This window comes from Megalobrama amblycephala, linkage group LG17 (assembly GCF_018812025.1).
Source record: "Megalobrama amblycephala isolate DHTTF-2021 linkage group LG17, ASM1881202v1, whole genome shotgun sequence".
Classification (NCBI taxonomy): Eukaryota; Metazoa; Chordata; class Actinopteri; order Cypriniformes; family Xenocyprididae; genus Megalobrama; species Megalobrama amblycephala.
Window position 1 is genome coordinate 31,895,548 of NC_063060.1, and position 72,089 is coordinate 31,967,636.

A 72,089-nucleotide genomic window follows, 5' to 3' on the forward strand; every position below is an offset into this window, starting at 1 on the left:
CCCGAACTTTGTTAATAAAGCATCATCTCTAGAACTAACCTGATTCTGTAGCATGAGCAACAAGAAACAGAGAACTAAGGCTTACTTTCTTTGTGATTTAAACAGTGTTGTGAAGGGCCAAGCATTGAAGGTGCATGGGAACTGTTTGCATTAGTTTTTCTTCCTCTTCTCCTTTTTCTTCTTCTCCTTCTTCTTCTTCTTCCACTCTTGAGTCTATGCGAACCTCCAATTTTGGAGTCTCCAACTCATTCCCTCTAGCGCCTCCTACTGTCCAAAATTTCACTTACGTTCATGCTAATAACTTTTAAACTGTAAGGGCTAAAAACAAAATTCTTTTTTCCTCTAATTCCTTGCTTCAATATGTTTCAAATACCTATAACATCATTTTCCATCACAAAATTTTCATCACGAAATTATTTATTGTTGTCAATTTTGTGAATATGTATATGTGAATGTGTCTCCCTGATGCCCAACAGCCTGCTGGGAAGTGTAGTTTTTCCCTGTTTTCCTCTTTCTCCCTGTTCCTCTTGCAAGAGCCTAATTGATGCCACCTGTTCCTCGTTAGAGTGGTGGAGAGGAACTTGCATTTACACAGAGGGAACTGGCTGTTTTCATCAGAGAGAGCATGGCCTGTCTGCCTTCCCAGACCTTTTGTTGAATGTTGTGTTGTATGTGCAGTAGTGAAAGCTTCTTTAAGAAAGCCTGTTGTATGTGCTGTAGTGTAGTTAATTATAAACCTTAATTAAACAATTTAATAATCAATTTAGGAATTTATACCTCTATGATATTCCGCTGTACCCACATTGGACCAGTGATTTGGAAAATGGATGGATGGATGATGGGCATGACCCTCACAGTGCATTAAGGGTATTCTCTAGCCATTGAGTGTACATTGGTTGTACACCCATTATTGCAGTGGATTGTGGTATTGAATGAGTGCACTCGATAACGTCCACTATGGTTTCAGACCCCGCTACAAATGTCTATCCCCTCAAATAGTTCCCTATTATAGGAGGCGATTAGGGGTATGGGGGGCGATTTCAGACATTTCAGCGTTTCACCACAGCGCCACCTACTGGTCAAGAGATATGAAAAATGGCTATTTTTGCATATAACTTCTAAATGGTTTGGCAAAAAATCATAAAACTTTTGATTCAGTGCAGCATACTGAGTCGAATGATTATTTTTCCCATAGGCTATTCTGGGCGTCGGCTAATTTGAATTTTGTCACAAATTGCTGTATTTTATGAACACATTAGCATTATGAAATTTGGAATGCGTCATCAGGACCATGCCATGAACGTACTCAAAAAGTTTCAGAAGAGTGCCACCTTGTGGTCAGAATTTATAATTAAATTCCAAAAAATGTTAATAGCATTTGATTAATTTTGCCAATTTTAATGAAACTGGTCTTGATAGATTCATACTGAGAACAATAATACCAATTATGCCATATTCAGTCAAACTTGTCTGCCAATTTGAATTTCTTTGAAAACATACTTTTTCGAACTCCTCCTATACCGTTGGTCAGAATTTTACAAAAATGTCTCAGATCATCTTCAGACTATGCCAGCCGAAAGTTATTAAAAGTTTTTCGACTGACTAAACCATGGTACGAAGCTGATTGAGGCTGTAACACTACAACACATTGTCAGCTCACACTGACCACATCACAATCAAAAGTGATCAGCAATTAAATCGTATTACTGGTGATTGTAGCAACCATTTTTCAGTCATTTTGCATATAATAATCACAATTTGTTTTAATTACTTATTAATGCAGTTAGTCTGATGCTCCTAGCCATGGTTGTATGACTCATTTTTGTGCTTGGCCCCGATAATTGCTGCATGCAGCTATTTTTGATGTTGTTATTACTTTATGGTTTGGTGTGGTGTGATCAAAGTCTTCATTATAACTGTTTTCTTCCCCAATCAACAGCTGTGTCATTTGCAGTAATATTGCACCCTGTGATCTAGTGATGACATTCAACATACAATCTTTATAGCACATGAGAGCAACAAATTCACCTTCAGCTTGACAGGAAGTGTAGAGCTCAGACCATTACATACACAGATAGCAGGGCCAGTCGTAGCAGGTTTTGTTTTAACTATTGCTCTTTAGGAAGGTTTTGAGGAACACAAATGACTGAGAAGGGAAACATCCTTTTTTAACATCTATGTTTGCTTGTCTGTATGCACACACATAGAAGTGGTTAGCATTGAATGAAGTTTCAAAGGGACAGAAAAATGTTTTTTTTTTTTTTTTTTATACTGTCCACTAGAGGGCAAGAGCGCTGTATGTAACTGCTCTGAGGAATATCAAGTCATATATTACATTATCAAAACTATATTTTACAGTATAGTAAAATATAGTTTTGATAATGTAATATAATATAGTTTTGATGTTTTGACAGTATATATATTAAATATATATATTAAAATAAATAAATTTTAAAAATATCATAGTGGGCATTATATTGTCCATAATGATGTACTTGATTTACAGTATGATGGGCTTAAGTTTGTTCTCATTGTTTTGTCAAAGACGTTTAGAGTTTGCTCCTTGTGAGTAAGTGTTGTTAGTGGCAGATGGACTCATGTGGTAGTAATGAAACTAGCTGCCAAGCAAAGCCATTAAACTCTGTAACTTTACTTTTAATCCCTGTTTACTTTACATTGCACTGTCTCTCTTTATATTTCTTCTCCCTCTCTCTTGTGCACTTAAAGGTCTGTGGTTCAGCTGATATTGTTTTGTGGGTGTGAGAGAGATGTTTGCTTGCAGCTGTGATAAATGGCAATGCCTGCCATTTGAGCAAAGGTATGGCCGCTCTGGCACACCCTGCCGTGGTAATTATTACAGACTCCATAGACCAGAGGTCCTGCATCAGACAAGGCGGAAAATTGAAAATATAAATGATTTATGGTGCTCAGAAGTCTATCTTCTCCTCCGTCTTTGTTGTTGGCCACAGAGCGTCAGATACGCCGGGACGTCCTTTAGTGTGGTGTCTTGCTCTTGTTCTTCAGTGATTAATCCATTTAGACACAGCGGAGTGGAACTCTCCTCAGCATGGAAAATAGATGGATTGTTTGAGAGGAAGGGCTTCTGAAAAAGTCTTGCAGTTTTTTTTGAGGAGCAGAGCAAACTGCTCCGAGGGTAAACTATGGCCTTGACTGCTGAGCAGCCTGGAGATAAGTTGGTTTGACATTTCGACCTCCAAGTACCAGGGATGATGTTTATCATTTTAATATACTGTAGCTGCAGCGACATGCATGAGACCTCATAAACAGGACTTTACACAGCTGTTACTGTAAATTACAATTGCTGTAAATTAAGTCACAGTAAATTAAGAAATTAATACTTTTATTCAGCAAGGAGGCTTTAAATTGATCAAAAGTGACAGTAAAGGCCTATAATGTTACATTATTAATCATATCATATAATCAAAAAACATATATTTATATTCTCTGTCAACTAGATCAATAGCACTCCTGTTGTAGTCTTTGGAGCACACGGCAAATTTGTGACATATGACATCGATTTTCGCTTTGAGTGTAGATTCTAACGACATTAGCTGCGACATACATATAAACAAAAAGGGTAAAATGTGACACTAGACTACAATGTAATACAAAATCGATTTCATTCAGGAAGTTTTCCCCTCAGGACGTTTTCTCTCAGAACAGAATACAAAATGACCGTTTGTCAAATATCAGGAATGGCACAGACTACCCAACACTGTGTTACATTGACCCAGAGCTGAGTAGTTATGCGAGGGGGTTCGTCATTTTTATCGACTGTAAATGTGACCCAGCAACTGAGTTACAGAAAAAAATAAATAAAATAAAAAAATAACCCACTAACATGACCCAACAGGCTGAAAAAAATAAAATAAAATTTCCTGAACCATTACAAACATCTCTTCTTTCCCATGGTAAGGTTTCCCACAGCTGAGGAGGGGAGGAGCATATTGTGCCTTTCTTAACTTGATTGGCTGAGCGATTGTGACTGACACTTTAGAATCCCGGAAAGGCCCCGCCCCGTTCAAACACATTGGCCTATGACTGATCTCTCCACTCACTGCCCTCTTGTCTAGTCTAGAGTCACAGAAAAGGAGAGAGAATCTTTTAACGCTCTCTACGAAATTATGAGCAAGTCTTTCATTGTTGTAGGAGACAAACAGCACAGCTGATTTATCATGTGGGAATCACGTCTACCAGGGCAGGTCAGTGAAACTTTGTGCTGTTTGCTGTTGTTTCATGCTCTGCTTCAAACTTCTGTCTCAGCTTGCAGATTTCAAGGGAAATTTCTAGCAACTGTTATGAATGTGTGTGTGTTTAATTGTGACATGTGAAAGTCTTTCTGGTACGGATTTGCCTTGGCTCCTGTCTCACCCCAGTGTGAGAGGCTTTTGTATCCAATGTGGAATGTGTGACCAGTGCACAAGAGAGAGGAAAGTCAACTTGGCTTTGCTCAGGCTCCAAAATCCCTCTCTTGTTTTTTCAGCAGTGCTTAAGGGCAGGGATACAATACACAATTAAATATCCTAATTATATACTACCTCAATTTAATATAAATAATAATGCAGCACACCCTTTAATCTTGCACTTTGTCAGTTTGGCTAATTTTGTTGTCACTGGCTTGTTTTAAATGGCCCTTTTTGTTTTTTAGTTATCTTATACTTTAATCATGTTATTCATTAATCCGAATGCAAGAGACTTCTGACCCCGAGTTGTTTGGGAACTTCATGCTATCTCTAAAATGTGTAAAAAGAAGCATGACAGAACAACTGTACTGCTGGTTTGTTTGGTGAACACAAACCTGTCATAAATTGCCTTCAGGTACAAAGTGCATTTGCTCTGAAAACAGATCTTAATACAAATCAGGCTTTTTCAACAGGAGAAACAGTCCTGCTGAACTGCACATCAGGTTGGCAAGGACATTTTACATTTACATGGAGACTGTCATTCCATGACACAAAGCCCATCCTAATATGAAAGATGAATGGATGATTACTTTTGTTTATGGCTTCATGTCTTACAATGACAATGCAAAAAATTCCCACAGTTCTTTAGTCTCATGCATGTCCCAACACACACAAGTGACTGCAGTGTCTGTAGCACACTTGTAAAGCTCTAACCTATGTGGTTGCATAATATTTTTTTGTTCTCCTCCCAAATGTTCTGAGCGTTGTCTCCATGACGAATTACAATGGGCAGGAACTTGTTGGCAGGAAGCAACAGCTGATATCCCATCCACAGAATGTTCTCACAGACTTTTCATTATCTGTGTATTTCTGTAGTTTAGTATCCAAAATATACTATATATTTATAATATCTTGGTATAATATAATGATACAAATAATATTGCTTCAAGAACATATTCTTGTTTTAAGAAATTTTTAATATTTTTCTTGGCAGTGAAGACAAAATACTGAAAATGAGGAGTGCACGCATGTTGAAAGTGTTTATTGGTTTATATTGGCTTGGCTTGTCTAACAGGTAGAGCGCTCAAAGTTCTCACAGTACTGCAGTTATTTTCTACAGTTCACTGCACGGCTTATGTCCTGCTTTAGATAATTTACATCGAGATTTGTTTATTAGGAGGCGCAGAGAGCCAATGATCGTATTATGATTATATGTCTTTCTTTTTATCATATCTTTTGTTTTGTTCCCTCTTGAATTATAACACATCTCTCTGAGAGCTGCTGGACAAACATATTGCATACATGGTTCAACCTTAATGTTATGAAGCGATGAGAATACTTTTTGTGCGCAAAAAACAAACAAAAATAATGACTTTATTTAACAATTTCTTCTCTTCCATGTCAGTCTACTACACTGTTCATGTTGTAAACACAGTGCAGAGCTTCTGATTATTGGCCGGCTCCTGCGTCACAGCATCACACACATGCGTCGTGGTGCTCACATGAACAGCATCGGCCAATTACAAGCTGGCGTTCTGACACAGAACCCGGAAGGGCTGCACTGTGTTTACAAAATCAACAGCAGACTGACTAATAAGGGTGCGTTCACACTTGTCATGTTTGGTTCGATTAAAACGAACCCTGGTGCGCACCAAACAAGTGGACCGAAACCGCTGAAAAGATGGGTCTCGGTCCACTTCCAAACGAACTCTGGTGCGGTTCGAATGATATATGAACGCAACACGGACCAAAGACATGTAACCGAACCAAAAACAGGAAGACGAGACCCTAAAAAGGACAGAATCCTCACGCATGTCGGTTTTTCTCGTCATAGTCACGAGTTTGCCCATCACAGGCATCAGACGCACGTCTCCACGCAGCAGATTGTTTGTGTGTGTGACGGGTGGATTCCCGCCGCTGTTTTGACTCCTTTACACATTTTATAAGCTCCTCACGAGTTCCCAGCTGGCCAAAATACCATCACATGCAGGCTACGCACCACTACGCACACACAAGGAGTGCATTTACCTCAGCACACAGCATTGTTTTGGATGTTCGGTAAGTTCCGTCTCAAAATAGGCAATACGTCATAAAATCCGACCAATCACGATGTGAATGTATCCCTATGCCTTAAGGTTCTGTATCTTTTGGTTCGGTGATAAAATTGCCAATCTGAACGCTAATCGGACAAGGACTAAATGTTTTTTTTTCTTCTTTGGTCCGGACCAAATGAACCAAACGAACCGAACTACAAGTGTGAACGCACCCTAAAAGAGAAGAAATTGTTGAATAAATGTGTTATTTTTGTTTGTTTTTTTGCATACAAAAAGTATTCTCGTCGCTTCATAACATTAAGGTTGAACCACTGTAGTCACATGGACTATTTTAACAATGTCTTTACTATCTTTCTGGGTCTTGAAAGTGGTAATAACGTTGCAGTCTCTCAGAGGCCAGAGAGCTTACGGATTTCATCAAAAATGTGTTTATTTGTGTTCCGGAGATGAACAAACGTTTTAGTAATTAATGATAGAATTTTCATTTTTGGGTGAACTAACCCTTTAAAGGGTAGCTTAGCGTGTATGTTTGGCTGCTTTTAAATAGAGTATGTTTTGGGTTTAGTTTGCTTACTAAATAGGTTCACTTCAAATATACAAGGAATTAGCCTAGTCTTTCTCTCTGCTGTACAGATGGTACAGAGTTTTGTCTGCACAATCACACGTGTATTATATCTTGAAAATAACAAACAACCCCTTTACTCAGAAATGCTCCATTCTGAGATTGTAAGGGTTGGGCTGGATGATATCTAAAGAATCATAAAAATGCAACATTGCACCAACGGAGTGATAGCTGAAGCATCGGATTTACTGCCCCTTTCTGACCTGCACAACTCTTTAAAGCTGCCTCTAAAGGTCAGTGCACAGGTGGGAGACACGCATGAGATACCACAGTCATAAATGTTCACCTATACACAGAGAGATTGAATGAGTCCTTCCATTAGGAACTTCTCTACCAGTACACTATTGTTTAGACTACCCACTAGCTAGACCGTCCTGTATGTTTACAGTAAACTCGGCCATCAGAGTCAAAAAATTGAAGTCAATCTCTTTTACTGCTGTTATGTGTGGTATTTCTGTATGAAATGTAGGGATGTTATTGATGTTATTTGAAAACTGGAGTTCCATACCAGAATGGGGATGGAGTGAGATTAATAGGAGCATTCTAAAATAATGCGTACTGTATAACCCGAGGAGCCAAAATGAAGTCAGCTGAAAAAGAAAGTTATTATATTTAAATTTGATATTACAAAGACAAACCTTTTTTTCATTTGAAACCATTTGCAACGATCAATCATTCACAGGAAGAACAGGAACGTACACTGTGGAAGTAAATGGAATTCCAATTTCACGTTGACTGAAAGAAAGTTCAGATTGATATCTGAACAATGACATTGTAATGAAGGATTTTCAATATAAATATTGTGAGATGATATGAAACATGCCAGTGTTGTCTCTTTGTTTGTGAATGAATTTCAGGACTTTCTCTCTAGTGAGTAAGGATTGAAGGAAATGTAGTTTCTCTGAGTTAAGCAGAAGCTTCCAAAGGTAGCTGGACTGGAAAAGATGATGTCATATTGAGTTCAGATTATAGAGCCACACCTCACTGTTAGACTCTTCTTGCGTAAGATGGGAAGTTCAGACGTTTCAGCTTCTCTCTAGGACACATTATTTCTGTTTCACACATTTAAAATGGCCATTATGCGATCACTCTGAATAGACCAGATAGTATCTGCACTCTGCAGCCCACTGCAACCAACCAATGAGAGGAGAAAATGTTCCATTATGTTTAATAGTAGGTTTTGTGGGGTGGTTACAGAGAGAACATGCACTTGGCAGCAAAATTACTGCAGTCTAAAGGAAAGCAACTAAAGTCTTTGTGAGAGAAATCAAGAGAGCAGCCCTGTGTGTTTCCTCTTATTTTCTCTTATAATGATATATTTGTTTTAAGAACACAAATGTTGACTTTATGTTGTGTGAAAGGCTTGAAAATAGTGTTAGTGGTTACGTTTAGTTTAATTGAACTTTTCAATGTGAATTGTGTTGTCTTAGTAACAAGCGCTGACTTAGCTGCTCAGTTTCAGCATTTTTCTTTAATATTTTTGACTCATTCTTTTTCCTTTTGTGTTGCTCTATATTTTTTTCCGTCACATATGGAACTCTCTGTTTTAGACATAAAACCCACATCTGTGATTATCGAGCTATTGAAGCACTCCATTCTTGCCACACATCCATTATTAACACTGTTGGTGATGATTTTGCAATATTTTTAATGGCTTCAGTGGCTTATGATTACTCTGTTGTGGCATCATCTCACCTCACACTTTATGATTTACCTGTATTTTTATAGTTTCAGATGGGTCGCCAATCCTGTAGCCTTCAGAGATCTGAATTCATATTTAATCTCTCAATCGTGCCACCAACTGGCAAATTAATATTAAAGGAATATAAAAAGGCATTAGCAGTGAACAGCTTCTTGGATTTTGTATTTCCGACAGCAATTATCAGTGTGATTCCTGTATTGTTTTGGGGTTTAGGGAATTTTCTTGGTTTTGCTCCCAGAGCTATTGCAGAAAACAGGATGTGGCTTCCTTTTTAATAGCTGTTTTTCTGAGAGAATGACACTGATCTGATCTTGTGTGTATTATTAGATTAATATTCACTGAAGGGACTCTGTGCTCCACAGGAGAAGACTTTTGACCTCTGACCTTTGGCCTGATCGAAAGAGGAAATGTTTTAAATAGAAATGAGCAAACTAGAGGGTCAAGGTTTGGCTGGTTAGCATGGATCATTTATTTCCTGCTGTTAGATGCCAAGACACCATTTGCAAAATGCATAGCTGAATTTTCAGCATCATTACTCCAGTCTTTGGTGTCACATGATCCTTCAGAAATCATTCTAATATGCTGATTTGCTGCTCAAGAAACATTTCTTATTATTATCAGTGTTGAAATAATTGTACTGCTTAATTTTTTTGGAAACTGATACTTTTCCCCCCTTTTTTTTTTGATGAAATAGAAAGTTAAAAAACAGCACTTGTTTTAAATAGACAATTTTTAACAAAACAATGTTACTGTTACTTTTGATCACTTTATTGTGTCCATAAAGGTTTATAATATAATATAATATAATATAATATAATATTACAAAGGTTTTTAAGACTAAAGGAAATTTAATTACATTATGATGCTACACAAATCTAATTAGATTAGTGCTGGTTTTGCTTCAGGACCCAAAACTGAAATTGTACATCAAGTTGGTGACACAGCACAATACTGGAGTTGTTTATCATGCAAAATTAGATTTTATGCACTTGGCAGGCAATGATTCACTACAGAAAACAAATTATTGTTTGCACAAACCAACTTTATCCTCATTGCTAGTGAATCAGTATTTAATAGTCATGCTTCAAGAATGAGTGCATGTCACACAACCCATCTGTGTTGGAATCTACCTAATTTTACTAGCTTTTGCCAAGTCACAGATGAGTTTGGGCCAAAACTAGAGTTTGATTGGACGCACATACAGCTTTGACATTGACGGTAAAAGAAATTTAAAACATTTTCTCCTTCCTTTTTAGAAGATGCTAAACATGATTTGCAATCCTAATTATGCATAATTTGGTTAGTTTACTTATTATAATTTGGGTTATATTATTTTTTCTCCCTTCTACAGTAGTTGAGTACCATTTCTTTAGGGTATTAACTGGACGTGTGTGTGTGTTGTGTTTGTTCAAACAGGCAATGCTGGCCCGTCAGACTGGAGACTGCTAAATGTTTCATTGAGCCCATAAGAAGTAACTCAATCTGATAAAAGCAGACATGAGTGACACCGTGGAGAACCTGGACACCAGGGATCTGGGGTTCTCAGATGCTGAGGATGATCCTGAAGAGGTGGACTGCGAGTTCAACCCCTCAGGTAGGTGATTATTATTATTTCAGAGCCAAAAAATCCATTTGATGTATTACTATCAATTTTATAGGGGTAAATGGAGATAATACTGGAAGGTTTGTTGTCTGTTTGTCTGTCATTGGAAGTATAGTGTGTTATGCATGTATTTTGGATAATTGTATTTGATTGTTGATCCATTGAAGTAGGTTGTCACTTTTTCATTCCTGGTATGTGATGAAAAATCATTGATTGTAATGATTTTCTCATTAGCTGCTTTGTATTTTAAATCTGGGTGGGCTCGACTTCCTGTTTGAAAACGATGCCTGATAAAGGTCGCATGACCGAAACTTTGTAATAAATTAAGATTTGCAAGCTATATCAGTGTGCGGAATTCATCTATTTAGTTATCGAAATGACTAGATACAAGTGAAACTGGATAAACAGGATTTATTTTGACAATAATATTTCAGACAGGAAGTGGAAAAGGGTTACAGTTAGGTCTGTCTAATCAGGCATCTGAACTATGGAACATGTGTAAGAGGGAGTGATGTGAGGACAGCTGTGTAACATGACGCAACACGTCACAACAAGTATTCAGCACACACACACACTGGAGCTCACATTACCCACAGGCATGCCTCAGTCCGCACTGTCGTTTTCCTACAGGGGCTTCCTGTATCCCTTTCTCTGCCGTGTACAGGACAGTTGGCTTTAAAGAGACAGAAGCGCAGGTCTACCTGACCACTGCCCCCATCACTGCCAAGATCCTAGATGTGGAACGCTTCACCAGGGCCCCGGACCGCTTCAAAATCTCCAAACACAGAGGCGTGTCCAAGGTCTGTGGAGCACACACTAGTTAAAAGATTAAAAGATGTCACAGATCTCACATCACTGCTGTGTCTACAGGCAATGCCAGCTGTGTTTAAGATAGAGCTCAAACATGGAAATTTCACCTGGATAGTGAAAAGAAAAGAGAAGCACTTCATGGACCTTCATAAAGAGCTTCTGCGATACAAGACCCTCATGAGGATCCCACTGCCCACCCGAAGGTCAGACCCCTGCCCTACAGATAAACTCAATAATGATCTTTTACATCTGTTCTCGCCAAACTACTTTCTTCTACCTTAAAAAGCCTTTCCTGAAGGGATTTAGTTAATTTGGAACGACTCTTTGAGTAGCATTTTCTTCTCACTGTGCCTTTTAAGGTCTCAACAATGCGGTTTGAAATTCACTCCTGATCACTTGGTGTAAGCGGTAATGCGTCTCAGATGACCACTTGAGATTCAATGGCCCTAGACAGCTCTTAATACCAGGTCTAAAGGAAGCAGATTAGTGAATACGCTTCTCATTCTTATAGAAGCTATTATTCTCACTTCCTCTACACTCCTTTTTTCCTGTTTTCTATCAAATTTCTTTCCTTTTTTTGTTCTCCCCGTTCTCTTTAGTTTTTTGCTTTGCGCTATTTTCTCAGATTTCACTGCTACTCATTCTCATTATTCACTCTTTGCTATTGTTATTCCTCTTTATCTCTCAGATTATGATATCTCTGTCTTTTAGCCATACTGAGAGAAGGAAGAGCATAAAGAGGAGCGAGGTGAGGCAGATGCCGGCACTGCCTCGGGGAGGCAGAGATGAGTTGGCACGAGAGGAGCAAGTGTCTAGTCGGAGGGTGAGTCGCTCTTGATTACCAACCCTTGATCACATGACAGGAAATGATCACAGACAGTGTTGAGCATGACGTAATTTGGGTCATCACAAGGCGTTAGTCTGTGGTCAGGTCTCTCCCACACAACGTCATTGACATGATTTAGTGGTATCGGAGCATATATAACAATACTCTGTTTGTCATATCATATCATGTGAGTCACATGAGAATATTCTCATGACCTACTGGTGAAATTCTTAAGTGTCCAGCTGTCGAATAAAGCTTAATATTTCTGACTTATTCAATCGCCTGAAGTATATTTGCTGTTAATTTTCTTTGTAGATATTTAAGGAAATTCTTTAGATAAACTAATGAATAAATAAATATGCTATTCCTTTCAGCCAGTACATTAGGCTTACTAGTCAAACAGATTAAAAATTGTGACAGTTTATATATGCCTCAGAAGGTACTGTATTCTTAATATTTTATAACCACTTTCATTAATAACATTAAGAAACTTTATGTAATGCTTATATATTCTATATGCTAGGTAGGGCTGCACAGCGATTAATCGCGATTAATCGTTTGCAAAATAAAAGTCTGTGTTTACGTAATATATATATATATGTGTGTTCTGTGTATAATAATTATGTATATATAAATACATGCACAAATTTTAAAAATATATACATGTATAAATAAATATACATATTTTTATATATTTTAGATTACATATAAATATAAATATTTTATATATAAATATAATTTTTTTCTTAAATATATACATGTATGTGCATGTATTTATATATACATATTTAATATACACAGAACACACACGTATATAACACCATTTTTACTTTCTGAGATTTATTATTATCTATCATGGTACACAACTGGTGCCACAGAATCAAACTTTTAAAACCATTTTCTTTTTGCAGAAACAACTGGAAGACTACCTGAACAAGCTGCTGAGGATGGCAATGTATCGAAAATACTACGCCACCGTAAGCTCACACTTGATTATAGAGTTCAGGCCCTGATGGAGCTCATGTTGAGTTATCTTTAATGAAGCAGCAGCATGAGGATCGATATTACAGATGAAGACTGTGTGTCCTGAGCGTGTTAATGTGCAGCCTTTTCTCTCGGCTCAGTACAATTCCAATGGCTTTAATCAAGGACATCCGTAATTCTCTCTCTCTCTCTCTCTCTCTCTCTCTCTCTCTCAAATTCCATCCTTCGTTCCCTCTCTTCATTTTTAATACCCTCAGAGGGTCAATATAGCTGAGGATTTAGTGTAACTTCTTTTAATTGAAGCTGCGTCTCTGTCTCACTGGTTTTAAGCAGAATTGTTTTTCTTTTCCAGATGGAGTTTATTGATGTAAGCCAGTTGTCCTTCATTCAGGACTTGGGCCCTAAAGGCTTGTAAGGACACACTCATTTTGCTTTACTGTTTTATTATTGCCTCACACTGATCAGTTTTTTAATTTTAGGGTGAAATATATTGCATAGTAAATGAAACTTTATTTATTTAGGGTCTCTGAATTTATTTATTTATTTATTTTTTACATTGTGACAGTAGTTTCAATTGAAGGGATAGTTCACCCAAAAAATGAAAATTTGATGTTTATCTGCTTACCCCCAGGGCATCTAAGATGTAGGTGACTTTGTTTCTTCAGTAGAACACAAATGATGATTTTTAACTCCAACCGTTGCCGTCTATCAGTCTTATAATGCGAGTGAATGGGAACACAATTTATAAGAGTCAAAAAATATGCATAGACAAATCCAAATTAAACCCTGCATCTTGTGATCACACATTGATGTCCTAAGACACGAAACGATCGGTTTGTGCGAGAAACCGAACATTATTTATATCATTTTTTACCTCTAATACACCATTTTGTCCAACTGCGTTCAGCACTCGTTTAGTGAGGTCTGATTGCACTCTGACAATGGCAGTGATTTCTGGCACTCATTGAAGTATAAACGCGAGACATCACTGCCGTTGTCAGAGCGCGATCAGACCTCACTAAGCGAGTGCTGAACGCAGTTGGACATAGTGGTATATTAGAGGTAAAAAATGATATAAATAATGTTTGGTTTCTCGCACAAACCGATCGTTTCGTGTCTTAGGACATCACGAGCCGCAGGGTTTAATTTGGATTTGTCTATGCATATTTTTTGACTCTTATAAATTGTGTTACCATTCACTCGCATTATAAGACTGACAGACGGCAACGGTTGGAGTTAAAAATCATCATTTGTGTTCTACTGAATAAACAAAGTCACCTACATCTTGGATGCCCTGGGGGTAAGCAGATACTCATCAAATTTTCATTTTTGGGTGAACTATCCCTTTAAGCATGTTAATAACAAATTCTTTAATGTGCTACAAATTACCATGTGTCAGTATGTTTTTCTGGATGCTTGACAAATCACAAATGTTCCCATGATGCATAAATACCAAAAGTCATGAGAATTTGGGAGGGGACGTGCTTGTCATGAAAATGTCACAATGAAAAATTTTTTAATTTTTCACAACATATAATCTGTTATCTCCTTTATTATCTGAAATATGACTCAAGTTTTTAATGGATTTCATGATATTCACCCTTTGACTCACTTTCAGAGAAGGCATTGTTTTTAAAAGATCAGGAGGTCACCGTATCCCAGGCATGAACTGCTGTGGCCGCAATGAAGTCTGCTACCGCTGGTCCAAGAGGTAATTATTCATAAAACATGAAATCTTTTGCTGAATTCTTCAAGGAAACCACAAGAGCAGATGAAATGCATTCATGCAGTGAGGCTGTGCTCTTCACTTTGAGCTTTAACATTTGTGAGACACTCTTTAAAGCAGTGTTATCTGTGAAAATACACAATTCAGATAGAGCGGGCACCCGCTCACACACACACACCATACAGTCTCTTTGAGTCTAGCAAGCTGTTTATCTCTGCTCCACTGATACCGTGCTACTTTCGTTCTCTGATTAAACTGACACTGTATCACTGCCTTCCACTGCTCTTGGCATAATAATACTTTAGTGAAGCATACTTTAGGTTTGGTTTGACCTCATGGTTGTGATGGAGTCTAATGATGAAGTCTTTTGTGCTCTCTGTCTAGGTGGCTTGTTGTGAAGGACTCTTTTCTGCTGTACATGAAGCCAGACACTGGCGCCATTTCATTTGTCCTGCTGGTTGACAATGAATTCAGTATCAAAATAGACTCCAAATACACAGAGACCAAGCATGGAGTGAGCATTGAGAACCTGTCCAGGTGTGTTCACTTAATCTCAAATATAATGTCACTTATAAATGTCTCTCTCTCAGCTTGTAGACAATTTGTGTTTGTTTGTGTGTCTTATACAGGAAACTGGTGCTGAAATTTAATAGCTACAGACATGCACTGTGGTGGAGTCAGGCCATTGAAAGCTTTGTCCGGAAACATGGCAGGGCCTTTTTAAGGACTCACCGCTTTGGATCTTTTGCAAGGGAGGAGGAGAACATACCCTCTAAATGGTATATTTAATCTAAGAGTTTGCCCCAAAATAAACACACTGTTATCATTTACTCACCCTCATGTCATTTCAGACCTGACTTTCAGATCACAAGGTTTTTTCTTTTGTGTGTGTGTGTGTGTGTCTATGCAATGAAAGACAATGTGGTCCAATGTTGTTATACAGTCAAACAGCTTTTTAATGACATGAGGGTGAGTAAACAATGACAGAATTTTCATTTTTGAATGAACTTTCGATTTAAGATAAACCCCCCCCCCCCCCCAAAAAAAACAATGTCATGTTTAGCTTTCTTTTTGACCCTCTACTCTGTGATATCTGACAACTAAGAAAAATAAATTCAATTTTCCAGGTATGTGAATGGGAAAACCTACATGGAGGATGTTGCAAATGCACTGGAGGAGGCCAAAGAGGAAATCTTCATTACAGACTGGTGGTATGTACTCACTGTTTACCCTCCAGGAAGAAAACATGTTCAGGCAGACAGATAGTCTCGGCCCAACTCACACTATTGGTTGAGTCAATGTTGCTATCACAGCCTGGACAGATCGCTTCAACAAACAGAACAATGTTTTGATAACTCCACAGAGTCACAGTGTTTACACTTTTCCTGGAAATCAACCTATAAATTGTTTATATGTAGTTGTGTGTGCATATCAGCTATGATAGAAAACACATGACATGCATGTATTTGTTTAATGGGGCACCAGTGGCAGTCCATGTAGGTGAGACAAATCATGACCAGAGGGGGACATATGCTTAAATTGGGATAGTCTCTAGTGGTTCAGTTTAGAAAAGTGCCACAGTAAACTGTCAAACATTGACAAAAAGCAAAACTGGATTGATTTTGATCTTCCATGAATGAAAAATGTACTTTAATCTGATATGAAATGGTGTTTTGTGTTTATTTCTCTTTGTTTGGTAATGCTCTGTAGTAGCGTTGCTGTAGAGTAGACATTACATGCACACATACAGACATGTGGCCTTGGATCAGGGGCTCAGAGTGGGAGGTGTATGTTATACAGCAAGACTGGTATCTCTTACTTCACTAGTGTCGAGTTTCAGCCTTCCTTATTTCAAAAATATCACTCCTGGAATAGACTCAATGGTCTAATCTTCTGTGTACGTGTGAGGGAGTGGGTGGTTATATGAGAAATCGCTGTGTGTTTTTGATGTAGTTGTACTTGTAGAATATGAAATATTCAAACATTGATTTAAGTCTGCATGAAAACCATTTTATTGGCATTCACTTTAAAATGGAGCCAGATCTAAATGTGAGTTTGCAGTCAAGTATGACTTTGACTATTACAACTATTGCATTTGCAGTTAAATATGACGTACGACTATTCCCTTCTTAAAACAATTGACGCCTTGGCACTTGGTTTTATCTTAAACAGCAGAGAAATAATACTTTAAATACATATTATTTCACATTTTTAATGAAATGATATATATTTTAATGAAGTAATTTAAAAAAAATAATTGTTTATAATAATGATGTGCACAATGAGAGCAGGAATGTGTATTAAGAAAGTAAGTTGTGTCCATTTTGATTTTATGTAGACTATAAAGGAGGTGTGCTTGTGCTGCATAATGTTGTATCTGCTATATGATTGTGTTTATAATGTGCAGGCTGAGCCCTGAGATCTTTCTGAAGAGACCTGTTGTGGAAGGAAATCGCTGGAGGCTCGACTGCATTTTGAAACGCAAGGCTGTAAGTCCTCTGAAAGGGTTAGTTCACCCAAAAATGAAAATAATGTAATTTATTACTCACCCTCATGTAGTTCTACATCTTACTTTCACATCTTTGGAACACAAATTAAGATATGTTTGATGAAATCCAACAGCTCAGTGAGGCCTCTATTGCCAGCAAGTTAAAGGTGCTAAAGGGGATGTTTTGTTTTATACATTTTTGCAATATTACTTGAAACTGTCTTTACTAACTGATAAAAGACTATTTATTAGGTGCACTGAAAGGAATAATATTAATATAAATCATCTGTGCACGAGGTAGGGCCTTAAAAACATCAGCAAAACGATTGGCTCTCTGGCTTGTCAATCACTGCCATGATGTTCCTTGTGCAAGACGTGCGTGGCTGCGCGCTCCAGTAACTTTCCACACTCTACAGGCGCTGCATGCAATGTTTTTGTCAGGAGACAGGAGTCACAACTGCAGATTATGAGTTACCTGCGGTGAGTCCGACATAATGAATCCACTGACATGACACAGCGAATGCCGGTGGTAAACACTCGTGTTCCAATACTCGTGCACGAGTTTTGGGAGGCGTTCCCTTGAAATGAGCTGTGAAGGAGGGGGGTTGTTCTTACGCATGCGCTCATTTCAAAAACTCACTAAGTCTTTGGTTTCTCAGTCGACGAAAAGATCCTCTTTAGCACCTTTAATTTACACTTTCAGTGCCCAGAAAGCTACTAAAAACATATTTAAAACAGTTCATGTGAGTACAGTGGTTCTACCTTAATATTATAAAGCGACGAGAAAACGTGCACCAAAAACCCCCCAAAATAATGACTTTTCAACAATATCTAGTGATGGGCGATTTCAAAACACTGCTTCAAATCTTTTGTTTCGAATCAGTGGTTTGGATGGCGCCAAACTTCTGAAATCACGTGACTTTGGTGCTCCGAACCACTGATTCTAGCTGATCTAGGCACTCCAAAACACTGATCTGGGCACTGAAAGTGTAAATTAACTTGCTGGCAATAGAGGCCTCACTGAGCCATCAGATTTCATCAAAAATATCTTCATTTGTGTTCCGAAGATGAACAAAGGTCTCACGGGTGTAGAACTACATGAGGGTGAGGAATGAATGACATTTTCATTTTTGGGTGAACTAACCCTTTAACATTATTCTGTTACATTTTCCCTGGTGCCTTGCTCACAATTTAACATGAATGTGAAGTGCAATACACATACAGTATTTATTTATTTACTTTTAGCAACAAGGAGTGAGGATCTTTGTTATGCTGTATAAGGAAGTGGAGTTGGCACTTGGCATCAATAGTGAATACAGCAAAAGAACACTAATGCACCTTCACCCAAACATAAAGGTAAGCTGTGTGTGACTTTTATCTGCTTTTGCATATCTTGGGACATCTTATTGATTATAACTGTTCCTCCTTTTTAAAGGTGATGAGACACCCGGATCACATGTCCTCCTCTGTCTACTTATGGGCACACCACGAGAAGATTGTAGTCATCGACCAATCAGTTGCTTTCGTTGGGGGAATTGACCTGGCGTATGGCCGCTGGGATGACCGTGAGCACCGACTGACAGACGTGGGAAGTGTAACACGTTCTGTTGCTCAGGCCATCGAGCAGGTTAGAGACAGCCTCATCATGTCCATACAAACATGCTTTATTTGGCTGCACTATTTGTGCCACACCCATGGATGACACACCTAACTTAACTTTTTGGTTTTGGAATGAAAGACTGTGATTAAAGGTTTCTGCTAGTTTTAATGAAGTGGAATTATGTCTGTTTTGGGACTCAGGGACTGGATTCATCCACACCCAGGAAAAAAGTGTCCTCCAGTGGAAACAGCAGCCGGTCGATGGTTGGTGACTCAGTGGACCTGCCCAAACTAAAAGGCATCGGTCGCACTCGCAAGACACGTTTCAGCCTGTACCGTCATATCCAACGTGGCCTTCACCATGCTGACAGCATCAGTAGCATTGACAGCACGAACAGTAAGAGATTCTTCTGCAACTAACCTGCGGAAACTGATTCCACAATACAAACTGTCTTATATATATGTATGTATATATATGTATGTGTGTGTGTGTGTGTGTGTGTGTGTGTGTGTGTGTGTGTGTGTGTGTGTATATATATATATATATATATATATATATGCATGCAAATATTCCCAATCCAAATTCTGTTATATCTCTAGACTATCTGGATCAATAAATCGTGCAAAAAGGTCAAAATTTCTCTGTCACTTGTCAGTGTCAGTCAGTGTGGATCTTGACTCTATATTTTTCCTCTCTGTTGGTTGTGCAGTGATGCTTATCCTTTCTGGCTGATAGTAGGTGTAGCTCTAGACACCCTGACCCGGCTCGAGCGAGTGCCCCATCATTTTCTTGGTTTAGCTCTCTCTGTTTGTTCTCCCTGCCATAGAAGACACATATAGATCAGTTTGCAGTCTGTCTGAGAGAGGATTAAGTGTATTTGAGACTGGCTTAAGACTAAGGAATTACTTTGACCTTTTCATAGATTTCATTTGTCACTGATTCTTACACCAAAGTCACATTCAATTGGTGTTAAGATAACCAATCCTTTGTTTCCCACTAATTACTCAGTTTTAGATTACGGTGTGATCCTTTTTAATGTGGATAAATCTAAAATATTGCATACAGTGGCAATATCAATGTCTTGCATGTAATGGTATAGAAAAAAATGGCCTAAATGTGTCTAAGTAATCTGATGTTTGTTTGGTCTGTTGTCAGGCATTTAATTATTTCTAACAGTAATTAGTTTTAGTAACCTTTTCATTTGCAACATGTACATATTTCAGCATATACAGTGGGGTTCAAAAGAGACCACACTGAAAAACCTAAATAAAAAAATGATTACAAGTAAATCACTGTCCATATTTACGAACTATTTTGTTTTAATTCAGACACTATTTTTATATATGAACCTCTTTTGTATATTTATTTATCTTTATTTTATTTTCTATAGTTATTTCATAGCCTTTATTCTCTTACATATTGTGTTTATTTGTAAAATTAGTAGATTTGAAAGTAACTGTCATTTATTACAAAATATCGTTTGTGTTTTGATCGGTATGATTGTATGTCTTGTGTGTGCAGAGAGTGGCTCAGTGCACAGTCTTCAGACAGGAGTGGGAGAGCTGATGGGAAACACACGCTTCTGGCACGGCAAAGACTACTGCAACTTCGTCTACAAAGACTGGGTTCAGCTGGACAAGCCTTTTGATGGTGAGCCACACGTTAACTGCCTGGCTGCTTTTGTTTTCTTTCTTCATTTCAATGATCATTAATCCGGGTTTTCCAAGGTTAATTGTGTTATTAAACGCAGGTTTTTCAGGTGATTTTGGATGTTTACAATCCTGCTTTTTAACACTGTGCTCGACCATAGATTTTATTGACAGGTACACAACCCCCAGAATGCCCTGGCATGACATCTCCTCAGTGGTGCATGGGAAAGCAGCCAGAGATGTGGCCAGGCACTTTATACAACGCTGGAACTTCACCAAGGTGAGAAATTTACCACCCCTGTGCTTGGGCCATGACCCACTCAATTTAAACTTCATTTATGCTTGACAGGCTTCTGAATTCCCTTTGTGAACTTCTTCAATATAACTTTAAGCTCTGAGATTTGATGAAGCATTATTCGATTTTGTGACAGTAAAGACTTTTTGCTCCTTTAGATAATGAAGCCAAAGTACAGATCACTCTCCTACCCATTTCTACTGCCCAAATCTCACAGCACAGGCAATGATCTGAAGTACCAAGTGCCAGAGTCTATCCAGACCAAAGTCCAGGTGAGAAAGCATCATTTGCTGAACATGTAACTATTAAAGCATGATGCCAGGAACATCATGTGTTTGATTTCCAGGGAACACACATATGCCTGCTGATAAAAAAATGGATGCTTTGAATGAACGCTAAGTAACTTTGCCATAAATGCCCATAAATGTAAATGGTCTCTCAGGTTCTGAGGTCGGCAGCAGACTGGTCGGCGGGAATCAAGCACCATGAGGAGTCCATTCATAATGCCTATATTCAGGTCATTGCCAAGAGCAAGCACTTCATCTACATTGAGGTACACAATCTCCAGCTTTTCACGCTGTCTGTGAGCATTCACTAATATGCTTCAAATGTGTTGACAACCATTGTTGTACAATTTATGTTATAAAACAGTGTTGACATTTCAGTTGCTTCATATTATTGATGAACGGCATACGTCAGTGGTTATCAGAGCATATCAAGGGAGGTGCCAAGAATGATTCAGTGGAAATTCTAGAAGAACCATGTCTTGGATATTCATCAAGTAAAAACAAATAAATAAAATATAAATGGGGGACCTATTATGCCCCTTTTCACAAGATGTAATATAAGTCTCTGGTGTCCCCAGACTGTGTCTCTGAAATTTCAGTTCAAAATACCCCACAGATAATTTATTATAGCTTGTAAAATTTGCCCCTATTTGGGTGTGAGCAAAAACACGCCGTTTTTGTGCGCGTCCCTGAGCTGCTGCTCTCAGCCCCCTTTCCAGAAGAGGGCGGAGCTTTAACGGCTTGTGCTTCTGATACTCAACAACAACAACAAAGCTGGAGAATCTCACGCAGACAAAATGTCAGAAATTGCCTTACAGCCTTACATTGTTCAAACCGGAGTTCAACACTGATGGAAAGACTTAGGAAGAAGTTACAACTTTTAGAATGCAACTGGACATTTCTGAATGGTTAGTGGATAAATTTATGTAGTTGTTGTGGAGTTGATTCAACTCATCGACTAGCATGTACTATCAAGTTAAACTTTTGTGCAAATCCAACAGCGAACTGACCCTCGTTTGTGAAGCAGTCTAGTGTGAAATGATTTGTGCAAATATATCACCTTTTACTGACTGTCTTTCGGCACATTTAATTCATAAATGAAATTCAACCACGGTGTCCACAGTGGCTCAGATGCCGAGAGTCTATGGAGACTCTTATGTTCATTGGTACATCCAATAACAGAACATTTGTAATGTGTTTTTTTTTTTTTTGGCACAGACATTGTATATCTCCAACTTCTACAGCGAGGAAACAGAAATGGTGGATTGCTGTAAATTTTGCATAATAGGTCCCCTTTAAGAGAATAAAAATAATGATAAAAGAAAAGAAGAAGAAAATTTTTCTTTAGCTCTGCCTCTGAGGATGTGATACTATAGTTATGTGGATACATTAGATTTTTTGAAAGAAAAACCCTAAAAGTTGTGGTTTTGACACATTCAGTAAAGCCAAAAAAAAAAAAAAAAATCCAAATGTTATTTGCTATTTAATAAAAGAATGTTGCAGTTTATGCAATCAAAGCAAAGTAGTGACAAAATGATGACCAATTAGTGGAGTCTGTTTTGTAGGTTTTTTCAAAGGGAAGGCCCTCTATCTTAAATTCATGCCATAAATAACATGCGTGATTACAGAAATGTTCCATTATTTGCCCAAGTCACGGCCTAGCAGAAGTAAAATATGCAAGTATTCTCCCGACTCTGTAATATGCCTGATAATCTGAATTGGTTGTTCCTGTTTCATTGTTTTCAGAACCAGTTCTTCATCAGCTGTGCCGATAACAGACATGTTTACAACAAGATTGGTGATGCCATTATTGAGCGAATTATCAGAGCTCACAAGTAAGTTTGAGAATCCTAATACATTAACACTAATTGTAATTTTTCACCATTCACTGGACTGCAGTTACAGAAGCATTATGCCCATTCAAACTGAACATTCTCCTAGTTTTTTTTTTTCTTTTTTTTCTTTTTTTTTCTCATAAAAGTAATAATCCTGCACGTTAAAGGGATAGTTCACCCAAAAATGAAAATTCTGTCATCCATTTTCTCACCCTCAAGTTGCTCCAAACCTGTATAAATGTCTTTGTTCTGCTGAACACAAAGGAAGATATTTTGAAGAAAGTTTGTAACCAGGCCACTATGGAGCACCACTGACTTCCATAGTAGGAAAAAAAATACTATGGAGGTCAGTGGTGCCCCAGAACTGTTTAGCTTCCCACATTTTTCAAAATATCTTTCTTTGTGTTCAACAGAACAAAGAAATTTATACAGGTTTGGAACAACCTGAGGGTGTGTAAATGATGACAGAATTTTCATTTTTGGGTGAACTATCCCTTTAACTGTACCTAAAAAGCATTTTATATATTTTAGCATATACTTCAGTCAAACATATTTTAATAGATCAACTATAATTGCAGTCAAATTGCATATGTAATTTTAGGTCCCCTTACATGTTTAAAATTGTACAACCAGATTATCATGTTGGGTTGTCTTAATTGCTCCACACAAAAAAATAGGTGCATGACATCCCTACACATGCAAACAAACCAATCTTTCATGTATATATCAATATTACCCAGACATACAGTATTAGTATGGCTTCACTTCTTTATTGAAAGCATGTGAGATCAACAGTAAAGTACAACCTTCTCCCATGCTAATGGAGTCCTGGAAACTGTCGTTACCTGTGAAGTATCTGATTTACAGGAGACACAAGTCTCTCACCGCTGCTGTCAGGCACGCAGGCTCAGCTGCAGAGACAGGCCTGTCTTTAATGCGCGCTGACGGCTAATGAGAAGCTAGCACCTGCCACTGCACTGATGTGAGCCAGACATGGTCTGTGGGTACGCCACTCTTCATTTAGTCATTCCAGGCGTCGCCCTCAATACTGAAATACTGCGCTGTTGTGTGTGCTGTAACAATGTTGGCATGTGCTTAAAGAGCTCTCTGGGAAAAGAGCCATTCGTAATGACTTTATAATTATGGAGGCAGCACACCGATTGAACACAAGGATATGCTGCTAAAGAGAAATGGCTTGGAAAGCATGTTTTACCATTAATGTCAATGGAAGTGAGGGTATATGATTTAAGAATAAGCATATGTGTGTTTACACGGGTGTATTGGAATTGATGTTTGCTGTAATTTGTCACAGGGAGAATAAAAAGTTCCGTGTGTATGTGGTGACTCCCCTGCTGCCTGGATTTGAGGGAGACATTACCACAGGTGGAGGAAATGCACTCCAGGCTGTTATGCATTTCAACTACAGGTAGGAATGAAATCGTTTCTGTGCATGAGAGCAAAGAAAAGGGCAGCACAGTTCACACACACACACACATAAAATAAAAAAACTTGCATAGGTTATCCATCTGTGAAATTTTAGCAGTGGATGTTTTGCTATTGATGCATTCATTACAGACAACAGCATCAAAATTTGGTAAGGATGGAAAAAACAAAAACAAAAAAAACATTGAATTTGATCTGATCTATGGCGCAGTACCAAAATTCTTACCAACCCTTAACTTTTGAACAGTATATACCTGTACTATATTGTAATACTATACTGTGTTACTATATATACGTTATATACTCTATTGTATTACTGTACTATATATACTACTGTATATTGTATTGTGTTGTATTATTTCAATTTATAGTTTAAGACGTGAAATTGAAACCATATTTGCAACACATTTAATTTTTGTACTGTGTTGCATTTCATAGTTAACCTGTTAAGTGTCACCGGCCAACCGGTGGGCCCAAAGACATTACATATTTAAAACGGCAATATCCAATACTAAACTTAAACTAATCTATATAGGATGTCTACTTCATAAATTGTATGAAAATTATGGAAATATATGGTTCAGATCACTCAAACCATATATGGAAATGGAGGCGCCCTTATATGGTTAGTAATGGAGCTTGGTTGTCATCTAGTGAGAAATTTTGGTACTGCGCCCAAACAATCTTACTGAAAGCTCATTTTTTAAGATGTCAACCTAAAATTTGGAACACAACTCGTTCAGATTTTTGACTTTGATTTTAGAGCAAAACATGTTTTGTAAAATATACATTTTATATAAAATATTATATTTTTACATTTTACACTTTCATAAACTTAAACTTCCATAACTTTTTTCTGTTTCACGTACATAATTTATTTCACTTCTACAGTAAGCTAAGAAATATCTAGCCTTATGTCTATATTCCAAAGCATTCTTGAATTACATTTTCTTAAAAGTAAGAAAAGTAGGGATGGGACTTTATTGTTTTCATTAGAATTTGATTAGGTCATGCAGATGTGAAACATCTTGTACTATAATTCTACAATAAAATTTGTCCATGCCCATGCAGCCTTGCTTACATCAGCAGAAAATGAGTTGTTTCAGAGGCTGAGAATACCATTAATATACATTTTGATGAAAATACGATTTACTGACAAATCATTCAAAGACCAGGGACATATTAAGAGTTACAGCAGTGCATGTGGTTCATGTTGTCTTGAAAACCAAATGTGTCATGTACACTGAGCATGGCTTGACTGTCTGTTTCAGTTTCTGCAGTGTCATTCATAAGTTTACAGCAGTAGCTGGTTTCCCAGTGATGCAGTTAATGCTTCCTCTTTAGTGAACTCAGACACATTCTCTCCTCTCCTCCCCTGATTAAGCTTTAATGAGTCTGACAACACGCTAAACAGCTTCACAGCTTTTTTTCAACCCTATCAGAGAGGAAGCGCGAACAGCCCTGATCTACGAGACAAACCTGCTTTCATCCTGCAGTCAGGCATATTCATCCTCATCTCCACGATAACCTTCCAATCACGCTCTCTGCATATCATTTGGATGAAAGGAGGAATTTGGCAAGGAAAATTGTAAATGGCGCTGATGTGAGGATAATGACCCGCGTTAGACAGTGCGCCTTTGTTTCCAATGCCAGCTTACCAATTCATTCCATTACACACGTAAGAGGCACAGCCAAGTGTTAAATGCCCGTTTCACTCGTCTGGAAAATAAATGGAAATAAGCAGTGCTTCAGTGTCGCATTAAATATGGAAAAATTTACAAGTTTTTTTTTTTATACATTTGCTGCAGCTCTCTGCCACATGTTTCTAGTTTATAGGCTTCCGTTTTGGAAGATACCATGGTAACTGAGAGAATAATGTCAAGTCATTGAGAGAGCACAATGAGCTGCTATAATGTTGCGATAACATTTGAAAAACCATTTGTTTTCTACCTAATCATGGCCTGAATGTCTTTTTTTTTTTTTTTTTTTTTTTTAGGACCATGAACAGAGGAGAGTACTCCATAATCTCACAACTGAAGAAAGAAAGTAAGTTCCATTCTCTTCTCTTCGATATGATGATGTGATTGTGACATAGTTTAATGTGAACTGGTGGCAGGGAGTTCTCTTCTGTGGTTTACCACAACCTTTCAACATGTAAGACTAGTGATCATATGTTTCGACATGTGCTAAATGGTTATGCAAGTACTGTATTTATGACTTATTGTAATTGCTTGTCTGCTTGTGCCAGTATTGAGTTAAGATTGGGGTGAAATTTATGAAGCTGTTGTGCTAAACTCATAGAACTCCCAGTATTCCTCTGACCTGCTTAAAGGATTAGTTCACTTTCTAATTCAAATTTCCTGATAATTTACTCACCCCCATGTCATCCTAGATGTTCATGTCTTTCTTTCTTCAGTCGAAAAAAAATTAAGGTTTTTGATGAAAACATTCCAGGATTTTTCTCCATATAGTGGACTTCAATGGAGCCCAAACGGTTGAAAGTCAATATTACAGTTTACAGCGATCCCAGACAAGAAAAAGGGTCTTATCTAGAGAAACCATCACTCATTTTCTAAAATTTTTTTAAAATTGTATACGTTTTAACCATAAATGCTCATCATGAACTAGCTCTCTTCTTCTTCTCTATTTGAATTCCAGCAGTATAGACACTGCTAAGTGTATTACTGCCCTCCACAGGTCAAAGTTTGAACTAAATTGTCATATACAATATTCTAGTGCAAGCATATAACAATTAGTTCAAACTTTGACCTGTGGAGGGCAGTAATACACTTAGCAGTGTCTATACTGCTGGAATTCAAATAGAGAAGAAGAGAGCTAGTTCAATATGAGCATTTATTGTTAAAACTTATATTATTTATTTATTTTAAAGAAAATAAAAATTCCTTGTATGGGATCGTGTAGAACGCTTTGAAGCTGCACTGAAACTGTAATTTTGACCTTCAACCGTTTGGGCTCCATTGAAGTCCACTATATGGAGAATAATCCTGGAATGTTTTCATCAAAAACCTTAATTTCTTTTCGACTGAAGAAAGAAAGACATGAACATCTAGGATGACATGGGGGTGAGTAAATTATCAGGAAATTTTAATTTGAAAGTGAACTAATCCTTTAAGAAAGATTTAAAATGACAAAACTGTCAGCCTCGTGTGTGTGTGTGTGTGTGTGTGTGTGTGTGTGTGTATATATGTATATGTATATGTATATATATATAAAACATTGTTCTATAATGCATGATGCATGAAGTGGTAACAGTAAATGTAAATCCAAAGCAAATATTTTACAGTCAAGTTGGGGAACTTCATACTACATGTCTTCTCAAAAGGGGGTTTGTGAGTTGATTAAAGGCTAATAAATAATTAAATCATAAAAAAGTTAAATTAAAATGAACAATTTTCCATTTTAAAATAAAAATACTCGAAGTAAAAGTAAATATTAAATATTTTATTTGTTTACCTGCTTGTCATGTGCCCATTACCCCATAATAAAGAACAGTAAGTATGGAGATGTATGGAGATGAATTGTTAAATTATTGAAATATTAACTTAACCCCAAATGACGTTTGCTGAAATTTTGAAAATGTTCCATTGATTCAAATGGCATGAACCTACAAACAAATAAATAAATAAATAAATTGGAATGATATGTTGTTTTCTGTTACTGTGGAAAAAAGTCACACTCAAGATGTTCGGGAGCTCACACACACACACAGACACACACACACACACACACACACACACACACACACACTTACATATATGTGGTTTACGGGGACTCTCCATAGACGTTATAGTTTTTATACTGTACAAACTGTACACTCTATCCGCCTACACTACGCCTACCCTAATGAAAATTAGAAATTAAAACATGCCATAAATTCCCCCAAAACTGCAAAAAATGAAGAAAAAAAAAAAAAGATTTTAAACATTATTTTCTTACAAAATCATATTTTATTGTCTGTGGTCTCAGAAGGCCCCAACAGTCTGAGTGTACATTCCAAACTGAACTGAACTGCTTACAAGAATTCAAATCTCAGGGGGGGCTTCAAGTAAATATTTTGTGTCAAAGGGGTTCGGCTGACAAAAAAAAAAAAGTTTGTGGATCCATGACACAGAAAATACTCTCTTCTAGAATGATCTAAATGGCTTTTTTTCTGGGCAGTGTTGTACAGTCTGAATTACACCCGATTCTCTCTTGACACCCCCACAGTGGATGACCAATGGATGAACTACATTTCGATTTGTGGTCTGAGGACTCATGCAGAGCTGGAGGGCAGACTGGTGACTGAACTCATCTATGTTCATAGCAAGTTGCTCATCGCTGATGACAACACTGTCATTATTGGTAAGTTAACATTATTACAGTTTGCCAAAACAGAAACTCTAAAGTGTTGAGCAACTCCCTGAGCAAGTGTATAATTTCTTTATGGCTAGAGCCTTTTACTCCCCCTTGTGGAACACTGTGGTACATAATATGATTTTGAAGTATAGATGGTAAGGCCCGGGGGGCCCATATAATCACCAATCTGGCAGCTAAGCAGCTGGTTTTTACATTTGTCCACTCATTTGTCATTTCCCTAAAATAGTGTATTTGAAATGAGGTCAAGAGACTTTTATGTCCAAAAGAAGTGAGTTTTAATGAGGAAAACAATGTGGTCTGTGTATTTTACACATGACTGCACTGCCAGATGTGCAGTATTGACATTTGCTCGGTAGATCTGAGCTAAGCCCTGAAAGCCACTGAAAGACATATTACATCTGTAAAAACAGTTAAAATAATACTTTGTATGAGCAGCAGAAGAAACTCATAAAAGATAAGCGAGTTGTCATTTCAGATACAGCTTTAGATTTCTGCAGAAGATACAAGAAATCCAATGAGGAAAGCCATAGATCAGAAGGAGGCAGATGGGAACATTTAGCCACATACTGAAATTGAGTTATCTCTGATTCTGTAGGTGGAAGATTTGTGAGCTATTGAATTAAATGCCTCAAGATCCAATCACTTATAAAACAATGAATCAAATTTAATCGCAAAGTATTAAAAAAATCTTGTTTTCATGTCTGTGATCATTATTGTTCTTGATATTTTGGATTAAGCAAGTCATGATCGGTTTGTGTTTCCTTTTCTTTTCGTAGTTATTGCAATTTATGAAACAGCTCAGAATTGTTTTGTTTTGTTACTAGGCATATTTAATAGATATTTTTAGTTTTACCAGGATTTTTATATATTTATTATTTTAAACACCTTTTATCCTTTTTTTTTTTTTTTTTTTTTTTTTAAACAGGCTCTGCCAACATCAACGACCGCAGCATGTTGGGGAAGAGGGACAGCGAGGTAGCTGTGATTTTCGAGGACTCTGAAACAACACCATCAGTGATGGATGGTCAAGAGTACCAGGCTGGCAAGTTCGCACTGCAGCTCAGACTGGAGTGCTTCAAGTAAGATCTGACGGAAAGTCAACCATCCTAGTGTTTGCAACACAACTGAATCACAGCTAAAAGTCTTTGTCTTTCCATAAACCAGAACCATTCTCGGTGCCTTTACTGATCCAACCATTGATGTCAGTGACCCCATCAGTAACGGATTCTACAAAGACGTCTGGATGAGCGTCTCGGGTCGGAACGCCACCATCTACGAGAAGGTGCGTGTAAATCCTTGTGTCTTTCTCCACTCGCTCCTGGGCATGTAATGGATTAAATGATGGCTACTTTCCATCTTCCTATTACATGGAACATTTGAATTATGATTTAGAGGTGTTGCTTGGTCATTTGTCTGATAGGGATTGCTCTTAATTACCACTGAAGCTCTCATGCTCAGTTGGCTGTTTGGCAGTCTCATGGCAGGCCAGTAATAATGAGGCTTAATGCAATGAGAGATTCTTATTCTGAGCCATCATTGTAGGCTGGCAATTTCAGTAAATATCCACACAATTAGGAAGCTTTAGTTTACAATGCAATATAAAATAAAATAAAATAAAATTAAATAAAATAATAAAATAAAATTAAATTAAATATAAAATAAAAATATAAAATAAAAAAAAAATAAAAATATAAAATAAAAATATAAAATAAAAATTAAAAATAAAAATTTAAAAAAAAAAATTTAAAAATATAAAAGAAAATATAAAAGAAAATGAAAAAATAACAGTTTTTCATTGTTTTGTTTTTACAGTTATTTTATTATTTAAATTCCTCTAATTATTATTTGTAGAATAAATTAATCATAATGTCAAATGTCACATTTCTACAATGCCATCACCATCAGTAACCTCGATTTGCATAATAATAGACCGCTGTAATATTGGTTTCACCTTTTAATGCTAATTTTATTTTAGGTTTTCATTTTAATTTGGTTTAATTTTTAATTTTAATTTCTATTTATATTTACCTTTTAATTTATTTTTATTTCAGTTTTAGTCATTTTAGTACTTCAACTTTTTGTTTAAATTGCAGCTTTATTTCAGTTAACAAATGTTTTTAAACAGCTCTGCACTAAGCTACGTAAGAATTTGTCATCTGTGCTGAATTGGCAAATACAATGTGAGCAGCAAACAGCTGAGGACTTTTGATGTGATGACATTGCAGGTTTTTCGCTGTCTGCCCTCCAGTCTGGTGAGGAACAAACAGGAGCTCTTGAGTTTCCAGTCCAAAGCAGGTCTTGATAAAGAGGACCCTGTTAAAGCACAGGAGCTACTGAAGAAGATTAGGGGCTTCCTGGTCCAGTTCCCACTGGAGTTTCTCTGTGAGGAGAACCTCATGCCCTCAGTAGGCACCAGAGAAGCCATGGTGCCCACTGAGATCTGGACTTGATGGCGCCAAATCAGAACCACAAAAAAGACAATCTGCTTCCAACATTAAGGGGATACAAAACTCCACTGTGGCAGATGAAACTTTGTTTGTGAAACGTCACACCAACCGATATGAAGGAGCAAAGGATATTAAGACAAACTGTCCTTTGTCATGAAAGAAATGGACAGCTTCATATTGTTTTCTACCTTTTATCAATGTTTTAAATGTACATAATGATATTTTATAAGCACAGTGATTATCAGCACGCATTCTCATGCTTTTACTATAATGTATAAATGAAAGATGCCAAACAGGAGGGCTTTTAGGTAAATAATATAACTCTAATGTACATTTGATTTTTATTGCTAGAGCTGGCTCATTTGTAAAGGCACCACTCAAAATGAAGGGCAAAATGGAGAGTGGAAGCCCTGTCAGATATAATTTTGTCACTGTGGCCCATTCTTCAGCACGGCGTCCCCAGTGGAAGCGCATCCATGACAGGCTGAGCACAGTGATATGTGTTTTCTGTCTGGTGAACCTGCTCTTAGGCCAAGTCTGCAGAGGCTTTTACTGCCCAGCTTCACTGCCTGTGTCTAAGTGTCGGCGCTCTGGGGAGACCAGACAATCTGTCTGTGAATTAAAGTGCTGAGTAACTGAAGGAAATTGGTGCTTCTCAACACCAAACATGGACATGTGGCGTCCAATCCTACATTTTCCCCTTCGCAAACGTGGCGCAGGTCGATTTTCACGAGTCAGCGCTTGTTGCCATTTTCACGTTGTCCCTTGGTGTTTGAATATCATCAGGTCAGCCATTTTCTACAGTTATCCTTTTTAACCCTTTTTTGATGGTATTTTCAAAAATGGTTTTTGTGATTTTTATCTGGTTTTTCTTTTTTTTTTCATCTCAAATAAAGAGTACTGTATGGGAGTACACTACCATTCAAAGTTTGGGGTCGAAAAGATTTTTTTAATCTCTTATGCTCACCTAGGCTTAAATTATTTAATTAAAAATAGAGTACAAAGAGTGATATTGTGAAATTATTACATTTTAAAATAACTGTTTTCAATTTTAATATGTAATTTATTCTTGTGATGACAAAACTGAATTTTCAGCATCATTACTCCAGTCTTCAGTGTCACATGATCCTTCAGAAATCATTCTAATATGCTGATTTGCTGCTCAAGAAACATTTCTTATCAATGTTCAAAAAAGCTGTGCTGCTGAATATTTTTATGGAAATCTTGATTCTTTGATGAATAGAAAGTAAAAAAAAAAAAAAAAAGTTTATTTGAAATAAAAGTCTTTTGTAACATTATAAATGTCTTTACTGTCACTTTAATTTTTTCTTAATCTTACTGACCCCCAACTTTTGAATGGTTGTGTGTGAATATTTTCAACCAATATTACTGCCATAATGTGACACATTTCTGAGTGAAAACTGGATGCTCAATGAGAAATATATCCATCTGTAACATGTGGGCGTTATAAACAATAACGGTGCCTAAATAAAAGCATTTTTTTTCTGTGAAGTATAAAATGCACAGCTGAATCTTTCACAATAAGAGCTGGAATATGCACTGTGAAAGCAAATGGGGGGCCATTTTAATTTTATGTTTTATGTTGGCTTCTAAATCTGTTAAAATGGAAGAGGTAAGAATGTTGTTTGCTCTCTTTCTGAACATATATCATTATATCTGAAGATTCAAGCTTGCTGCATCTTCTCTGAATTGTTGAAAAGCCAAACCTGACTGAATAACATGGAGCTCTCGGGGAGAAACAACTCCCGTGCCACCTTTTCTAGCACATTTCATTACCGGCATGTTGTTTCTAGTTATATTAATTGTGAATTTGACAGCAAGCTGTATTTAGCCCCGGCTCCATTTCGATAATGCATTTGTACAGAGATTTGGACTAAATAAGTTCCAAATAAATCCAAAAACTCTTAAGTAGAAAGTTTTGCGAATGGTTTCCTTTGGGTGTTTTACTGCAACAGCTGATGTTAAATCATATTCTAATGTTGTCTTTCTTTCCATTTTAACACCGAAATCCAATCAAAACATGCCTTTTAGGCACCAGCGGCTGGGACAGAGGTTTAAATATGAGTTGTGAACATTAGTTTTAACGTTGTCATTTCGCAAGGGGAACCGGCTCTGATCTGTGCCCAAACCTGGAAGTCTTGAAACATGGTCATTATGAAGCAATTTAAATGCAAATCTGGCCACTGGCTCATCCCCAAAAGTGCCTCATTGGAGGAGACACCTGATAAAGAGCGGCTAACGTTAATGACATCCTCAGAGTGGAATCATGTTCGGAGGTATTGAAATCAAGAGTGAAAAGAGTTGATAGATTATCTATCTCTGTGACCTTAATGGCTTCTTATCATTGATGGTCTAAAAGCCTCCAGCTGCTCAACACATTCAGACCTTGAGCATTTGGTTTCTTCAAGAGCGATCTGCTCATGAGCTGTCATGCCTCACTAACCATATGTGTCATTTGAAAACAGTATCACCGTCTCAATTACTGTGTACTGTAGTTCTCTAGTATTGTGGAATGGCCCATTAAACAGATTGTCCTCTTCTGAAATGAGAAAAGCATTCTCTGGCAAATTTACATTTATGTTCACAAGTCCATATGTTAATAATTATGCATTTTTGCACTGCTCATTATTCTCATAATATAAACAAACACAGCTTTGCTACTAAAGTCTGCGGTGATGCAGTATAAAGCTTTGTATGGTCTAGAAGATATTAAGCAAAATTACACAAGCAAAAGTATTGATATTCCAACCAACAGCATCAGTGACAGTATGATGTTGCTTTTATAAAACACTTGAATAAACAAGAAGTTAATGTAATATGGAGCAACTTGCATTTAAAGGTGCTAAAGAGGATGTTTTGTTTTATACATTTTTGCAATATTACTTGAAACTGTCTTTACTAACTGATCAAAGACTATTTATTAGGTGCACTGAAAGTAATAATATTAATATACGTCATCTGTGCACGAGGTAGGGCCTTAAAAACATCAGCCAATCGTTTACGCGATCATCGTGTAAACGATTGGCCCTCTGGCTTGTCAATCACTGCCGTGACGTTTGTGAAAGACCTTGTGGCTTGTCAAAGCCGTGACGTGTGAAAGACGATGCGCGGATTGGCCCTCTGGCTTGTCAATCACTGCCATGACGTTCCTTGTGAAAGACGTGCGCGGATTGGCCCTCTGGCTTGTCAATCACTGCCGTGACGGTCCTTGTGAAAGACGTGCGCGGATTGGCCCTCTGGCTTGTCAATCACTGCCGTGACGTTCCTTGTGAAAGACGTGCGCGGATTGGCCCTCTGGCTTGTCAATCACTGCCATGACGTTCCTTGTGAGAGACGTGCGATGATTGGCCCTCTGGCTTGTCAATCACTGCCATGACGTTCCTTGTGCGAGACGCGCTCCAGTAACTTTCCACACTCCACAGGCGCCGCATGCAATGTTTTTGTCAGGAGACAGGAATAACAACTGCAGACTATGAGTTACCTGCGGTGAGTCCGACATAATGAATCCACTAACACGACACAGCGAGTGCCGGTGGTAAACACTCGTGTTCCAATACTCGTGCACAAGTTTTGGGAGGCGTTCCCTCGAAATTCTTACGCATGCGCTCATTTAAAAAACTCAGTAACAGTCTTTGGTTTCTCAGTCGACGAAAAGATCCTCTTTAGCACCTTTAAGATACAGTGTGGGGGATATTTTCTTGGCACACTTTGGGCCCCTTAGTATGAACTGAGCATCATTTAAACGCCACAGCCTACCTCAGTGTTGTTGCTTACCACATCCATCCCTTTATAACCAGTGTATCCATCTTCTGATGGCTACTTCCAGTAGGATAACACGCCATGTCACAAAGCTCACGTCATCTCAAGCTGGTTTCTTGAACATAACAATGAGATCCCTATATTCAAAAGGCCTCCACAATCACTGGTGCCACTAAGACCAGTCTTACAAGTTAGTCATCAAATGTACCTAATTTGGCCTAATTTGATACTGAAAAGTAAGACTAACTATCCCTTGATTAACTGCTAGTGGGTCGTACTAGATCGTAAAGGATTAGTTCACTTCAGAATTAAAATTTCCTGATAATTTACTCACCCCCATGTCATTATGTCTTTTTTTCTTCAGTCAAAAAGAAAATAAGGTTTTTGAGAAAAACATTCTAGGATTTTTCCCTATATCATGGACTTCACTGGGGTACAAGGGGTTGAAGGTCCAAATTGCGGTTTCAGTGCAACTTCAAAGGGCTCTACATGATCCCAACTGAGGAATAAGGGTCTTGTCTGGCGAAACGATCAGTCATTTTCTAAATAAAATAAAAATGTATCCACTTTTTAAACAAAAATGCCTGTTTTGCAGTACTCTGTGATCTGCCACGCATTATGTAATCACGTTGGAAAGGTCACGTGACATTGGAGGAAGTACCGCGCTAGGGTCTCATTTTCTCCTCCAACTTCAAAATCGTCCGACAGTGTTGTTTTACCTTTGACTTAGTCTTTGCATGTTCGCCTACGTCACACGTTTCCTCGGCCGGGATCGTGTAGAGCCCTTTGAAGCTGCATTAAAACTGCAATTTGGACCTTCAGCCTGTTGTACCCCAGTGAAGTCCACTATATGAAGAAACATCTTGGAATGTTTTCCTCAAAATCCTTAATTTCTTTTTGTCTGAAGAAAGAAAGACATAAACATCTTGGATGAAACAGGGGTGAGTAAATTATCAGGAAATTTTAATTCTGAAGTGAACTAATCCTTTAAGATACCATCTTAACATAATGGCTATGTTTATGCAACTGGCCACAGATCTCAATCCAATAGAGCACCTTTGGGATGTAGTGGCAGAACAGGAGATTCACATCATGGATGTGCAGCCGTCAAATCTGCAGCACTCGTGTGATGCTATCATGTCAATATGGACCTAAATCTCTGAAGAATGTCTCTAGCATCTATGCCACGAAGAATTAAGACAAAAGTGGGTCCAATCCGGTACTAGCAAGGTGTACCTAATAAAGTGGCCAGTGAGTGGCTATATATATATATATATATATATATACATTTAATTTAATTTAATAACATGCAATTAATAACATTTTTAGGGAGTAACGCAATATTGTAATGCATTACTTTTAAAAGTAACTTTCCCCAACACTGTGTGTATATATATAGGGAAAGTTGGGGAAAGTTACTTTTAAAAGTAATGCATTACAATATTGCGTTACTCCCTAAAAATGTTATTAATTGCAATACTTACATTACTTTTGCATATTGCGTTACATTACTTTTGCATTCCTTTTTATCATCTGGGGTGGGCTTGCTTGTTTGTTTTTTAATAACAACAAAAAAAGGTCTATTTTTGGCCAATTTTAAGGCCCTTTCATTCCAAAAGTGAAATGAATAAGCCTCAGGCTAAAGGAAATGCATATTTACGCCTGTACAGTAGAGGGCACAGTTCAAACCTTTCAGCTGTGCTGCCATTCTGGATTAAAGAAGAATAGGATACAGGAGAAGGAAGTTCAGCACTCTTATTTCTAAACCTATTCTAAAGTAATTTTTGCGTATTAGTATGTTTGATTTAGATCATTGAAGGTCAGTAGCAAAGACATTGGTTAATAAAGTGAGATTAAATTAAGTATATTTGTGTAATTTAATATAGTTAATTATTACATGTTTGCGTAAAATTCTGAGATTGCATTTCACTGTTTTCATTCATTTTGACATTAAGTGAGATGAGTAAATACATGTTCATATTTAGTCTAAAACTACAATAACCATCATGTTCACACAGCGCACACAACACCTCTGCACCTCTGAGCTGTCAGTCAATAAATGTGAAAAACTTGCGTTAATTATTTGAAATATATATATATATATATATATATATATATATATATATATACCCCAACATATATATACTGTATATGTGTGTGTGTGTGTGTGTGAGAGCGAGAGATAGTGTAAGTGAGATAGAAAGTGCTCCACCCCATTCCAGGCCTATTTAAGTAGGTATGTGCTTATTAGTGTCTTTTTTATTTTTCATTTTGAATTAATCATATTTCAATAAATGATTAACTATTAAATGTAATGTCAATCTCCAAGACTTGTCAGAAGCAGACTGCTGGTGGTTCACTCTTGTTATAGTGCTTTTTCCTGCTTAAATGAGTTTTTCTTTTCATACGTATGTTACACAGACCAGGTCTTTTTGAAGATTATGGTCAGATTTAATTGTTGTAAAGCATCTTTATTATAATAACACAGTTTAAAATGTGTAAAACAAATAAAATTTCATATAATTGAACTAAACAGGCTTAGGCTTCTTTCAGGTTTTAGTTCATCTTCCCTCTCAGTTAAACGAATAATCATCCACAGTTTCAAACAGTTTGCAGTTCACTGTAACATTACAATGCTGTATCATAATTCATGTTTACAGCCAGAGGGCAGAATGATGTACCTGACCATGTAGAGAACATTCTCAAGAAGTAATACACTGCTGCCAGATAATGATGCACAGGTGGATTCCCTCTAGACATAATGCTAAGCAGATGATCAGGAAGTATTTGTGAATTTGAAGATATAACAATAGGCTTAGGCTTCTTTCAGGTTTTAGTTCATCTTCCCTCTCAGCTAAACGAACAATCATCCACGGTTTTGTCTCATATTTTCTGAAATGAAAAGCTCATATTATCTTGGCCTGGGACAAATGACAAAATCTTTAAATCCTAACAATTAAATCCAACCACTCAGTTTGTGTACATAATTTGCTTCTTTCATTCTCAATTTAGAGCTTCAAACAGTTTGCAGTTCACTGTAACATTACAATGCTGTATCAAAATTCATGTTTTCAGCCAGAGGGCAGAATGATGTACCTGGCAATGGAGAGAATGTTCCCAAGAAGTAATATACTGCTACCAGATAATGCACAGGTGGATTCCCTCCAGACTTAATGCTAAACAGATGATCAGGAAGTGTTTGTGAATTTGAAGATATCACAATAGGCTTAGATGAAACGCATAATTCTTGTTTATCTGCCTGATGCTACTAGTGTTCCATTGAGTGCCAAATGATCTGTCATAAATCAATTGGCACTCAAAGATTTTCAACAGAAAACAATCTTAACCTATAATTAGTGTTTTTACAGATGTGACTTTTAAGAAGTCAACAAGAATATTAAGTAATAAACTGTGGGATGATATTTTGTATTAGTTAATAGTTAACATTGCTAAAAATAGCCAAGCACTTTAAATGTCTCTTATTTTTGTTGTGTTATCATGAAACACTTCTTTTCTGATAATTACTTTCAGCAAGCTTTTTGATTTAGCTTCACATTGATTCTTCAAATATGCCTATTTTTTATTTTTATTTTTTAAAATCTATTTAATATTGGCTTGGTTAGTTAAAGGTATAGTTCATGTGAAATGAAAATTTTGTCATCATTTACCCATCCTCAAGTTGTCCCAAACCCTTATGATTTTCTTATGAACACACAACTGTTTAGAAGTTCATACTGCTCTTTTTGTTAAAATAAAAAATAAAGACAAATAAAGGAGCTATAATGCTTCTAAAAGACAAAACGTACAATCAACAGTAGTAAATACTGCCTTACAAAAGCAATACACAGAATTCAAAGTCAATATTCAGTAATAATCTTGACAATATTCTCGAATACACTTAAAGGATTAGTTAACTTTCAAATGAAAATTTCCTGATAATTTACTCACCTCCATGTCATCCAAGATGTTCATGTATTTCTTTCTTCTCTATTTGAATTCCAGCAGTGTAGACACTGCTAAGTGTATTACTGCCCTCCACAGGTCAAAGTTTGAACTAAATTGTCATATACAATATGCTAGTGCAAGTATATAACAATTAGTTCAAACTTTGACCTGTGGAGGGCAGTAATACACTTAGCAGTGTCTACACTGACGTAATTCTAATAGAGAAGAAGAAGAGAGCTAGTTCAAGATTAGCATTTATTGTTAAAACTTATATAATTTTTTATTTTTTTTTAGAAAATGAGTGATGGTTTCTCTAGATAAGACCCTTATTCCTCGTCTGGGATTGTGTAGAACGTTTTGAAGCTGCAATGAAATTGTAATTTTGACCTTCAACCGTTTGGGCTCCATTAAAGTCCACTATGTGGAGAAAAATCCTGGAAAGTTTTTATTAAAAACCTTAATTTCTTTTCGACTGAAGAAAAAAAGACATGGGGGTGAGTAAATCATAAGGAAATTTTAATTTGAAAGTGAACTAATCCTTTAATTCCACATCTGACTGCTGAGCGGTGGGCATCTCATCTCAAGGTCATTGCCATTTTCCGTTTTGACCACTATTGAGTTAATCACACACAGCGCCACCTGGTGGACTACAGTGCAAAATCTAACATACAGTAGTAAGCAGTGTAGGCTACTGTAAATAAACTCGACATTGCTTTGAGTACCGCCATTATCTCCAAGCAGAGATACACTCTCCCCACAGAACTGCTAATGTAAGTTTTTTTATAGTAACTCTTTACCTATCTCATCTGAACAGGCTCTTTATGGACAGGAATCGATCCTTAGAGTCGAGTCTAAACCAGCCACATTTTTCACTGTCATTAGTGGACAGTCTGAAAGGGCAGATCAAGACTGTACCACATTCCAGGGCTGTACATGCTGCCTACGGTAGATATCACCTATAGATGTGTCCCTGAGGGCCCACTGCCAAGAGCTAAGTGCTGCATACTGACGCTGCTGAATACACAAGCTGACTGCAGTGTGCCATTGCAGCTAGAAATTTGTGTAACTCTGCCTCGACACGAGCACCACGCAATGTGTGAAGCACAAAGAAGGGAATGGTGGCAAATCTATTTCCTCTATTTTATTATTTCATCATCCAGCTCTGTCGGAAAGTGATTGAGCTTGTGAATAGTACATTGTTTGAAGGTGTAAAGGGACAAATTCTGTATGTCAGAAACTATGCTAAGGTGGATCTTGGTGATATATATAATGTTGTATTATGACATCTACGTTATGTAGAGTATGAAGAGTTTGCTTGAACAAGTGGGCATGTTTGACAAGTGATGTTAGAAGTCAGTCATTGTTGTGTCCAAATGTGTGACTGTACAATGGAAATGAGCCCAAAAAGTCGCAACTTGTGACTTTATGAACAAAATAAGGCAAAAAGCACTTATTGTATAAAAAATGGACATGGCAACACTGCACTGAATCAAGCTTTGAGTTGAGCTGATATGTTGAAGAGACATGCGAATATCTCATGTCTCATTGACTAGGATTCTTCGGACTCTCTTTTATATGGAATGTCTTTCTTCTCAGACCAGCACAAATCACTCTTCTGTGTCATCAGTGCACACATTGTATGTTGTTGTTTTTTTTTTTTTATGTAGCTATTGCTGGCTAAAGGATTATGCACATTTGGTCATAAAAAGCTCTTTCAGTCCATCACGTGGAGCTGAAAGGCTTTCTTGTTGTCCGCGTACTGACCAAATGCTCTTTCTATTCACACTCAATTCTTGTATAGCAGACTCTTAATTTCTTTTTATTCTGTAACAGCCTTTCAGTGTATAACAAAATAGAAAAATAGCTAAAGACAAACTGGGGCCTGTACCATGAAGCCGGATTAGCTGGCTAGCCAGGTAAGTTTCAGATTATTTTGTGCCAATCCTGGGTTTTAGGTACCATGAAAGTGACTTGGCTTTTAGCGGTGTTCATCGCCATAGTAACTTATGCTCCACGGCTAACCTGCTCCAGGGCAGGTTATGTTCTGGTTTAGAGATCTCAAACCGAAATTGGGCCAATCAGATGTGAGCTAAGTGACACGGACACACCCAATACAAAGTCCATCCCTCAGTTTCTCTTCCTCCAAATTAAAGGTCACTAATATAGTAAAAACAAATATTTAATGATAAAATTGTCTGATTTTAATTATAATTACTTAGAATTATTTTATGATTTATATATGATTTGTATAATTATGTATATTTTTATTAATCCATTACATGCACACAAGTTTACTTTAACAGTTGTTATTAACCATTTAGTTTCAATGAATATTTATATATTATATATATATATATATATATATATATATATATATATATATATATATATATATATATATATATATATATATATATATATATATATATATATATATATATATATATATATATATATATATATGTAATATAAATAAGTAAATATACTCTTTAAATATGACTACATGTGAACTTGTATATTTGAGTCACTCTCTATTGCTATATATTATCAACTATATAAACTAACTTCACAACTTTCACTTGCACTGTTAGAGAAAGATTTCTTTTATTTGTCCTTTTTCACAGACAAGTATTTTCCATTAGTTTAAATGCGTTTAAATTCTTCATTTTCAGCAAAAAAGTTTTGAATCACGCTGGCTCTCTCGCGAGAAGTGAATCACAGTTTGTTTCTGTTGCAATATGTGATTGGCTGTTTGGCACTGATGTCACAGATTCATGTGCACACGCTCCACAAACTCAGGATCAAAGCCTGAGTTGACAGAGAAAGTTGAAGATCAGCATCATGGTACCAACAAAGCCAGATAGGAGTGGTTTGGTTTTGTCAACTCGAAACTAATCCTACAACCCTGAGTTTGTTCAACTACCATCATGGTACAGGCCCCTGGTCTGCTCTGCTGATTCAGGTATAAATTGTGAATTTCTACTGAAGAAAGACCTCTGGGGCACCTATTGCGCAACAAATACTTGCTACGCATGTTACAAAAACACTTCCTGCTCAGATGTGATGCAGTAACCCCCTGGAATATTCTAGCTTTCGTACTTGGCTCAGATACAAATTCAGATAATTGCCCAGGTAAGCACTTTTGCATGATCCATTAGGGTTAACATAGCAAATAGAGTTTGAAGTCAATAAAATCTGCCCTTTTATGTCACCTACAGCGTGCAGCCACTAGGGGGAGATGGCCTGGGTAATCAACCCCAGTTGCTCTCATTGGCTGTTTGACCCAAGCTGGTGGACCTGAAAATAAATAAATGGCTTTTGTTGTAGTATTCCTCTATGTGAGTCCATTTGGATTAAAGCATCTACAAATGGCTAAATGTAAAATGTAATCCGGCCTGTTAAAGGGTTAGTTCACCCAAAAATGAAAATTCTGTCATTTATTACTCACCCTCATGCCATTCCACACCCGTAAGACCTTCATTAATCTTCGGAACACAAATTAAGATATTTCTGTTGAAATCCGATGGCTCAGTGAGGCCTTCATAGGGAGCAATGACATTTCCTCTTTCAAGATCCATAAAGGTACTAAAAACATATTTAAATCGGTTCATGTGAGTACAGTGGTTCAATATTAATATTATAAAGCAACGAGAATATTTTTGGTGCACCAAAAAACAAAATTTCAAAACACTGCTTCATGAAGCTTCGGAGCATAATGAATCAGTGTATCGAATCATGATTCGGATCGAGTGTCAAACTGCCAACGGCTGAAGTCACGTGACTTTGGCGCTCTGAACAGTTGATTCGATACACTGATTCATTGTGCTCCGATGCTTCTTGAAACTGTTTTGAAATCGGCCATCACTAAATAAGTCGTTATTTAGTTTTTTTGGCGCTCCAAAAATATTCTCGTCGCTTTATAATATTAATATTGAACCACTGTACTCACATGAACTGATTTAAATATGTTTTTAGTACCTTTATGGATCTTGAGAGAGGAAATGTCATTGCTGGCTATGGAGGCCTCACTGAGCCATCGGATTTCAACTAAAATATCTTAATTTGTGTTCCGAAGATTAACATTAGGGTAAGTAATAAATGACAGAATTTTCATTTTTGGGTGAACTAACCCTTTAAAAGGGACATAAATACAAAAAGGTGAACTCACAAAAATATAAATTATTCAAAGGTTCATATTGTTTGGAAACATATTTTGGCATTATGAAAAATTATCTACTTGCATCAGAACACAACGAGGGACTCTCATCTGGCTAGCACTTTACTGACATTTAAAGCAAATGGTGACCTTTAACCTTGAAACACCCACATGAAGAGCCTTGCATGCAAAGTAACCGGGTTACACTTGTGTCCAGTAGTTGCCGAGCAGTTGTTTTGAATAGGCAATAATAAAAGGAATCCATGGAATTTTAATATAGACTTATTAGAAAATGTCCAGAGGAGCCAGGGTTGCCAGGTTTTCACAACAAAACTCACCCAATTGCTACTCAAAACTAGCCCAATTGAGTTTCGGGGGGTGGGGGTTCCCCCGGTAAAAATCGCGTTCCGGGGGTTAAAAATCATGTTATTTGGGGTCACTTCAACCTGCGGCAACAGTGTTAAAGTAGCCCAATTCCACGGGAAAACCACAGACTTGACAACACTGAGAGGAGCTGAATTCAGGATCTGCATCTTTAAACACCAGCATTAGTCGAGAAGAGTCAGCGCTCTGTATGTGATCTTCTCATGTAATACAAGATGTTAACTTACAAATGTTTTGTTTAATCTCTAATAGACCTTGACAACACATTAATAACTGCTAATAGTGCAAGGACATAATTTGTTTTTATCAGTTTATCAGTGGTGCTTATCAACTTCTCTTAAAGCAATCATGCGGTAGCAATGAGTCTTGGTTCTTCAGCATTAGTGAAACATGTTTTGACAGATGATTTTTCTGAGTGACAGACCATCTCCTGTAATTTCAGCCAAGAATGAGCGTGATTTGTCTCATGGCAGGCAAATAAAAGAGGAAAGCAAGTACAAGAAAGAAAGCAAGTGTAGCGCGTAACACGTGTCGAGTCTGATGTGTCACACTTGTATAGGGTTCAATATGGTTCGATATGGGCCAACTGATCAGAAGGTAAGGAGCGGCTACTGGAGAGAGGGAAGCAACACAGCAGGTAGGTGAAAACCAAGAATTTCATTTACTGGTTGGAATCTTGCATTCATTGAAGAGTCTCTCAATTGCAATTTGTCTGGAGTATGTAAATCTCAATATTGTAATTTAACAACATACAATGTTTAACAATGCTTATAATCAATTCTCTTTTTGAAATTCCAGGAAGTTGGGCTCATCAACTCAAACAAATCAACTCAATTGAGAACAATTGTCATATACTTTGCATGAAAATGAAATAATAAAATACATTTATTGGAAAACTCCACAGACTCAGTTTGTTTATAACCCAATAAAATTGAAAGAAACAATAAACAATGTTTTCAGAACAAAATATTACAACTCAATTCAAATAACTCTTTTCCTTTAGAATGTAACAGTCTTTTCAGCCAAATGGATCAAATATTCAAGATTCACTAGATTTATTCAGTTAATGTCAGTTCAGAGTCAAATTACTCAGATCAAAAGACTTGTTGACTCTTTAGAATTATTCAGTTCAGAATCAATGTCTCTCCGTTCAAAGCTCGAGGAAAAAATATGCAAAGTCTCAGTCCTGTTTGTTCAAAAACAAAAGGAAAAGATTCATCATACCGGTTCCGATGAATTTAAGATCAAGGTTCAACAATCAAATTGTCTCCGCGGGTGGCTCGCCTTTTACATACGCTTATATGCGTCTCACGTGTCCAGGATGGTGTTCACAATTTCTCAGAAAAACACATAAAGGAGGAAAAAAAAAACAGCCTTGCAAAACACAAGGCAGAACAATAATTAATCTTCCATTCAAACACATCACACTTCATTGACTCGTTTACATCTTCACATGTGATTAGCTTTAGCCCAACATGCAAATTAGCACCAGCTCATACACTATGCATAAACGGCCTATATGACGCTAATATCACATTACTGATTTGCCGCTAAGTCTTCAACAGTTTTCTTGTAGAATATTGAAACAACTCACCAAGGCAAGAATTTCACATCTTATTTAAAAGATAATTTGCGGTGCTTTGGTGCTCCGTGTATCTACATTGGCCTTTATTCACGATTCTCTGCCTCGTCGTCTTCTCACTTCGGCATCAGCTCTTCAAAGTTCACTCAGAAATGTAATCTCTTGATTGCATTCAAGTTTTCTATCTCAATCACGATCTTTTTTTTTTATACGGAGTATCTGGAAATCACTCAGTGTGTACATGCTTCATCTGACTCGCTCGCTCTCTCTCAATGTCTGATAGTGGTGAAGTCGCCGGTGCCATCTCAGTGAGCTGCTACCATTGGCTCGTTGGAGTGTCAATCAATGCAGCACGATCAATGATAGGACGAAACAATTTCTCTTCTAAAGCACTCGCTTTTCTCTCTTATCCTCTTGTTCTTAATTTTCCCTCTTTTTTTTTTTTTTTTTTTTTTTTTTTACATAACTTTCAACACTTTTACTAGTAGCCTAGATCACCCGGGTTACACATGTCTTAGCACTGTTGAGAGAGGAAGAATATGACAAGGAATCTGAGTTCCTAAGAAGTGGATTAAACAATTATATAGGTCAAGTTTCCAAGGAAACACAAAACGTTCGGCTGAATTACAAGGTGGTTGTGGCAGACTGCAGTAGTTCAGATGAAAATGAGGGTAATGGGATGAGCTTATTAAGTATTCCTTTAAATAGAAACAACAAGATTAAAATGAGAGAAATCTTATGACCCTTTATTATTAGGAGTGTAATGCTTTACTACTTTCAGTTTAGTGTGACATTTTTATGCAAAACAAAGAGTTGCATAACACCACAGTTCTAAACATATAATGTAAAGGTGACTTATTTGGTATGTTGTCATTGTTAAGACTGCTGATTATATCTCATTCATTCTTTGCATGGCTTGGGAACTGTGTTGTTTCTGTAAACTGAATGTGCCTTGAAGCGACGTCATTTGGTGCTTATCCAAGTTCTGTTGGGCACACATGGTTTTAAATCCTTTTAGGAGTTCCAAAGAAGAACCATAAGATTAATGTTAACAGCCTACAGAAAGGGAGCTTAGAACACAAAGAGATGTTATGACACTAGCATATTCCTGAGAATGTATTTAGTTTGATTCATTTAGGCTATGTACAGTATGTGTTCTTTTAAAGGTGCTTCAATGCTGCAAGCCAATTGTTGCCAAAAATTAGGGTAACATGGAGAAAGATGACCCCTTGTCCCCGCCACCTTAATTTTTTTTCCTGCATGACCATAGATTGCACAAAATTTCATCCCAGCACTTCTGATGAATGGCTACGCTATTTTTTAATTTCATCATTTCATCTGAATATCAACATATGTGAGATTTAGTCAGCCAAAACAGTTTTGAGGTTAATTGATCTAATTTTGTGTCTCTGGAAATTAGTGATCTATGACAAAAATAGTGACCCCTCCCCCAGAATTGGCACAGAAGGCCCCACGTGGCTTGTTCTTGCTTGTTATTGTAATTAATTGGGTTATTATTTAAAATGTCCATGAATTAGGTGTACATTTTAGAATTCATTTCAGATCTTCACTTTCATTAAACCTATAGGCTTATTCAATCAGTTATCATTCAATTTGATTTCACAGTGTTTCTATTATGACATATCTTCAATTAAAATATGGCAATTAAATGTGTAAATATTTATATTACTGTATTTAAGTCATAGAATAATTTTACCTTTCAGATAATTGTCTTTTACTGGGATTCTGCTTTGTCTGTCATCGGTTGTTCAACTAAATTGTCAAAATAAAATTTTAAACATAATAGTTGATTTAGTATTTTACATGAATAGCACTTTGAAATATAAATAAGAATAAATTAATAAGAATTATATCAAAAGTAATTTATATATTCTGTAAAACTTTATCCAGGAGGGGCCTCTTATCCCAGATAAGATATGTTACAGTTTAAAATGAAATCCACGTTGTTCTTAAGAGTGCATCTTCCTCCATGATCAAAAATGATTACATAGCGGGCATATAAAGTTAATTACAGGGAAATGCTCGGGCTCATATAAGTGAAACTTGAAAGGAATGTTGTTTGCGGGTTTCCTGCAGCAGTATGAACTTTACAGTGGAACCGATTAATGGGCGGTACTAGTGAAGCTGGCCCCGCCCCTTCTCTTAACCACTCCCACATATCTGATTGATGCTACTCTCAAGACAGCGGCATTGAGATTTTGGCGACAGTGTTAGAGACTGAAAGATGTGTAGCTCCTGAAAAACATGCTGTCCTCAAAGCACACGGTGTTTCTGTTTGCACGGGTAAAATCTAACTGAGGTCTAGCGAAAGCATCGGTGGAATCCACAGTTAAAAGACGGATTGTACAAAAGCACGAGCGATCCGCGAGACGAGATTTGCACGCGCTGCCGGAGGAGATCAGCGGACGGCTGTCTGAGATCTATTCAAAAATATTTCTTTGTTTCTCCGTGTAATTCCGGTTTTCTTTCGTCTTTAATATGGCGAGCGATTCTCCGGCTCGGAGTCTGGATGAAATAGACCTCTCCGCGCTGAGGGTAAGTTATGTGTCCTTTATTGAAGATGCTCATTGATGTGTTTTGGTGTTGCGGTTGAGCCGTAATGGCAGGTGCAACAATCACTACAATAGCAGAAATTTGAATGAAATAAAATTAACGGCTTAACGAACAGCATCAAGGCGTTTTAATTCGGATCAGAAGCGTTTTCCTTTCTTGTTCAGTCGGTAGGGAGCTGTGCTCGACGGCTGCATCAGATCAAATAACTGTTTTGTGAAACTTATTACAGATTATTGTAGAAAACGTCAATGAACTGATCCGGTTGATAAAATAACACCCCGATGATTATGATATCGCAGTCTAATGAATCCTATGTGCAGGCATTTCTTTGGCATTGTTTGTGTATTGTACATGTTGTACTAGTCTGTCCTACTAAAGTAGCCCTACACGCATGCCTGGTTCTCCGATTTGTTTTATCAGGACTTTTTAATGAATTAACGAAAAATAGGAATATCCGAGATGAGGAAAGGGAAATTTGCTCTAGAAGTCTAGTTCAAAACGCCAAGTTCTTAAGGCTTTGTTGATTTATTACATTTTGAAGCGAAAATGTATTGCAATAATCAGTACTAGAGTATTTTCTCTGCACATTGAATAGCCTACATAGGCAGTATGAGTAAAGCTTAGTCATTATTTTTCAAAAAGTTTAACCCATTTTTCAGTTTTTTTTCTTCTTTTTTTAAACAAACATCAAATTTGAGTCATGAACATCAAGATTTTTGGGGAGGTTTTGTAGATTTTTTTTATTTTTATTAAATAAACCATTTGACCTGAATAAAACATGCATTTTCATAAAAAGGTCAAAATATTCTTGTCACATGACAACAAAATGGCTTCCTGCATGTTGGTTATGGCACACTGACTTTGAAATATGAATATTTTAAAACAAAATTAATTCAATGCTGTTACACCACCCAGACATTTTTTACTTTATCCCACAAAAACATCACAAGTGATTTAATTCTGGTTCAGAAATTGACAACACATTCATCACAGCAGAGCAATTGTGTGTTTGATTTAATTGTAATTCAAAATCAATTCAATTGCATTGTAATTGTATTTAATAATGGCACAATTTAGTAATAGATCTCAACCAAAAAAGAAAAGAAAAAGCAGCATGTAATTTACCCATTTCTTTTTTTTTTTTTTTTTTAATTCATCTGTTTGTTCAATGGAAACAAAATTGAACTTGCTGTGTGTTCTTGCAGGATCTATCTGTGTCCAACCCGGAAACTGTGTGCCATATGCATGGCTTGATAAATGCTCAAATCCTTCTAATGCTACCAAATTACTCTCAGCATGTTTTCCTGCGACTTCTGAGTGGATAAACTGGGTTACTTCCTAACAAGGCTTCGTTTTTAATGCGTCACTCCTCGGATTATAAAAACTGTGTCAGTCTGTCTAATTAGTGTGAGCGTGTACATGTTTTGTCCTGTAGCTCAACTGGTAGAACATGCCACCAAGCACGGCCATGGAATTAGTTCCCGAGGAAGGGAACACGCATAGAGATGAATGCACTGTCATTCTTATTGGATATACACATCTGCTAAATGCAATCAAGGGTACGTTTACACAACAAAGATGTACTGAAAACTGTAGTTTTTCCTTTGCAATTTTTTGCATACAGATGACGGCATTGTCAAAACGATCCCCGTTCACACAGATCTGCGAAAACAACTAAAAACGCTGTATTAAGCATGCCAGGCCAGAAGTTGGCGACGTCACTTTGTAAAGAAACACTACACACCTATACGCTGAACACGTAATAGGCATGCGCAAGACATCACTGTTTTCACAAATTTGTGTTTTTGTAGATTACACGGAGACGATAATGCTATCGTTTTCAAATGCTTGCACTTTAAAACCCGTTTTCAAAAGTTTGCATTTTCAGGACCCCAAAAGGCCTTTTTCGTGTAAATGAACAGCCAAAACGCATACGCTTTATGCTCTTAGTGTGAAAATATGTATATATTTCATGATGAATGTGTGGGATAAATAAATTGGGCAAGATATAAGTGAACAGACAATTTAAGGATGCCCATATGGCGAGGCGCAGTTTCACAGCAGTCATAAACCAATTACCCTGTGTGCTGTAGGACCTAATGGGCTAAAGGGATGCCCGTGAAGTGCTCTCCTTTCTCTGCTCGCGAGGCTAAGTAGCGCGTGGGATGGAAAGATTACTGCAGATAGCCCTTTGAGTGCATTTGATTTGGCCATCCATTGTAACTGGTGCATTAGCTTCACCTTCACTGCCTTCTCACACACGGATCTGTTTGCACGTACATGCTTTGATACTACAGATCACATGGCGCCCCAGATGTCATTCACATTTTGAATGGGATTTGGTTAAGTGTTAATCTCTGTTTGATACTAGCCCTGCACTCTGCCCTTCACTGAAGCACGTCACTTCCTGACTGTCACTTTACATCGGGGGAGCAAATGCAGATTGTTTTTAAAAACACGCCTGATGCTTTGTCTTGGTTTGTGCTTTAGACAAAACAGACATTCAGGTGCTGATGCAACCTTGTTTTTGCTGTCTATCCAGAACCCTCGCTAGATGTTTGTTTATAAAATGTCAGACGTGCACCTGGGAATCAATCCTTTGCTTTTATCTTCCCATTCATTTAAATACAGTCCATTGAGTGTGCTTTTCTCATGTTGTTGAGTGTGTTGTGTTTGAGCGAGAAGGGAAATAGGTCACCCAGAAGCAGAGCGCTGACATGTGCAGTAGTGGGGAAACATTTCAGTGCAGCACATGCTCAGATGGGCCATTCATAAACTCTCTCTCTGGCACAGAAGCAGAGGTCTGTGTCCCACATACATGGGAGCGATGTTTGGCATCACCTGGTCAGCCTCACCTAGTCCTGAGGGACTACATCTGAAAATGAGCTTCTGTGCTCTGACCACAAACCTTGAAATGAGATCCATGCCCTTTCTGTTTGTTGTCTGGCCATTTTTAGCTCCGAACACAAGTAGCGAGGACCATGGTTTGTCGAAGGGGTCGTGTACCGCTTGGCGCCTGTGTTATTAGTCTTGGTTTTGATGCGGGTCATCAGAATGACCTTCGTTCGCCCATATTAATGAGGTAGTGTTTTTCTCGACACAGACGAGGTTTATTTTATCGTGGGTTTGACGGGCCTGTGGGTTTAGAAAGATGTTCTGTTCAGTCAGGTGTATCGAGACTCAAGGTTAAGTTCTCTTAAACAGGATGTGGTTTATTTTATACAGGATATTTTATTCAAAAATACATTTATAATTCAGTTCAATTTTGTGTGTGTGTTGGGGGGATAAAGTGTCACGTGGTGCAAATCCTCAACTTAATTATATTTATAAAATGATATTTGTAAAAATTGTTTTACCCTAAATTTTTTTTTTTTAAGTAATACTTTTACTAAGCAAGGATGCGTTAAATTCAAAGTGACTGTAAAAACATTTACATTTTGTTACAATTTGTTCTTTTAAATAAAAGCTGTTCTATTGAACTTTCTACTGATTAAAGAATCTTGGAAAAAATTCTACAAAAATACTAAGCAGCACATCTGTTTTCAACATTTATAATAATTTTAAATGTTTCTTCAGCACCAAATCAGCATTTTAGAATGATTTCTGAAGGGTCATGTGACACTGAAGACTAGAGTAGTGATGCTAAAAATTCAGCTTTACCATCACAGGAAGAAATTTCATTTTAAAATAGACAACATTTATTATAAATTTTCGTAGTATTTGACTATTATAGTATTTTTCGTAGTATTGAGTATTTTTTAATGTATTATTGATCTAATAAATGATCATTTTCATCTTCTATTTAGAAACATTTAAAAAAAAATCATACCAACAAATTATACCAACAAATTATAGTATACCAACAATATTACAGTTTTTTTAATGTATTATTGATCTAATAAATGATCATTTTCATCTTCTATTTAGAAACATTTAAAAAAAAATCATACCAACAAATCATACCAACAAATTAAATCATTTTTTGAAAATGATTTAATTTGTGTACACACTCACAAATTGGAATTCAAAACCATATTAAACCAACATAACACACAAAGTACATTTCTAAGAACTTGTCATCTATTTTTTTTTATATATAGATATTTTTCCTTTTTTTTATAGTGGACACTCTTATATATCACAGACCCATTTATGATGAAATGGCTTGAATGGAGCTGTGGGATTTTTTTTTAAAATTTTTTATAATTGAGTTAGACCTTAATATCCTGCTTTCATTCACACATCCTCTCAGTTGGAGTCTCTGTGTGCTTTCCTTTCATTCAGCAGCTTGGTAGGTTGAAGGATATAGTGCTGGGCCCGGCACTGTAAGGGCCAGGTGGTGCACCGTCTGCTTCCCCCTCCAATGACTTCCGTACACTCTGCTCTCTATGTGCAAAAGTGTAGGAGAGATGACGAGATCATACCTGTGCTCCTCAAAGAGCAGCAGTGACAGAAGAATCTGCGGGTAACAGCGTGGGGTCTGGCATCCACCCTGGGTGTGCGGGTGTGCTGTTTTGTTGTGTGCACCTCTGTTTGTGTTGTTAGTCACTTGCTGTCACACCCTGGCACTCCAGCTGCATTCCATTCTATGCCATTTAGCCTGAGGATGTCTTGTACAACATTATTTTTATACATACGTGGCGCACCAAGAAAAGAAAATGCGTAGTTGCTGATGATTGGCTGAACTGCCAGTTCTTGCAAAGCCACACCAAGACACTTAAACTGAGGGGTGGGAGAGCCGTTTCACCCCTTGCACGGGATGCTAGTGCTGTAGTTAAAAGTGCTTGTGGGTTTTTGTGTCTGCAGTTAGCCTGTGCCCCGCAGCATTAGCTGTTCTGAATCTCCTCTCCCATCCTCCATCTCTCCGCCACTCTGCCCTCCAGCAGACGTCCGCTGACCCATTTCCTGTCTGTACACAGAAGAGCAAATGTGGACTTTCATTTAATTTTAATTAGCTAGATGTATATCCTTTTTAAGGTATGTTTACACCTGGAATTAAGATTAATCTCAGAGACTCTGTTTACATCTGGTAGTCACATGAGTCTCAAACTTTGTGTTTTCCTGTGCACGTCACTTACTATATTCTGTTGTTACAAAAACATTGTTGAATTTTAATTTAAGTCCAAATGTGCTGTTTCAGTCAGAATACTCATTTATCTCATTTTAATCTAGCTCCTCTTATTGGATGTTCTTCACACCACTTGTTGACTGTTAGCAAGTGAAAAGTACTCCTTTTCAAATTTGCAGATAGAGCTTAAATTGGTTACAGTGAAGTGTTTTGCACCAATAATTTCATTCTTTTTTTTTGGATTAGAAAGAACTTTCAGCACTGCTCTTAATTCACTAATGTAAGAGTGTTGCTTTGGCACGCTGGCTTGAAGTAGCACTCCAGACTTCTTCTGCTTGTTCATTGGGATTGGCAGCGTAGGATGTTACGCTGATGCCTGCCTCCTTTGATTGGGAACGAGCTTTGGCGATCGAGGTGGGATTTCAGAGCCAAAGGTTTATGTTATCACTGTGGTATTGATCAGTGGTTCAGCGGACTTCGCTCTCTCTGGGTGCCGTGTATTGATGTCGGAACCATCTTCTTCATTTGCCTTCTACATGCCTCATTGGCCTGTGAAGGCTTAAACATGGCTTGATCCTCCTACCCCTCCAGCAGGAATAATCTATCAGGTGCTCTATACAGGAATAACTTGCAAAATTTAATTGTTTTGATTTCAAGATGTGTGGCAACTTTCTCTGGAATTTCAGATTTTGCATATAGTGGCAAATCGTAGTTTAAACCCAAATTATGAAATGTTTTTTAACCTGAGAGATTGAAAGTCCATTCCACCAAAACTCTGACACCATGTGTACACCGGACGCGAGTGGTGCGACGTGGCAAAAGACAATAGAACCCATTATAATCAGTGTCTACAGTGGATGCGGTGCAACGGGAGCAACAATTCTCTGACAGTATTGATTCTTCATTCTATTTATGACGTACTGACACGAAGGACAAATGCTTCAGAACGGGTGCTTTACAGTGTAGACCGCTTTTAGCTGTTGCTACGCGAGCAACAACGGTCGCACCCAGTTTATAAAGACATTTTAAAGGTAATGAATTCATATGAATCAGATGGTTTAAAGGGACATAATTGTTTTTTTTATGACAAACAGACTTAATTTAGAGTTTCATTCACAGATAAACAATGATCTGTGGACCACATCACCTTTACCTTTTTGAACTGCCAAATTTTTAGGGGTATAGGTTTTTTTTAGTGGAGGTATAGAAATCTTAGTTTAATTAATATTGAGTGGACTAACCCTTTAGTTAGTTTGCATCCATAAAATTCCAAGTAAAAGGGAATTATTAATTGACAAGAAGTATCTCATTTATAACGTATTAAATCCACAGGATCACCCCCCCCCCCAAAAAAATAAAAAAATAAAAATAAAATAAAATAAATAATTTGTTATACAAATTTTTACTTGTGTTGACTTGGGACACATCCCGCTCTGTATTTTAGCTTATTTTTTCACATGTAAATAACATACTGCTAGCCATGGAACTATTATCTGCTGTGGTTTAGCAAAATACTACATACAAACTATATATATATGATCTGAATGTATCACATGAATAAAAGTGTGTTGTGCTCACATGTGCCTGGGCCTGAGCTCTTTCCTGCGGCATATCAAATATGGATGTAGACAGACAGATTTGTGTGTGTGGCAGAAGAAGTCAGGCATTATGAAATGTTTGGAGCAAACAACGCCTATTGTAATCCAGAGCATGAGTCAAGCAGACTGATCATCCAGAAAATGAAGAGGAAAAGAGGGAGATTGTGGACACCCCGAACACCTGCTCTGAATGTTTAAAATCAGCTGCACCCCTTCCCTATAAACTCTACAGACGTATGATGCTTTAAAGAGATGGTGCACACAACAGTGAATACTGTCATCATTTACTCACCCACATGTTGTTCCAATTCCAAACCTGTATGACTTGGGCCGTTTACACCTGGGGCCGTATTCACAAAACATCTTAAGGCTAAAAGTAGCTCCTAACTTGCCGATTTAGGAGAAACTCTTAAAAATAATGGCCGTGTCAGTCCTAATTTTAGGAGTCCTAAATTTTTGCTCTTAGAGTATTTCACAAAGCATTTTAGCGCTAAAACTAGCTCCTAAGTCTGTGAAACATTAGGAGTAGTCAAGAGGACTCCTAAGTCACTAAGAGCAAATCACAAACAGTCCTTATCCACCCAGAGACACTGTACACCACTGAGCCTTAGTTGCTGAACTTTTTCTTCATAAATGCAATACATTTTTATTTATTAATTTGAATCTACGATGAGACACGCACACACGCAAAAAAACTTTAACTAATAAATAAATATTGTCTGATTACCTGTGGCAATGGAGTTCACACTTACAAATGATTGAATAGAGTAAAAAATATATATGTAGTAAGCATATTTGGTGTGCTGTCCAAGGGGATCGAGGGCTCCGAGCTTGGAATTTAGCCCAAACACAAAGTTCTCCCCGTATCCCCAGTATTCCTCCTCTTGAGCTGATTAGAAAGACTGTTTGAATGTGTTTCTCCCAAACTTTGTTTATAAAAACATCATTTGTCGCTTGAATTCTGCATTCTCTTGAGATGCAGACACCCAAGAGGTGGACAATTAACTGAACATATAGCTACTAGTTTAATTAGTGACACTTAGCCTATTTTAAAACCTTCATGGCAACATTTTATTTTGACTATAACATTTTTGACACTTTTTATGACACTTTTTGACATTTTTATTAAAAAAAATATTTATTTGAATAGGGCAACATTTGTATTTTAAAACCTTTATTTGAATATGGAAACATGTCACCTCATTCTACAATATTTCTATGATTAAATCACTTACTCCTCCCCTGTCAGCCAATCACTCTGTGTATAGACCATAGCAACGAGGTCAACCCCGCCCTTACTCTTAGCTTAAGACTTCCGTCTATTTAGGAGAACTCTTAGTGGTAAGATAAAATGTTTTGTGAATACGGCCCCTGGTATTTAGATGCATTTTGGTCGATTGGATCACAAGTGGAAGACACTAAACACAGGTGTAAATGTGGTCTAAAACGTTTTGAGTTTGTCCAATTTCGACTACTTCCAGATGTAGTCAAAAACGTAGTGTAGACGGTCATGTGGTTGAATGTGTTCGAACAGCCACTAAAGACCGCCTACTCTCCTTCTACTGACCTAACACGTAAACATTATGGGAAGCATGCTAGATAGATGGGATTTAAAGGGTTAGTTCACCCAAAAATGAAAATAATGTCATTTATTACACACCCTTATGTCGTTCTACACCCATAAGACCTTCGTTTATCTTCTGAACACAAATGAAGATATTTTTGATAAAATCTGATGGCTTACTGAGGCCTCCATTGAGAGCAAAGCCACCGAAACTCTCAAGATCCAAAGGTACTAAAAACATATTTAAAACAGTTCATGTGAGTTCAGTGGTTCTACCTTAATACTATAAAGCGATGAGAATACTTTTTGTGCGCCACAAAAACAAAATGAGGACTTTTTTAACAATATCTCGTGATGGCCAATTTCAAAACGCTGCTTCATGAAGCTTCTGAGCTTCACAAATCTTTTGTTTCGAATCAGTGATTTGGATCTCCTATCAAACGGCTAAACTGCTGAAATCATGTGACTTTGGCACTCCGAACCAGTGATTCGATTCGTAAAGCTCCGAAGCAGTGTTTTGAAATCGCCCCTCACTAGATATTGTTTGTTGTTTTTTTTTTTTTTGTTTTTTTTTGTGCACAAAAAGTATTCTTGTTGCTTTATAATATTAAGGTAGAACCACTGAACTCACATTAACTGTTTTAAATATGTTTTTAGGACCTTTATGGATCTTGAGAGGTTCATTGACTTTGCTCTCAATGCAGGCCTTACTAAGCCATTGGATTTCATCAAAAGTATCTTCATTTGTGTTCCAAAGATGAATTGAAGGTCTTACAGGTGTAGAACGACATGAGGATTATTTTCATTTTTGGGTGGACTAACCCGTTAAATTTTGTCTGCTGAAGACCCAAGTTTGGGTTGATGATAAACTTATCAAGCACAATGTCCTCTCACCATTCCTGGTTTTTAACACGCACTCACCACATTTGGCGTGGTCTTGCGGCTGAAACGAAAGCTGCTCTCAGTATGTTTTGCCGTCGTCTCCGGGCGTGTTCATGTGTAAATTGCGTGAGCTTATATTGTTCATTAGGTCAAATGATCCGAAAAAACACATAGACCCTCCCCTTGAAGAAATCAGGACAGAAGTAGTTGAAAGTGGACGAAAGAAACATTAAAATACCAGGTGTAAACAGGTTTGTGTCTCTCTCATCTACTTGTGATCCGATCGACTAAAATGCATCTTAATACCAGGTGTAAACGGGGCCTTTCTTTTGTGGCATGAAAAATTTGATTTACTGAAGATGTGCTGGTCACTCCTTTCTGTGCAATGGGAACAAACTGAAGCTTTCAAGCTTAAATAAATACAATTTTATAAAGTGGTCCACAACTCATGCACACTTATTCAAAATCTGACAGACTGAAATTATTTATTGAAAATCTTCCCTTCCATTAAGCAGTTAAACCACGATCATTGATTCAGTAAGTCAACTCAAAAATAGAATAGTTTGATTCGTCAAATTCATTTTCAGAATTTTGTGAACCGAGTGATTCTTTGGAAATATCCAACAGTGAACTGAAGGTTTGATTCATTGAATCAAACCTCCCTATTTGCTAATAGGATTTTAATGAATAACAGGGTTTGGAATTTGCAGAAGGGGAAAAAGTGTGCAAATTTGCATAGACTAATATTTAACTATAGCGGTTGCCACTGGTTTTCCTTGAGTTGCATCAACTGTATACGTTAGTTTCTGTTTTGCCTCTGCCTCTATAAATAAACACCTTTCAGGCTGTCTTTCCCTTGCACTCAGCATAGTGCTGCTATGTTAGTTTTCTGTCAGGCAGGTCAGTCTGACAGTGGGAACCATAACACGGTATTCTGCTCATGTTTGCTTGAACAACAGAAACCTGAGTGATGTGCAAGGTTGTTAACTCCTCTCTGCCCATCACACTCTCACTTACAATTTGCACGCTGACCGTCATTTTCAGATGAACCAAGGCAGGACGGTATTCAGGGGGAATGTGCATCCTTCCTCTCTGAGAAACAAGAAAGAAGGAGAAATAAAGAGCGAAACACATTTCCATAGACACAATGACTGACAAGTCTGCTGATGCAGCCGGAGAACATGGCCGTCCTGCCAGTCTTGTCAGACAAAGAACAGGCCCAGCATGAGATGACTGAGGTGAAGGAGAGGGGGGAAAGAGCCATGAGACCTCTGTGAAGCGAAGAAGGGCTGAGTAAGGAAAATAGTCAAGATACCAGCTGTAGAATGAAGCAAACCACAATAGATTAATCGGACGGAGATGTGTTCTTTAGCGTTCACCTGTATTTTATTCATTATATATATATACACAACAGTACAATTGTGAAATATTACAATTTAAAATAACTGTTTTCCATTTTGGTAAATGTTATTTAATGCTTTTTTTTTTTTTCATACTGTACATTAAAAAGTTGACAAATGTTTCCATTTAAACCATTAAAAATATTTGTTGCCATTTAAAACATTTGAATTTAGTTAGTTTACACTGGATTGCTGTTCTTTGACGTTAAACATTAATTCTTAGTCGGTCATGGCGAGTTGTCATCTAGATTAAGAGAAAGTCATGTGTGCGGGTCTGAGAGCTTGAAGTGGGTTAGTGCTCACCCCTGCTTGGTCTACTCATCCTCAGCGGTCAGTGCCATGTGATCACAGCTGACTTCCCCCATGCCTTTGATATGGTGCGATTTGGGATTATGATCTGCTTAAGAGCTTTTATTACAAATGGCCCCATGAACTCATTGGACAGACAGACATCTTTCAGCATTGACAGTGAAGGTTGTTGAAGCAATTTCAACTAAGCTCTCTGTGTTGAGACCACCTTGGCGTGAAATGGAGTTTGGGAATGGCCATAAACCCAATTGTTTTCCTCTAATGTTATGGAAACAGCCAGCAGTCGCTCAGAATTGACAGATCCAGTTTTTACCCTGAGGGATACTAGCTTGAATGGCTAATATTACTCTGTATAAATAGTGCAATTTTAAAAAGAAAATTCCCATCTACTGATTTTTGGTAGTAGCAATAATTATCAATATTTTGTTTAGAGCCTGGTCTGAAAACCAGAATAGTTATGTTGGAAGCACACCAAAGAGGAAAAGGGTCAACAGGTTGACTGAATTATCTTAGAAGGCATGTCCATTGATGTGGATTTAGGTGTTTCCAGAACAGAAAATGCAGACTGGTAAACTGCTGATAGAAGCATTGTTGGGCATTTGTGCAATATCTGACCACTCTCTTTCTCACGTATCATAGGATGTGTTGTGGCACTGGTTTCCCAATGGCCTCACAGCCTCGGCTAACAGACAGGCCACATTTCCGATCAATTAAACGTTTAGTTTCACAAGTGTTGTTGTGTGGTCTGTCTACGGTTGGCAGCTTGTGTGAACTACACTGCAGCTTGCATTTTTGTTTTTTTGCCAGTCAGCATAAGGATAAGATATTACTCATCCCCAGAGAGCCAAACCATGTATTCGCCATCAGCCTTTTGTGTGAATTATAATCTGTGTTTCAGTTCGTAAGGTTTCTACGTATTGTGCAATGTTGAGCAGGGGGTATATGTAGAAATTTACTTAACTTGACAAAATGTGTTTATTTGGAACAAACAACGCTTGAGTCATGCAGATTGAGTATATTGTATTAAACTGTGTATGGTAACTAATAATGTAATATAATAATATAACATAACATTAAAAGCTGTTTTTTTGCCTAACAAATAAGTTTTCAGTTCTGAAACTTACAGGATATTCTTATAGTATGATGACCTCTTATATTTCAAAAGCTCAAGGAAAATTAGATTTCTCAGTTTATGACCCCTTTAACTATTAAGAACAGGGTATGTGTTGTCAAGAAAGAGTCTCATTTCTGTGGAACACTACTGCTAATGTGACGGTTGATTCTTGTCTGAGTTTGAAATCTTGCTGTCTGTCAGTAGTTCTCAATGGAGCGTTAATAGCAGAAAACATTTATATACACAGTGCTGGTTTTGTCCTTTGAGCAATGTCATCTCTAAAGATATCACTCCCTTTTCACCGTTTTATCATAACAGCTTTCTGATGGACAGAGATTGGTGATTGTGAGTAGGCTTTTGATATTTAGGGTCATAAACTCAACCAGGTGGTGTTTGGTTGAAGAATGGCAATGAAATGGCCTGTCCTTTCTGTCTGCATTGACTCTTTTATTTACAGTTTCTTTATTTAGGTGTTAGATTGAGTGTTGGATTTGAATCTCACACTTGGTTGGGTGCTGGTCATGAGAGATAGTACACAGCAACAGTTGTGTGATGGAGGACACCAGGGGTTTTTGTGTTTTGTGTGAGCTGAGAAGCAATTAACTTGCTGCTGGAAACATTGTGCTGTTTATTAAAGTCAACATGGAATCACAGTTTATTTACTTGATACACGTTCCTGTTGTTATTGTGAATGATCAGTGCGCATTATATAAAAAAATTATTTAACTCTCCTTTCTGTGTGATGTCAAGTCCTCATTTTTTTTTTTTCTTCAACCCCTCCTCTTCTAACACATTTTTTACATGAAGTCCATGCCCCCATCTGCAGTTAGTTCGCGATGGATAAAATTAAGTGCCTGCCTTTTTGATTAATACTTTTCACAGTAGATACAGCACATTGCGTAAAATGAGTTACGAAAAATGTCACAAATACCTCAATTATGCTCTCAAAGTTTTATTTCTCTGTGTGTTTGTACTTTTGCTGACCATAAACTCTGTTCTCTTTAGGACCCTGCTGGAATATTTGAGCTGGTGGAGCTAGTGGGCAATGGCACGTATGGTCAGGTGTACAAGGTAAGAAGCTTTCATTGTATTTTTCCATAACATATTTTTTTTTTTCTCCTTGGCTGCTTTTTGAGCTAAGGAATCCAAAAACAAAGGGAATGTGATTGTCTGTCTGGGGTTAAATATCTATCTATATTACCATTTCAGTCATATCTGACTTTTGGTGATTCCATGGCTATTTCTTGCAAGAGGTCTTTCCCCAACCCTCCCCATTACATGGCATGGAAACGTGCAAACTCCACACAGAAAGGACTCCTGGCTCAGTTGGGGCTCGAACTGGGGACCTTCTTGCTGTGAGGCTGGGGTTGACACTTTTTAAAAAAAAAAAACAACAACAACAACAAATAAACAAAACATTTATTTAATCATTTAATGATCCACAATTCTTTCCAAACCCATGTGATTGTGGTTTCAGGAGTCAACCTATGACATTTAAGAAGACTTATATAGTGTTCAAGTCATGTGGAATAATGTTTCCCTTATGCATGGGGTCCAGTGAGGCTACACCAGTTCCACCCTGTGTGACATGGTCACCACTGACTTTGGAAGAGAGCTGCATCAACATTCTGCTTAATGTCTCATTTTTGGTTCCACGAAAGAATGTCGTTCAGGGTGAGGTTGATTTTTGGGTGAACTCTTCCTGTAGAACTGAGCTAGGGATATCCTGATAGTATTAAACAGTTCAGTCAGATCAGGTCTTTGCACAGTCCACCAGAACAGCATGTGACCACAAATCTGCTCCATGCTGCGGAACCATGACATATTCTGGGGAGGAGTAGACAAGAACGACGAGAGGGGTGGCCATGAGATTGGATGGGGAAGCAGTGGAGGAAGAGATATGAGATCTGGCTCTGTGCCTTGGTTAGCAGATAGAGCCTAAAAGAAGTTCTTCAGTGGGTGGACTGTGATAAGAGAGTGTCTGATGTACATGTGTCTCTCTTTGCCATGAAGCTGCCGACACACACACGTTTCAGATTTGTGGAGCAAGTCGATCTGTGCTCAGACGAGGAAGTGAATCTCTTTCGCTCTGCTTCTTTCTGGTCACTTAGTGAGTCTCTTCTGTCGTTCCAGTTTGCCTTTCACATCTCAGACATGCAGAGCAGGCCTGAGTGAACAGGTGTGCGAGGATGAACCTGGGTTGGTGTACTATAAACGCCTCATCCAATTCAGCTACAACTTTCTGCACCATCATTAATATCCCTTGCTCTGGATCCATACGGCACAGGGAATTATTTTACCCTGGCTGTTAAAGAGTAATAGACAAGGCCAAGTGGAAGTAAAGGTCATTCTGTCCTTATGTTTATGGCGATAACTGCAAAAGGCCATTGGCCCATCTAGTTACAGTAGGGTTTGAAAGTAAGAATGGCATGATGATTTGGACCTGTTCATGGATCCATCACTTACCCAATTGACCCAGTGCAGCATTTATGCCATTGATTAATTTGCATTAGCGTAGAGTTGCTCTTGAACAGGGATGTCCAATCTTGCTTCTGGAGGGCCAACATCTTCACCTGCTTGGATGTTTCTACTAATCCTAAAGACCTTGATTAGGTTCAGGTGTGTTTAATTTGGGCTGGAGCTAAACTCTGGCCCTGTCCCATATGGCACACTTCATGTGCACTTTCGGTCTTTTGGACTCACAATGGCCGCTGCGTGCACGTGTCCGTTAAGTCCACATTACCGTAGGGTGTACCATTCGTTAGGGTTCCATTTGGGACAGGGCCTCTCTAAGATGGTGGTGACTCTCCAGGAGCTGGATTTTTACAACCCCTCCTCTTGAGGGAACAAAAGAACTGTGATTATACAAACAAGGAGTCATGCTAAGTCCGTTTGAACACCTTTCTAATTTTATTTCATTTCGAGTACTAAGTTTTTTTTTGTTGTTGGAAGCACATGGATCCTGCAAAGTTCAACTCAGAGCCTTATCAAATACAGCTGAACCAGCTAATCAAGGTTTTGGAAATAACAGATAAGTGTTGGAGCAGGATTGGAACTGGAGCAGTGTTGGCTACCCCTGTTGTAAAGAAATCTTAATGTTTAACATATGTTTAGATTAGGGGTAGCAAACCCTGTTCCTGAAGGGCTGCGCTTCTGCGGAGTTTAGATTCAACCCTAATCAAACAGGCCTGATCACGCTAATCAAGAGGTTCAGTATTACTTGAGATTAACAGGCAGGTGTATCACAGCAAGGTTGGAATTCTTCAGAATTCTTCAGTTTCGCCTCAGGGCAGGTGAAGTTGTTGCCAGGGCAGGTAAACATTTAATAAAAGGCTGTGGGCTCAGAAAACCTGGGGGTAACATGTATCGTCCTATTGTTTTGAGATTGTATGCTGCATAAGAAAGTGAAGGACGGCCATTTCAGCTGTCCACGGCCAGTCGATTCAAGATCTGCCTGTTGAGACACTTCAAACCGCCAGTGAGCACCTTTCTTCATCTCATTCATAATAGAGCAGCAGCAGTTCTTTGAAATACATGTCTGCAGACGTATCCCTGAGGTCTGACTGTCACCACCTTTCCTACACTGAGGCTGAATTTTGGTGTGGGTCACTAATTCTATTGTCACATCCAATTTATAATGACTCCATCTCTTTTTCCCTTGCTCCAACTCTGTCTGTCTGTCTCTTTATCTGAGACCCACAAATATCCTGGTCGCTCATGTGGTTGGTCAGACAGGAACTGATATGAATGTGAATGGCATGCTTCTTAGCATTTGGTAGCTGATACTATGCCTCCTTTTTTCTCTTAGTTCAAGCCCACCTGGGGCTTGTACCATGATGGTAGTTGAACAAACTCAGGATTAAAGGATTAGTTTTGAGTTGACAAAACCAAACCACTCCAATCCACCTTTCTTGGTACCATCATCAACTTTCTCTGTCAACTCAGGCTTTGATCCTGAGTTTGTGGAGCGCATGCACATGAATGCGTGACATCAGTGGCAAACAACCAATCACATGCCTTGCAACAGAGAGAAACTGTGATTCACTTCTCGTGAGAGAGCCAGCGCAATTCAAAACTCTTTTGCTGAAGGTTAAGAGATTGAAGAAAATTAAGAATTTAAATGCATTTACACTAATGGAAAATACTTGTCCATGAAAGAGGACAAATAAAAGAAATGATCTTTCTCTATCAGTGCAAGTGAAACTTGTGGAGTTATTTTATATAGCTGCTTAATAATATATAGCGATATAGACTCAAACATACAAGGTCACATGTAGTTATTTTTAAAGAGCTATCTTTTGATTCTACAGCGTATTTATATTACATATGATCTGCATATATTAATATTAATTTAAACTAAATGCTTAATAATAACTGTTAAACTAAAATTGCTTGTGTGTAATGGATGAATAATAATAATATAGATCATATAATAATTATATAAATCATAAAATAAGTCAAATTATCATTAAAGCCAGACAATTTCATCTTGAAATATTTGTTTTAACTATATAGTGACCTTTAATTTGGAGGAAGTGAAACTGGAGGTGTGACTTTACTGCACTGTCACTATCACTTTTCTCACATCTGTTTGGTCCAGTTTCGGTTTGAGATCTCTTATCCAGAACATAACCTGTCCCGCAGCAGGTTAGCTGTGGAGCTTAAGTTACTATGGTGATGAACACCGCTAAAAGCCAAGTCACTGTCATGGTACCTAAAACCCAGGATTGGCGCAAACTAATCTGAAACTTATTTGGCTAGCCAGCGAATCTGGCTTCATGGTACAGGCCCCAGGACAGCAGTAGTTGGTGATCTCAAAAAAAAAAAAACGAATAGCAATTCATCATTATGAGTAAGGCTAACTGCACTCAAAAAAATGAATTGTTGGATTTACTTAAAAAATAAGTGTCAAGTGGTTCCACGCAACAATATTGAGTAATTTGTACAAAAAACTATTTAGTTAAATGAACAAAAGAAATTCAAGTAAAGCTGACAATATTTCTTTGAGTAAATACAAATCATTTGAATGTCACGGTTACATAATGTTTATATGTGCAGTTTACTTAATAATGTTATGTTGATTACATAAGGTAAACACTTTTTTTTTTTTTTTTTTTTTGAATAATCATTTAAATAAAAAGGATACAACATATCAGAATGCAGCCCCTCACCCCAAAATGCACTCAAAAAATAACTAATTGAACAAACTCAATTGAATTGAGAGCAGGAATTTCATCCTATAAACATGCGTATATGAGTGCGCACAGCCTAAACACAGGCGACACTCTTCTGCATGATGGTAACCACAAAATTCAAAAACATTACAGAAACTACTCTAAATGTCCAACATAACTGAACGTTAAACACTAACATAAACTAACAACATCTTTCCCTTTACTGAAAAACACATAAAATAACACTTTAATCCCTAAATTTACTCTCCTAATGCAGTCCCTTGCAAAGCATGCTGGGAACTACGGATCCACTGCACAGTTAGTTGTCAACAATAATGTGTGCGTTTTACACAGCAATGTTAAGTTGACTGAACAAACACTTACTAAGTAAAGCTGACAATACTCAATTTTAGTAGAAACAACGCAGTTAAATTACGTTCATGTAGTTACATACGTTTTTTAATTAATGTGAACAAGGGTGGTTTGAGTGAAACTAACAACAGTGAAAGTTCATTTTTGAGTGCGAGTTAAAATATGTGGAGAAATGTATTAAATTATTTTTGTTTTTAAAGTCCCCTCTTATTCCAGTGCAGTCAGGCTAACTTTGCATGAATAATTTGTCCAAAACATATCAAGGTAAGAGATCTAGGGTTGTCTGTCTTATTCCGTGACTTTACTGGGTGATCACAAGCACCCTCATACCCTTTTGCATATCTCTCAACAGGGCTGTCTACACAGGCCTGCCGCTCTGTCCAAAATAGGACACAAAAGAGGGGATTAGGGCCCCACTTGGCATAGGTCCCTTGAAGGAGAATTAAGGTTTAGTTGATCTTGTGGAGTTTGTTTGCATTAAGATTTTCAGCTCTTTTTGGGACAGTACTACTTTTGTTGCAGGAGAAGATGCACTTTAGACAAAAAGAGATGTGGCCACTTCTGAAAATGCATCAGTAACTGCTGGGGCTCATCTGAGAGCAGAATCCTGGTGCTCTCAATTTATTTTGGATGACATTGACCTATTTTTGGCTCTGCTGCTGGATAAAAATATCTCTATCTAAATGTCTTCTTGTGCAGTAGAGAGACACCTTGTCTGAGCAGAGGCACCTGCTCTAAAGACCTGTGTTGAAAAGCTCTCAACTCGTCCCTCTCAAGCCCTTTCTTTTTTCCTTTTCTATTGTTCATTTCTATCTTTTTTTTTTGTCACAATATGTGACAATCAGATTAATGCCGGCATGTTGAATATGTTTGTGTTGTTTTTGTCTAATATCTCTAAATCTTATTCGAAGGAAAGTGCGTTTTTAAAAAAAAACGGAAAAAAAAACAATTTTTTTTTTTTTTTGTTGTTGTTGAGATGGACTTTCATTGAATTTTTGATTTGAGATGATTTGGATCTTGTTGACTGTCTTGTGTCTTTCGCAGAGAATTAGGAAAATGTCAGCAGTCATTTGTACTAAACCAAGCATCAACACGTCATGCTATGTCGCTTGACAATCTCATTTACATCTGTTTGTGGGCAGTCTAGATAAAATTCCAGCCTTAAAATATTTTTCTTTAGTAGACCATTATAATGCAGTTTTACAACTCCTCTTTCCCCATGCACATAAGAGCCTTTGAAACAGGTCAGAATTATGCCCGTTGAAGCTGAAATAAATCGCATCACATCGCATTGACTCATGAGATGAAATCATTTCAAAGCTCAATGGCACCGCTCATGCAGTCATGATCCTGGGTGGAGCGACATTACCAGAACTGAATGCATTTGCCTTGTTGGTGTGTTATGCTGTGTTATGTTACTGATTGTGACTCAGCTCAGATTCTTACTGAGCTTGTATGTCTCGGTTGGTTTCGGGTCTGTAGGGTGATGTCTGCTGTAAAGTCACTCAAAGACTTTAGTCCTGATTCCACAACAGTGACGGCATGCCAAATTATGGTGTACCCTTTGTTAAATAATTAGATCAGTTTATCCAAAGACCGAAACCAATGTATTCTCTGTTTATGTTCTGATTCAGCCAGTGAAATTTCGCAATTTTCGACAGCAATTTAGATTACCACAGCAACACAATCTTTATTCAAAAAGCGAAATATTAGAAATTTCAGTCACATTTTGTCATCCCAATAAGGAAACTGTAAGCAAATATAGAAATGCAATAAAACTGACATTAAATTTTTTTACTTTTTAATGTGTTTTTTTTTTTTTTTTTTTTTTTTTTTTTAGTCGTAAGAGGAGATCCTACATTTTATTGTATGAATCCAATTTCAATGTGACTTTACATGGGTTCTTCAGGTGTATTGTATGTCTATTAGGCTTAAACTTTAAGTGGAAAATTAAATTGTTATTCAATTATTTTTTGACAATTAAGTGTCTGGCAAAATTACAATTGTAAGTAATACTGATTTGATGCTTTCAGAGTTTGACCATGAATCAGGCCTGTAAATGGCAATTACCTCTACAGTTTTTCCCTCTAGCCTAAGCCCAACCTTGTGTTCAACATCCTAGTTAAAAATCAGTTAAAAGCTGCTGACAGGCTTTCAGTATTTAACTTTCATTAGCAATCACCCACAGGTCACTTGATCTCACCATGCTTGGTTAACATCTGTGTACAGTGTCTCAGCTAATGAATATGAGTCTGCCAAAGCTTGTTTCACAATGGCACATGTTTCAATTAGATCAGCATTATCTACTCTTTCACTATAATGCACAAGCAGTCATATGATTTTGTAAATCTGTTGGAGCAGTAATATTTTGACTCAACACTAATGTTTCTGAAACCAGACCTGCTCTGGCATGATTCTTGATGAATCATAGATGAAGCAAACATTCACATGCTTTATTTTGAAATAAGTTTTCTCAAATTGTGTCTGTTTTTGTGTTTTCGAAGTTTCCGCACTTGATGGTTATAATGATGTTCCAGATTTACATCAGTAATAGTACAATTGCTATGTACTAGTCATAATGTCTTATGTTGCCCTCTCAATTTGAGGCTTAATATGGTGCTAAATATTTAGTTCCATTTTAGAGATGCTTGCCATGTAAATATTAACATTTTTATGTTAGATCAGTCATGACCAGATTAAACATTTGCTTAATTTTATTCATCATTTCATTTCAAATTTTCACATGCATCAAATGGTGGGGTGGGGTGTGGTTTGTCATGCCTATACTTGTCCCTGCCAGAAGCCAACTCTTGAAATGCCAAACGGATGGTACACTGGAGGCTTTGCAGTCACTCAAAGAATGGCATTTGTGCTAAGGGAAACCAAGTTTTTCTGGCACGTTTTTGACCAGAACCCTGCCCATACAGGAAAATGTGTTCTGCAGTGCCGTTATTAACTGTTTTGCATACTTGTGTTATCAAGCATTGTGTAATTATACCAATTTTAAAAATGTGATCACACCCACGAGAAATGACACAAAGACAAAGCAGAGCACTGTGAAATGAATTCCCCTCCCATCATTTGATTTCCTTGAACATTACCTGTCGAAACTTTTGACAGATTCGACTGAATTTGAGTAGCTAACGTAAAAGTATTTTATGTCAACTTAACATGTCCTGTGGTGTGGATTTGGTATACTCAATCTAAAACAATTTAAATTACATTTTGATCATTCTTTTATAATTATTAGGCATGCAGCTTTTATGAGTTCATATCAAATGAGATGATTGGTACTTTGAAAAATCTTGTTTAACAAAACATTATGCATCAACTACCCAATGTATGTTTCTCATGATGTAACCTTTCGTTCTAAAGGGTATTGCTCTAATGTTTATTCATTTAGTACTTCTATTAGTTTTATTTAAGTTTTTTTTTTTTAAGTGAAAATGGTTATAGTAAAGTAGTGTTTGACTAGTAGTGGATGTAAATGTTTTTGAAAGACTAAAGGCTTGACTTATAAGATGAAACTAAAGTTTCTAAAATTTGTCTGAAAGAGCTTCTAGGTGGATTTCTTTATTTCCCCCTCTCTCTTTGTATAGAAGGATGTTTCACCATTAGACCACACAGTCTCATTGTATTTATATCATCATGGGGGATAAAAAATTGCAGTTAGATTTATTAGCTCTGGCCTACAACCATCAATCTTGCACTTCAAAAAACCCACATTTAATCTTGTTCTCATTCTGTCCTCCCCTTTGTAAGTTAATTCCCTTTATTCCACAGTTCTCAGAAGCAGAACATCTGTCGTTCTAATACATATTTCTCTTTTTCTTCCTCTGACTTTGTTCTCATGTGGTTAAACGCGCTACTACTTTTATATATAGCGATTTCGATTCGCTAAAAGTTCCAAAGATAGAAAAGATTGTAAAATCTGAATAATTTAAAGCTCTTCCTCAGAGCCTGTTGAATATTTCATAAGGCTTTTCAGTGCTGAGGTTCTGCTCTAACACACATATTTGCTTGTGTATGTTGCCTGTTGCTAAAATTCAGCGAGAGGGAATGATGAGCTCATGCGGGGAAGCCTTGTTAATTACGATTCTTACCCTGTACATAATTCATGCCATGATAACATGGAGAGGCGGTGGAGAACAATGAAGACATGGAGGAACCGAAGAGGAGGTGGAGGAAGAATGTTGGTTTTGTTGCTTTGGTTTCGTTTGTGTCTAACTAGAATTTGTTGGAGGCAGCTCCTTGGGGGGGCGAAGGCAAATGAGGCGTTCGTGGTGTTCGAGTCAGGCCTGTGATGATGAGGGGTGATTAAGCTGCCGATTGCCCCACTGCTACAGTAATTAAAGCAGCTCACTATCACTGTTGTGCTCTGCTATTTGCCCATTCATGGAAATGCATGACTGGAAGGGGAAGAAGTAGTTTTAAACAGCCTGAGCTCCTCTACCCCCTCACCTACAGGTCCCCTGAATGACAGATGGTGTGCATCCTGGCGTTTGCCCCGCAATGCTCTAAGCGCTCGGGCATGAGGCAGTGCTTCTTGTTGGCATGCGAGTTCCCTTCTCCGCCTACTATGGAAAAACATTTCCTAGTCATGAATGAGAAAAGCTTATATTTTCTTATTGGTTCCTATAACTCATGAGTCGTATTTTAATTGACAGTAATGGTGAACTAATGCATTGTTGTTCAGGAATTAGGCAGAGGCCTTATGGAATAAAGAACGCATGGATTCATCTTCCTTGTGGCAGTGTGTTCCACCTGCTCCCCCAGCATGCTTTATTATTATTTAAAAAGCTAGATCGCATAACGCCCTGAAGATTAGGGGCAGATTAAAAATGAATATGTAATCATTTTATTCATATCCTTCATGATTGACCGCTTTCATTTGCTAATTTGGAAGTATGGATCAAGGAGATTTTATGTATTTATCTTTCTTTTGGTCTGATCTGATAGCCTCACCTTTGCCGGCAAGCATTAAAGCCCTAAATTTGATATCAGTCTGTCTTGCAAGAATATTCACAAGCTCTTTTGAAGTCAAATACGGTTTTGAAATAGCTAGTAAATTGAGGCTTTTGAAGGGTTTTACAATATGGAAGTATCAATTATATAATTTATGATTTAATCAGTCATATTAAAAAAAACTTTTATATACATTAAAAAAAATGCTGGGTTGTTTCAACCCAAATTTGGGTCAAATATGGACAAACCCAACTGTTGGGATACAATATTTTTTTTTTTTTTTTTTTTTTTTTTTTTTTTGTTAACCCAGCAGTTAGGTATGTCTGTATTTGACCCAAAATGCTGGGTTGTTTCAACCCAATTTTTTAAGTGTACTGTATATTCTAATTTATATAGCAGACTCTATTATATAACATTTATATAACAGAGCAGAAAACATACTGTTGTGATAACACCTCAACATACTCAATCTCAAACTCGAATCAAATATTTTTTTTAAAGGTGCCATCGAACGTTTTTTTACAAGATGTAATATAAGTCTAAGGTGTCCCCTGAATGTGTCTGTGAAGTTTCAGCTCAAAATACCCAATAGATATTTTTTAATTCATTTTTTTAACAGCCTATTTTGGGGCATAATTAGAAATGCGCTGATTCATGTTGCGGCCCCTTTAAATGCTCACGCTCCCCGCCCACGGAGCTCGCGCTTGCCTTAAACGGTGCATAAACAAAGTTTACACAGCTAATATAACACTCAAAATGGATCTTTACAAAGTGTTCATCATGCATACTGCATGCATGCTTCGGATTATGTGAGTATTGTATTTATTTGGATGTTTACATTTGATTCTGAATGAATTTGAGGCTGTGATCCGTGGCTAACGGCTAATGCTACACTGTTGGAGAGATTTATAAAGAATGAAGTTGTGTTTATGAATTATACAGACTGCAAGTGTTTAATAATGAAAATAATGATGGCTCTTGTCTCCGTGAATACAGTAAGAAACAATGGTAACTTTAACCACATTTAACAGTACATTAGCAACATGCTAACGAAACATTTAGAAAGACAGTTTACAAATGTCACTAAAAATATCATGTTATCATGGATCATGTCAGTTATTATTGCTCCATCTGCCATTTTTCGCTATTGTTTTTGCTTGCTTACCTAGTCTGATGATTCAGCTGTGCACATGCAGACGTCCTGCCCTCGTCTAATGCTTTGAACATGGGCTGGCATATGCAAATATTGGGGGCGTACATATTAATGATCCCGACTGTTACGTAACAGTCAGTGTTATGTTGAAATTCGCCTGTTCTTCGGAGGTCTTTTAAACAAATGAGATTTATATAAGAAGGAGGAAACAACATGTTTGAGACTCACTGTATGTCATTTCCATGTACTGAACTCTTGTTATTTAACTATGCCAAGATAAATTCAATTTTTAATTCTAGGGCACCTTTAAATCGGTTAATTTACATGAACCATTCGAATGATTCACAAGAATGAATTGGATATTCCTATCCAGCTTGCTCACTCTAAAACATCAAGTGCAGTAGGACAACGTGTGATGTTATAAAATGTTAAAAAAGCTTTGACATGTTACATTGCTACTGGTTAGAAAAAGCCTTTTACTGAAGAAACTACAGTTAGTATTTTGAAACATTTTCATACTTTTTATTTGGTTACTCCCAACACTGCTGAGTGCAGTGAGACAGAATTCCTGCTGTTCATGACATGGCACTTTTACTTCTCAAACCAAAGCTGAGGCGGCGGCTAATCAAATATTTAGGAGATTGTTTGGTGGCGTTTGTGTGCGTGTTATGAAGGAAAGAGATAGACAAGGCCAGACTTGTGCTTCTCCAGTCAGAGGAGAGGAAACTATTTCCCTTCTCGGTGACTGCAGTGGTGTTCATCACGTGGGTTTATTTTGTTTTAGTGTCACATGAGGTAGGTTTGTTGCTCAAGTAGTTGGTATTGCACCAGTCCAGCACAGCGCTTCCTCTACGTAAACCATGTTAAGAGCAGTTTTTTTAGCGAGAGTTTTTCTTA

General features: G+C 37.4%; 2 protein-coding genes across 8 annotated transcripts in view; both read left to right on the forward strand.

The window, feature by feature from the left end:
* Window positions 1-4,056: 4,056 nt before the first annotated feature.
* On the forward strand, window positions 4,057-32,098 carry pld1a (phospholipase D1a). Its single transcript, XM_048162741.1, has 26 exons — window positions 4,057-4,223; window positions 10,219-10,396; window positions 11,036-11,205; window positions 11,276-11,418; window positions 11,927-12,038; window positions 12,953-13,018; window positions 13,378-13,436; window positions 14,644-14,736; window positions 15,136-15,288; window positions 15,381-15,530; window positions 15,879-15,962; window positions 17,159-17,240; window positions 18,485-18,595; window positions 18,675-18,866; window positions 19,040-19,235; window positions 20,361-20,489; window positions 20,650-20,768; window positions 20,942-21,055; window positions 21,226-21,336; window positions 22,817-22,905; window positions 24,218-24,331; window positions 26,345-26,394; window positions 28,576-28,710; window positions 29,651-29,804; window positions 29,890-30,007; window positions 30,951-32,098. Exons 2-26 carry the CDS (start codon window positions 10,300-10,302, stop codon window positions 31,173-31,175), a joined length of 3,066 nt encoding a protein of 1,021 aa, XP_048018698.1. The 5' UTR covers window positions 4,057-4,223; window positions 10,219-10,299; the 3' UTR covers window positions 31,176-32,098.
* A 15,106-nt stretch (window positions 32,099-47,204) lies between these two features.
* tnika (TRAF2 and NCK interacting kinase a) overlaps window positions 47,205-72,089 on the forward strand; it is a 100,826-nt gene continuing 75,941 nt past the window's right edge. For 3 of the 7 annotated variants that reach the window (XM_048162753.1, XM_048162754.1, XM_048162752.1), the window contains exons 1-2: window positions 47,206-47,575; window positions 60,534-60,599. In XM_048162753.1, coding sequence (XP_048018710.1) covers window positions 47,519-47,575; window positions 60,534-60,599 — 123 coding nt within the window. In that variant the 5' untranslated portion in view covers window positions 47,206-47,518. Of the gene's footprint in view, window positions 47,576-60,533; window positions 60,600-72,089 lie in introns of all 7 variants that reach the window. The other 4 variants (XM_048162750.1, XM_048162751.1, XM_048162755.1 and 1 more) reach the window with 2 other exon arrangements.

What these genes read in the sequence shown, in the direction of transcription:
- pld1a (XM_048162741.1), top strand. Translation starts at nt 10,300, where the DNA reads ATGAGTGACACCGTGGAGAACCTGGACACCAGGGATCTGGGGTTCTCA. An exon ending in ACCTTCACCCAAACATAAAG is followed by an intron (nt 18,596 to 18,674) that starts GTAAGCTGTGTG and finishes TCCTTTTTAAAG; the next exon opens with GTGATGAGACACCCGGATCA. An exon ending in CTCACAACTGAAGAAAGAAA is followed by an intron (nt 26,395 to 28,575) that starts GTAAGTTCCATT and finishes ACACCCCCACAG; the next exon opens with TGGATGACCAATGGATGAAC.